General features: G+C 35.5%; 1 protein-coding gene across 3 annotated transcripts; it reads left to right on the plus strand.

The window, feature by feature from the left end:
* Positions 1–28,621: 28,621 nt before the first annotated feature.
* LOC113112516 (serine palmitoyltransferase 3-like) lies at positions 28,622–60,413 on the plus strand. 3 transcript variants are annotated; one of them, XM_026278165.1, is made up of 13 exons: positions 28,622–28,971; positions 29,615–29,815; positions 34,510–34,664; positions 38,424–38,572; positions 43,541–43,665; positions 44,870–44,963; positions 48,064–48,169; positions 49,238–49,457; positions 51,795–51,921; positions 55,711–55,846; positions 57,148–57,277; positions 57,795–57,926; positions 60,395–60,413. In XM_026278165.1, the coding sequence occupies exons 1-12, from the start codon at positions 28,861–28,863 to the stop codon at positions 57,906–57,908; spliced, it is 1,668 nt and encodes a 555-aa protein (XP_026133950.1). In that variant the 5' UTR covers positions 28,622–28,860; the 3' UTR covers positions 57,909–57,926; positions 60,395–60,413. The 3 variants fall into 3 exon arrangements, 2 of the variants coding, with proteins under 2 accessions (XP_026133950.1, XP_026133949.1); XR_003293443.1 differs by lacking the exon at positions 60,395–60,413 and adding an exon at positions 58,231–58,790 and having other exon boundaries at positions 28,623–28,971; positions 57,795–57,965; XM_026278164.1 differs by lacking the exon at positions 60,395–60,413 and adding an exon at positions 58,231–58,790 and having other exon boundaries at positions 28,623–28,971.
* Positions 60,414–60,948: the final 535 nt, after the last annotated feature.

Consider the following 60,948-nt stretch of genomic DNA (forward strand, 5'->3'; position numbering starts at 1 on the left):
CTTTAATTTGGAGCAAGATAAACTGGAAGAGTGACTTTGTGTCAGACATGTGTCACTTCTCTGACATTTGATTGGTCCAACTTCAGTTTGAGATCTCTAACCCAGAACATGACCTGCGCAGGTTAGCCGTGGAGTGTAAGTTACTATGGCAATGAATGCTGCTAAAAGCCAAGCCACTTACGTGGTACAAAACCCAGGATTGATGCAAACTAACCTGAAATTTACCTGGCTAGCCAGCTAATCTAGCTCCATGGTACAGGCCCCTGGTCAGACATGATAAAGAATGAAGTTTTCCATATATGCTAAATAAATAAGCTTTCTGCTGATGTATGTTTTATTAGGATCGGACAATATTTGGCCGAGATATAACTATTTGAAAATCTGGAATGTGAGGGTGCAAAAAAATCTAAATACTGAGAAAATCGCCTTTAAAGTTGTCCAAATGAACTTCTTAGCAATGCATATTACTAATCAAAAATTAAGGTTTGGTATATTAACAGTAGGAAATTTACAAAATATCTTCATGTAACATGATCTTTACTTGATTTCCTATTGATGTTTGGCATAAAATAATTTTTTTTTTTTTTTTGACCCATACAGTGTTTTTTTGGCTATTGCTGAAAAGAAACCCCAGAGACTTAAGACTGGTTTTGTGGTCCAGGGTCACATAAATAGTCAAATACACATTATAATCTCTGAGAGCCAAAACTTTTTGCATTTTGCTGCATGTTAGGTTATTTTTTATTTTATTTTTTTTATTTTTTACCTTATGTCTAGATTTGAACTCTGTTCACACTAAACAAAAATTGTTTCACTAGTCTACACCATCTTACACTTATAGAAAGCAGTGGCTGTTTTTCCGTTTCTTCATGTCTTAGCTTGACCACTTCACCAAAGTGAGACAGGACTGCAAATGGTGTCCCTCAAAAATAAAAATAATTCCTTCTTGCATCCAAACACATTTTTGTATGCTTTGGTAGGTTGTGTATATATATTGGTCGAGAACCGTGAGACACTGTACTGGTATCACTACAGGAACGTAATAGTAATAAGATAGTAATAGAGCAAGTATGTCTTCTAGACATAAACTCTTTATATGCCCTAAAAATAATAATGAAATCACATTGGGAAAACAGACAGAAGCAAATCATAGATATTTTTATTTTTTTATAGCTTCACTTGCTTTCATAATCTGGGGTACAGACTGAAAACTTCAAACTATTTTTATCTATACAGTAACAGAAACAGGCATCAAAAGCATGGCTGCCTTAACACAGACGTTCCTCACCGTTTAGTCAAACTGAGACGGACTTGCTGCAGAAGCAGGTCGGAGGAGATAAAAAAGCAATGCAAAGGAAGAAAGGGGTGGAGAAGATGCTGTCTGACTGACAGCAAGAGAGCAAAAAGATATGAGAAAGAGAGAACTAAACGGGGCAGCGAGAAAAAACTGTGAAAGGAAGCGCCTCAGGATATTGCCTGAAACTTTCATTAGTCAAGGCAGTTTTTTCCTAAATAATAAACCCCTTATTGAGTCATGTGATTTTGGAGATCTTAATTAGAGCTGCCAGGAAAGAAACAACGGCTAAGAGACTTTTCTGACTTCCACTTCCACTCCTGTTATTTCCTTTGTTCCACATTTTCTATCATATTTTGCTCAGCATCTCAGAATTCTTCCTTCTCTTCCTTTCTTTCTCTTACTCTTATCATAAGACTACAGCAAGCTGCCAGCTACTTGAGATCCTTCTTTGAACCATTGCATACAGCAGTTTTTAACTCGTTTTGCTTCAAGAACTAGATTTTATGGTGAACATCAAGAAGTGGCTGTACCAAAAGCATACAAACATGTCCTTAAAACCAAAATTTTGTAATGTAATATTTCCATTTCACATTTTCAGCAGCTAATAGTTCACTGTACAATTTTGTAGTCAGAACAAATGTTTATAAAAACTCTAGAAATAAATTCAATTATAAATTCATAAGTGAATTTAGGCTTTAGAAATGTATATTTAGATATTTGTTAAAGATTACAGTGTTAAATTAATTAAATTATATTTATTATTTTACATTATCCTTGCAACTGAACATACTATTACAGCAAAAGTAATCTAAATAATATCTATGGGAAAAGAACAATACAATAATAATAATAATAATAATATTTCTAAGTCCAATTATCTAAAATGGGTTGGTTATCTAATATAACTAACATGGTACCAATAAAACATCACTACTAATTTATCTAGCTTCTACCAAGCTCCAGATGAATTTATCCCAAAATACAAACAATCAGTCACTTTTTTGTCCTCCTTTTTAAAATGTGTGCATTTAAAGTTTAGTAAAGTATATTTAATTTGCCATCGTAACTGCACAATTTAATTAGTTGAATGTTATTATTTGTATTCACCATTGCTTTGTTCCTGCAATCAAAACAGACCAATGACCCAATTTGAGTCGTGACCCACCCCTGGCTTACAACACCTCTCTTTTCTCTTACCATCTGTTTTTCTCTCTCTGGCAGACAGAGGGTGCTTTCTTTACTGCCCCTCCCTCACCGGCAGTGGCATGAATGTTACAGGGCCACCACCTCCCCTTGGAGCTCACCTTTCCAATTCAAAGTTGGATAAGCAGTCATGACCTCTCCGCACACTTCACAACACCTCAGGGATGGCACCCTATACACCTATTTACTTGCAACCTAAATTTCACTGTGTTTTAATTATCCAGTGAAGGCCTGTTTTTCTGGAGTCACAAATAAAATCATCACAAATGTTGCTTGTTTCAGTCAAACGAGGCCTGGGACTGAAAATCCACATAATCAAATTAATCAAAAATTCAAGCACTATGGTCTTTTATAACTAAACAGTGTATTTGAAAGAAATCGAGATTTAATGGTAGATATCTTGTAATATTATGTATGTCTTATGTGGTTGAAGGAGGATTTACACTAACACAAGCTTTGTGCAGCTTAAAGGAATAGTTCAGCCAAAAATGAAAATTTGTTGAAAATGTACTCACCATCAGGCCATCCGAGATGTAGATGAGTTTGTTTCTTCATCAGAATAGTTTTGGATAAATTTTGCATCACATCATTTGAGAGTCAAAACAGCTGATAAAAACACAATAATCCACAATTAATCCACATGACTCGGTCCATCAGTTGACATCTTGTGAAGTGAAAATCTGTATGTTTACAGTAATAAACAAATTCACAAGACATTTAGAACTTCAAACCACTGCTTCCAGCTACAATACAAGTCCTCTATCCATAATATTGCTTTCTCCAGTGAAAAAGTAATCTTCTTAAAATCAGGAGAGAAAATGCACAGATTAAGTATTGTTTACAAGTGAAAAACAGTCTAAACAAATATGCTGTTATTAATATTTTGATATGAGAAGACAACAGGGGTGGACTTTTTTGCCAAAAGCAACAGTTTAAGGTTAAATGCTTTAACCTTAAAGCTGCAGTAGGGAACTTTTGACGCTCTAGCGGTTAATAAACAGAGCTGCTTGCGTCTTGCGGAAGAACATTGTAGCCGGAACTACTTCTCTCTGTTTATGTCTAGAAAGAATCACAAAGGAACTGGGTTACTCTGCCGCGGTACCCCCAAAGCAATCTAAAATAGTCCGAATATAAACACTTATTATAGGTGTACCCTAGTGATTCAGGACAAGCTAAAAACACGGTTTGGAAAATGGATTCATGGTGTACTCGCTTATTATGTTCATTTTTCTACATTTTGAACACAAACAAAGTTACGGACCGCAGCTCAGTTGTTTTTTACCGGGAGCGCATGACTTTCTGCAAATGGCAATAGGACCACTGGGAGGAGCCAGAGGAGCTTGATTTTTTTCACAGATTATCTGTCTCATATTCTACTGTCAGGACATAATGGCAGGTTTAATTAATATGTAAAAAATATTTTTTTTACAAAAGTTCCCTACAGCACCTTTAATGATGGAATTGTTTCTTACAAACACAAAGATTATGACTTCCCAAGACATTAATTGATCAGCTGGAGTCATGTAGGTTATCGTGATGTTTTCATCAACTCTCTGAACTTCATTCTGACAGAACCCATTCATTGCCGAGGATCCATTAGAGAGGATAAAGTATACCATGTGTCAAAAATTTGATTGATGAGGGTCATAAAAGCCATCTGTTCTGGACACCTGTTTGTACACCCCCACCCCTCCCCTCCCTGTACACCCCGGTGACCTAGATATGAACTTACGACCCTAAGAAGGAATTTCGGTGAGGGAGGGTGAAAATGTGTTGGGGTCTATGTGCTTTTTTTTTTTTAAACTGTGGAAAGGGTTGAAATCATTAAAATGGTATAAGGGAAGTTTTTATTAAGGTTTTAAGTACACAGTGCATTTCAAGAAAAAAGGTTATAACACAAACAAAATGGGAACGATGCAATGATTGTTTTCGTAGTTGGAAAAGTGTAAAACGTTGTTAAAGTTGTAACAAATAAAAAAGAAAACTACTGGTTATTTATCTAAAACAACTAAACAAGTCAAAACTATCAGATGTGTTTTCGTTAAGCAACACGTGAAAAGATGTGAGAGCTTGTAAAAATTTAAAAAGGTGTTTTGTTACCAGCTAGAAAAGAAAGCATTTATCACTTATACCTTACCTCAAACTAAAAAAGAAATGAATGTAAAGCGGCGATACAAACCAGAAAACTTGGTGTTTGTCACAATGTTATAAAAAGTTAAAAACAAAAGAAAAAATATGGTAGGCATTACGCAGATCAAAAATAAAATCCATCAGACAAGATACTTCAAATCAAATCTATGTTGTCCTTTACCACTAACTACAACTTTAAAAATCTAGACTATTACTGACAGAGAGTTAGACGAAAGAAAAAAAAGATATCACAGCAAAGTGTCAAGGCATCTCCGTTGAGCGATCCTGACAGCATCGCTGACACACTTAGAATGAGGCTCGGGGGATGCTCCGGAAAAAAACCACGCCTCCAGCGCTAGAGACTGCCCCGCTGTAGGCGTGATAGCAGCGTCAAATAGATTTAAATGTTAAAATAATTAAACTAAGTGGTTTTTAATAAATAGACATCAGTCCTTAATTAGTGAAAACTTTAAATCCGTTTAAACATAAGATCAATTTGTACTTTTTAAATGATGTAGCTTTATGCGATTTTTATTTACTTTTAGTCTTAAAAAAATAAAAAATAATAATAAAAAACAGCATTGAAAAAACATTATTTGTTTTTAATGTATTAAGTTAATTACTCTAATCTACGACTAGTCTAAATTTAGACTATTGTCGCCGATATATCTTTTATTTTTGTCAAGCTTAATTTCTCAAGCTATGACAATTAACACACACACACACTCAGCCACCCATCCACGCTTTCCTTCTGTCCAGTTTGTAAGTTTGTGTCGCGTTATCTAGTAAATAAAACAGACATATGTAGTTAAAAGTAGTCGTTTAACAATATGACAGGGAAGAAATATCTCGTCTCAGGTCGTGCAGCGAAACGTGACCGCGCCGGGCATCTGGAGGCTGTGTGATTACTGTGCCTGCATATCAGTTAGACATCAGCGAGTGTAAAAACATCTAAAGGTTTTTGGGGGTTTGCAACTCAACTGTAATCTAATTAGTTTTCCGGGGGGTTCTGGTGTTGTAGCTAAATGGTCTGCTGCAGGTCAGCTAAAGTTTAAAAAAAAATTGTGTGTAATCAAATTCAGGGATCAAAGGCGCGACAATTTCAAATTTATGGCTTAGGCCTGTGATCGTGAGGTTATCTGACAGTTCATTTAGTGGGTCAAATGGGCGTGAAATCTTTTAACAAGTCAGACCATATAGGAATATGTAGTTTAACTCGAGCTAATTTAGTTTATTTTAGTTACATTTATCATTTTTATTAACCCCTAGATCTTTCAACCTCAACATAAATTTACCGAGAATGCAAACAAGTACACAAACACAACCACACAATCATAAACACACACACACACACTTTTCTTCTGCCGAGTTTGTGTCGTGTTATCTAGTAATTAAACCATACATATGTAGTTAAAAGTATCACCCATTTAACAATATGACAGGTAAGAAATATCTCGTCTCAGATTGAAACGTGACAAACTTAGTAGTGATTCTTTAAATCCTGTTTAGCAACTCTTTGAGATACTTAATCATTGAAACATTTCTATAGTCACATCTTTATTTAACATTTTCTAAAATGAGATCTGGTTTATTTCTGTATTAAGTGTAAGTAAGTTGTATTCTTTCGTTGTCATATCTTTTACATTTTATTAAAATAGGTTCAACTGATTGAGGAAGATCACATTTAACACAAAGTCCAGACACATGTTTTTCCTCTTATAAATAATGACTGATTAAGTGCAATGTGTCCAATTTTATGGCGAGAGCTTCCTTTCTACCCCCAAAATTCTCCTTTCATTAAATTTGATGTCTGGCATTTTTATGTTTTTATCTGATCCACTACCTTCTATTCCTATATGTGCAGGTATCTATACAAAATAAATATTAGTTTTTGGTTGTATTCTGAACAAACTCTGTAAAATGAATGACAAATTGTCTTGTTGAAGATTCGCCACACTTTAAACTTGGTAGTACTGCAAATGAGTCTGAACATATGACTACTTTAGGTATATTAATGTGTTCAACCCACTGAAGAGCCAAAAATATGACAATCATTTCTGTAGTATAAACAGACGGATGATTAGATGTTCTTTCAGGTATTCTATATCTACCCACTTGGAACATATGTGTCCTGTTTCAGGATCTTTAGATACATCTATGTATATGAGTTACTTTAAAACTATATGCTCTTTATTTTTCATCTAAACAAAAGTCCTTGATGTTTTATTTTATTTTAATAAGCCACTCACACTTACTTTAGTAGCCTAAATCATTGAATATGTCTTTTATTTTCTTAATATCAACTTCTGGCACGAAATTCTACATTCATAAATGTATGTTTTTCTAAATCCTCACGTTTAGTGTCATTTAAAGAGGAATTTGTGATGTATTTGGAGACGTTAAAAGAAATGAAAAGTCTCAAAGCAAGATTTTTGTATTCTTCATTAAAGTACTTTGGTTTTTCTTAATGTGAAAATCTGTTACTCCCCTACTTTTTCATTCTTTATCTTTTTCTTCAGTGTTGTTTTATTTATTTTACATTTATTTTGTTTTATGATGTACAGAGTGTGAACGAAAATTGAGTGTAATCTCAGACCATATTTGTAAATCTACCAGTAATGTACGCCTTTATGTTTTTAATGTTTAAAGCATCGAATAAAAAAGAAAAAAACACCCACTAACACATCCCCCTAACACCTCCCTAATAAAGTTGGTCACAAAGGTTTAAATGTATGTTAAAAGAGTTAAACAAAGTAACGTTTTTAATAAAAACACATCAGTTCTTATTTGATGAAAACATTCTACCTGGTTTTAATATTAGACCGATGTTTTTACTTTAAAATTAGGTTAACCTATACCATTTTATTTTCATCTCAACAAAAATTCCTTGTTGGAAAAAATTGTTGTTTTATTTCATTTTAATAAGTCACTCACCCATACTTTAGTAGTCTAAATCCTTGAATACGTCTTTTATTTTGTCAGTATTAACTTCTATCATTGCTATAGCGTAGCTATATCAATTAAAACATGCGTTTAGGCATACACAAATCTAACTGGAATGAAATGTTTTGGAATGTCTTTGATTTTTTTGCCAAAGAAACTTTAACAACATTACAGGAGAGGCTAAATATTTCATCTCAAGTAGTGCGTAGAAACGCGTATGGTATCTGGAATCTGATGTCTTTGTGTTTACTGTTACGACCATGTCAGCGAAGATTGTAAAACATCTAAAGGTTTTTGGGGTTTCCAACTCAACTGTTATCTAATTAGTTTTCCGGGGGTTCTGGTGTTGTAAATGGTGTGCTGCAGGTAACCATAAAATGGTTTATGGTTTAGGCCTGTGATTGTGAGGTTAGCTAAAAGTTCATTTACTGGTCAAATGGACGTGAAATCTTTTAACAAGTCAGACCATATATGAATATGTAGTTTAATTCGAGTTAATTTAGTTTATTTTAGTTACATTTATAATTTTTATTAACCCCTAGATCTTTCAAACTCAACATAAATGTACCGAGAATGCAAACAAGTACACAAACACAACCATACAATCATAAACACACACACACACAAATGTAAACATTACAGAAAACATGAACATGCAAACTAAATAAATACTAATATACACTCAAACAAGTAAAAAAATACACAAACAAACAAAATAGGTCACAAACACGAACATATCTATATAAGATTGAAAATGAGTTGTCCTAAGTTTTCTTTGAAACCAAAAGTGTTTGTTGGTACAAATGTCTGACAGAAATGTGTACAATAGATTAGACGTCCTTTCTCACTTTCCAAATGGTGTTGTTAACCATGATGTTTAAAATAGTTTTAAAAAAGTATTATTTTTTAGCTTTCATGCAGGATTCATGTCAGCACTCAAGTGTTTTAACAAGAGTCCAGAGACAGATGAAAATAGATGTGTGAAGAAAAAAAAAATTAAGAGGTTTTTAAGGATAGACTAAATGGTTTAGATTGTTTAAAACAATTGAGTTTACGCATTTCTCTTTAATGTGTGTATGGTAACCGCTGCATACATGAAGCAGAACAAATAAATAACTCATAAACGCATTGTGGTTAATAAAAAAGACTTATTTATCCAGCATAACTTACCTTCTTTTCATAACAATAAACATTCTTACGACTTTAACAACTGCAAACAAACGGTTTGGTTGGAAAAAAAATAAATAAATAAAAACATATTGTGTTTTCTTAGTTAGAATGCTTATAGTTTGTAGTAAAATCACATACATAAGCTAAAAAAAATTTCTTCCAAACCATGCTGCTTTCACACACACACACACACACACACACCTCACAAAACTGTCAACAAGGACCTCAAGTTTTTTGTTATAACGTTTAGCTGTAGCTGAGACCTTGGTGGAATTATTTTACGTACAGTTTTGGGGAAGTTACTATGAACGTTGTAATAGGTTATAGATCACAAATTAACCCATTTAAAATCTAAAAGTTTAAAAAGTAATGTAACTGATAACATTTGATTACATGTTTTAAGACTTGTAATGTTTTCAACCGTTAATCTTTTGAAAAGTGTAAACAGGACAGGGGTTAACATTAGAGTACTCAACAACTAATGACCGTCAGACTCTTCAAATCCTTCATCACTTAAATTAGGATTGTGATCATTTCATTTTAAAGCACAACCACCACGAAATCAGATTTGCTTGGAGATTAAATACATATTTAAAAACACAACAAGAAAGTTTAACAGCTATGATACTGTTTTTAAATCAGGTTTTTGCACACCTATGAAGGGAAATGCCATGGCATCTAACAACGGTTGGTAAATCGGTTCAATTTAACAAATAAATATACATCGGCCAAATAGGAAATAAGCATACGTCTTTAACTCATGAAACATCTGACTCATATTTTAGAGTATTTAAGGTGGTTTATGAAATTTCTGTAATCTGTAAAAATATTCAGATGTAACATTTTCATAATTAACCGCAATTTAATTATTTTTCTCACTGACTGTAACTGATTACATTTATTTTTAATCAAATGATATAATTTAGCTATATGTAACTAGTTGACCCCCTAACACTGATTATGCGTTCTAACAAGAATAGTTAGTGAAAGAGTTCATTACCCTCTTTAACTTTAAAAATGCGTACAATGTCCACAAACAAGGGTTTGCTCTTAAAACAAGCACCAGACACCGACTTGGAAGCATCGTAACAAGTATAGCCATTGCAGAAATTTGTTATAGAGATTCAGTAAGTTAAACTCTGGATGCACGATTGACCGACTTACGTTTGCCATATTATTACTTTTTCTAAAGATAAAGACAATTATTTGGTTTCAGGACACACGAATCCTAACGCCCAATGGTTCATAAGATAACATGACAACGGTTGCTCCATTACAGCATAGTCAACCCATTTTAGCCTGTTTTAGCACATGTATATCGTATTATTGTTGAATATAGTCGTTTGGTCTAAATATGTGTTAACAGTTATTTTATTGTTGTTATATGTATTATATGTTTTTGTTTTACAAATGTAATATGTTTACCTAATACCTCATTCAAGCTATGTAGATCTTCAGGTCAGGGAACTACAATACCCATCACACACCTTAGGCTTCAAACATGCCTGTCGTGAATACATACTCATATTGTATGTGGCAACGCTCTAAATCATTGGACATCTGATTAAACGCATACGCAGATAACCTAAATAAAAAGACTCATATTCTTTTCTGTGATCTGTTTTAGTGATGCAAAGTTCGATTCACTTCTGAAAAATTATTTATTTGGACAGTTTGGTTCAATGAACCGATTCATAGGGTCCTTAAGTCATTTTCGCAGTTACGTAGTACACTTTTTTTTCTTCTAACAACTGAAGAGTCATTTTTATTTCTGTGAATCATCTAAATAAATGTAATTGTGTGAACACACATTAGCGGTTATTGTCTTTTGTTCATTTAAGTTAATTCTGAATCATCTAAATAAAGTTAACTGTGTGAACACATATTAGCGGTTATTGTCTTTTGTTCATTTAAGTTAATTCTGAATCATCTAAAAAAAAAAAAAAAAAAAAAGTTAATTGTGTGAACACATATTGGTGGTTATTATCTTTTGTTCATTTAAGTTAGTGATGTTTGTGTTTGCAGTTTTATGCACAGTCTCTCTGTCGTTGTTTAGCTTAAACATCAGTTTTTAGTCAGTTACAAAAGTGTCAGGCATTAAGTTTTTGTATTTTTAATTCACCTAATTATGACAGAGTTACAGGTTTCGGGTGTTTTTGAAAGTGTAAGCGGTGAAAACTTAAATGTGACCGTCGAGTAACGTTAGCTACTCAAACGAAGACAAATTGTGTAAGTGTTCATTAAGATGCAGAAATGAAAATAAGCGTACAAATATTCATAATGACAAGTACAATATAACCTAAAAACACTATAGAACCCTGCTTAGTATACCTAAAATTTTCTAGAGCGGTGAGATATTTACATTTACTGTACATTTATTCATTTAGCAGACGCTTTTATCCAAAGTGACTTACAGATGCGGACGGTGGAAGCAATCAAAAACAACAAAAAGAGCAATGATATATAAATGTTTTAACAAGTCTCAGTTAGGTTAACACAGTACACGTACCATGGGATTTTAAATAATATCATAAATAAAAAGAAAACAGATTGAATAAAAAAAGAATAGAGCAAGCTAGTGTTAGAGGTCTTTACACATACACACACATGCACACACACACGCATAAATAGATATAAACCGCAATGTTTTTCATAGCGTTACACTTTGAACGATATGTTTCCATGACATTGTTAGCTCTTTCTGTTTGAATCTATTTACAGCAGTTTTCACCATCCTAATTGTAATGGTTTGGTCTTATGCTTAGGGCCTTATACGTTGTATTTTTTAGTTTTTGCTCTCGTGTTAGTGGGTCTCTTTGTTCATACAAATCAATATTTCTGTGGATTTAGGTATTAAAATATTGCTTTAAACATCGTCTTCATTCGAGACGTTTACTTAACATCATTATATCATCCTAGTTTATATCAGATATAAGATATGTTGATTATTAATTATTATTGTTAATTGTTAACAAACAAAAAAGTTGCTGAACTCAGAGAACAGAATAGCGAGTGAAGTGGATCAATCTTTTATTTCAACACTATATTGTTGAATATATATCGATGTAGTGAAGAAAATTATCAAATTGTCATTAAAAACAAATAGTACTCATGACATTACAGGCAATCTAACCAGAATAGAAAATCTCTGCAGATTAACATGTTTTGGTCCAATATAAAATCAACCAACGATGCAACAATTTCACAAGTCATAGAATCATAATTTTTGGAAGCCAACAGCACACATTGATCTGTTATAGATGTACACAGATAGAGAACGTCATTAACGTCCATCTCATCTTCACATTCAGACATCACTTCCAGAATTTTACGTGCAGAAACATGCACCGGGTCCCTCCCGGTTAAAAATATGCTCGTCAAATCAGGCCATGTATATTTCAGTCTTCTTACAAGTTTCATTTGGTTACTGAGATTTGTTTCCCGCTTGCTATCGCCCGTACAATCGTGATTTGGGTCGCATTCCTTCTTGATGATCTTTTGCATCAGTCCGATCATCTGTCCTCTGTAGTGTAGTTTAAAATCAGGGTCGATAATGTCTTTGACAAAACTGGTGTCTGCCGCAGCGCACTCCAGTTTTTCGACCTCATCAGCGCCGCTCCATTTACCCTGCATGGGTCAGTTGTGCAGCGTCAGACGACTTTTTCAGAATTCGATTCTTTCCAAGGCGTAAACTTTGCCCCTAATCGATATAGAACTGTCGCCGAATGCGGTAGTACTGTATTAATTCACGATAAATTTCTGGTTTATTGATTTATTGTATTGTTTGTTGTTCACAGCAGGCAACTGTAGCATTTATCAGCCGGTCTTTGTTTTAGTGAGCCACCCTCAATCCTTGTATGATGTACACGATGGGGGTTTGTCATCAGCAAGTCATAAACATTGGTCACGCCCAAGATGGCTCCGCCCAAGATGATCACTCAAGTCAGTCGTGATATTTTGATGATTAAAAGGTTGGATAATAATTAATAATCAACATATCTTATATCTGATATAAACTAGGATGATATAATGATGTTAAGTAAACGTCTCGAATGAAGACGATGTTTAAAGCAATATTTTAATACCCAAATCCGCAAAAATATTGATTTGTATGAACAAAGAGACCCACTAACACGAGAGCAAAAACTAGAAAATACAACGTATAAGGCCCTAAGCATAAGACCAAACCATTACAATTAGGATGGTGAAAACTGCTGTAAATAGATTCAAACAGAAAGAGCTAACAATGTCATGGAAACATATCGTTCAAAGTGTAACGCTATGAAAAAAATTGCGGTTTATATCTATTTATGCGTGTGTGTTTGCATGTGTGTGTATGTGTAAAGACCTCTAACACTAGCTTGCTCTATTCTTTTTTTATTCAATCTGTTTTCTTTTTATTTATGATATTATTTAAAATCCCATGGTACGTGTGCTGTGTTAACCTAACTGAGACTTGTTAAAACATTTATATATCATTGCTCTTTTTGTTGTTTTTTGATTACTTCCACCGTCCTCATCTGTAAGTCACTTTGGATAAAAGCGTCTGCTAAATGAATAAATGTACAGTAAATGTAAATATCTCACCGCTCTAGAAAATTTTAGGTATACTTAGCAGGGGGTCTATAGTGTTTTTAGGTTATATTGTACTTGTCATTATGAATATTTGTACGCTTATTTTCATTTCTGCATCTTAATGAACACTTACACAATTTGTCTTCGTTTGAGTAGCTAACGTTACTCGACGGTCACATTTAAGTTTTCACCGCTTACACTTTCAAAAACACCCGAAACCTGTAACTCTGTCATAATTAGGTGAATTAAAAATACAAAAACTTAATGCCTGACACTTTTGTAACTGACTAAAAACTGATGTTTAAGCTAAACAACGACAGAGAGACTGTGCATAAAACTGCAAACACAAACATCACTAACTTAAATGAACAAAAGATAATAACCACCAATATGTGTTCACACAATTAACTTTTTTTTTTTTTTTTTTTAGATGATTCAGAATTAACTTAAATGAACAAAAGACAATAACCGCTAATATGTGTTCACACAGTTAACTTTATTTAGATGATTCAGAATTAACTTAAATGAACAAAAGACAATAACCGCTAATGTGTGTTCACACAATTACATTTATTTAGATGATTCACAGAAATAAAAATGACTCTTCAGTTGTTAGAAGAAAAAAAAGTGTACTACGTAACTGCGAAAATGACTTAAGGACCCTATGAATCGGTTCATTGAACCAAACTGTCCAAATAAATAATTTTTCAGAAGTGAATCGAACTTTGCATCACTAAAACAGATCACAGAAAAGAATATGAGTCTTTTTATTTAGGTTATCTGCGTATGCGTTTAATCAGATGTCCAATGATTTAGAGCGTTGCCACATACAATATGAGTATGTATTCACGACAGGCATGTTTGAAGCCTAAGGTGTGTGATGGGTATTGTAGTTCCCTGACCTGAAGATCTACATAGCTTGAATGAGGTATTAGGTAAACATATTACATTTGTAAAACAAAAACATATAATACATATAACAACAATAAAATAACTGTTAACACATATTTAGACCAAACGACTATATTCAACAATAATACGATATACATGTGCTAAAACAGGCTAAAATGGGTTGACTATGCTGTAATGGAGCAACCGTTGTCATGTTATCTTATGAACCATTGGGCGTTAGGATTCGTGTGTCCTGAAACCAAATAATTGTCTTTATCTTTAGAAAAAGTAATAATATGGCAAACGTAAGTCGGTCAATCGTGCATCCAGAGTTTAACTTACTGAATCTCTATAACAAATTTCTGCAATGGCTATACTTGTTACGATGCTTCCAAGTCGGTGTCTGGTGCTTGTTTTAAGAGCAAACCCTTGTTTGTGGACATTGTACGCATTTTTAAAGTTAAAGAGGGTAATGAACTCTTTCACTAACTATTCTTGTTAGAACGCATAATCAGTGTTAGGGGGTCAACTAGTTACATATAGCTAAATTATATCATTTGATTAAAAATAAATGTAATCAGTTACAGTCAGTGAGAAAAATAATTAAATTGCGGTTAATTATGAAAATGTTACATCTGAATATTTTTACAGATTACAGAAATTTCATAAACCACCTTAAATACTCTAAAATATGAGTCAGATGTTTCATGAGTTAAAGACGTATGCTTATTTCCTATTTGGCCGATGTATATTTATTTGTTAAATTGAACCGATTTACCAACCGTTGTTAGATGCCATGGCATTTCCCTTCATAGGTGTGCAAAAACCTGATTTAAAAACAGTATCATAGCTGTTAAACTTTCTTGTTGTGTTTTTAAATATGTATTTAATCTCCAAGCAAATCTGATTTCGTGGTGGTTGTGCTTTAAAATGAAATGATCACAATCCTAATTTAAGTGATGAAGGATTTGAAGAGTCTGACGGTCATTAGTTGTTGAGTACTCTAATGTTAACCCCTGTCCTGTTTACACTTTTCAAAAGATTAACGGTTGAAAACATTACAAGTCTTAAAACATGTAATCAAATGTTATCAGTTACATTACTTTTTAAACTTTTAGATTTTAAATGGGTTAATTTGTGATCTATAACCTATTACAACGTTCATAGTAACTTCCCCAAAACTGTACGTAAAATAATTCCACCAAGGTCTCAGCTACAGCTAAACGTTATAACAAAAAACTTGAGGTCCTTGTTGACAGTTTTGTGAGGTGTGTGTGTGTGTGTGTGTGTGTGTGTGAAAGCAGCATGGTTTGGAAGAAATTTTTTTTAGCTTATGTATGTGATTTTACTACAAACTATAAGCATTCTAACTAAGAAAACACAATATGTTTTTATTTATTTATTTTTTTTCCAACCAAACCGTTTGTTTGCAGTTGTTAAAGTCGTAAGAATGTTTATTGTTATGAAAAGAAGGTAAGTTATGCTGGATAAATAAGTCTTTTTTATTAACCACAATGCGTTTATGAGTTATTTATTTGTTCTGCTTCATGTATGCAGCGGTTACCATACACACATTAAAGAGAAATGCGTAAACTCAATTGTTTTAAACAATCTAAACCATTTAGTCTATCCTTAAAAACCTCTTAATTTTTTTTTTTCTTCACACATCTATTTTCATCTGTCTCTGGACTCTTGTTAAAACACTTGAGTGCTGACATGAATCCTGCATGAAAGCTAAAAAATAATACTTTTTTAAAACTATTTTAAACATCATGGTTAACAACACCATTTGGAAAGTGAGAAAGGACGTCTAATCTATTGTACACATTTCTGTCAGACATTTGTACCAACAAACACTTTTGGTTTCAAAGAAAACTTAGGACAACTCATTTTCAATCTTATATAGATATGTTCGTGTTTGTGACCTATTTTGTTTGTTTGTGTATTTTTTTACTTGTTTGAGTGTATATTAGTATTTATTTAGTTTGCATGTTCATGTTTTCTGTAATGTTTATATTTGTGTGTGTGTGTGTGTGTGTGTGTGTTTAAGATTGTATGGTTGTGTTTGTGTACTTGTTTGCATTCTCGGTACATTTATGTTGAGTTTGAAAGATCTAGGGGTTAATAAAAATTATAAATGTAACTAAAATAAACTAAATTAACTCGAATTAAACTACATATTCATATATGGTCTGACTTGTTAAAAGATTTCACGTCCATTTGACCAGTAAATGAACTTTTAGCTAACCTCACGATCACAGGCCTAAACCATAAACCATTTTATGGTTACCTGCAGCACACCATTTACAACACCAGAACCCCCGGAAAACTAATTAGATAACAGTTGAGTTGGAAACCCCAAAAACCTTTAGATGTTTTACAATCTTCGCTGACATGGTCGTAACAGTAAACACAAAGACATCAGATTCCAGATACCATACGCGTTTCTACGCACTACTTGAGATGAAATATTTAGCCTCTCCTGTAATGTTGTTAAAGTTTCTTTGGCAAAAAAATCAAAGACATTCCAAAACATTTCATTCCAGTTAGATTTGTGTATGCCTAAACGCATGTTTTAATTGATATAGCTACGCTATAGCAATGATAGAAGTTAATACTGACAAAATAAAAGACGTATTCAAGGATTTAGACTACTAAAGTATGGGTGAGTGACTTATTAAAATGAAATAAAACAACAATTTTTTCCAACAAGGAATTTTTGTTGAGATGAAAATAAAATGGTATAGGTTAACCTAATTTTAAAGTAAAAACATCGGTCTAATATTAAAACCAGGTAGAATGTTTTCATCAAATAAGAACTGATGTGTTTTTATTAAAAACGTTACTTTGTTTAACTCTTTTAACATACATTTAAACCTTTGTGACCAACTTTATTAGGGAGGTGTTAGGGGGATGTGTTAGTGGGTGTTTTTTTCTTTTTTATTCGATGCTTTAAACATTAAAAACATAAAGGCGTACATTACTGGTAGATTTACAAATATGGTCTGAGATTACACTCAATTTTCGTTCACACTCTGTACATCATAAAACAAAATAAATGTAAAATAAATAAAACAACACTGAAGAAAAAGATAAAGAATGAAAAAGTAGGGGAGTAACAGATTTTCACATTAAGAAAAACCAAAGTACTTTAATGAAGAATACAAAAATCTTGCTTTGAGACTTTTCATTTCTTTTAACGTCTCCAAATACATCACAAATTCCTCTTTAAATGACACTAAACGTGAGGATTTAGAAAAACATACATTTATGAATGTAGAATTTCGTGCCAGAAGTTGATATTAAGAAAATAAAAGACATATTCAATGATTTAGGCTACTAAAGTAAGTGTGAGTGGCTTATTAAAATAAAATAAAACATCAAGGACTTTTGTTTAGATGAAAAATAAAGAGCATATAGTTTTAAAGTAACTCATATACATAGATGTATCTAAAGATCCTGAAACAGGACACATATGTTCCAAGTGGGTAGATATAGAATACCTGAAAGAACATCTAATCATCCGTCTGTTTATACTACAGAAATGATTGTCATATTTTTGGCTCTTCAGTGGGTTGAACACATTAATATACCTAAAGTAGTCATATGTTCAGACTCATTTGCAGTACTACCAAGTTTAAAGTGTGGCGAATCTTCAACAAGACAATTTGTCATTCATTTTACAGAGTTTGTTCAGAATACAACCAAAAACTAATATTTATTTTGTATAGATACCTGCACATATAGGAATAGAAGGTAGTGGATCAGATAAAAACATAAAAATGCCAGACATCAAATTTAATGAAAGGAGAATTTTGGGGGTAGAAAGGAAGCTCTCGCCATAAAATTGGACACATTGCACTTAATCAGTCATTATTTATAAGAGGAAAAACATGTGTCTGGACTTTGTGTTAAATGTGATCTTCCTCAATCAGTTGAACCTATTTTAATAAAATGTAAAAGATATGACAACGAAAGAATACAACTTACTTACACTTAATACAGAAATAAACCAGATCTCATTTTAGAAAATGTTAAATAAAGATGTGACTATAGAAATGTTTCAATGATTAAGTATCTCAAAGAGTTGCTAAACAGGATTTAAAGAATCACTACTAAGTTTGTCACGTTTCAATCTGAGACGAGATATTTCTTACCTGTCATATTGTTAAATGGGTGATACTTTTAACTACATATGTATGGTTTAATTACTAGATAACACGACACAAACTCGGCAGAAGAAAAGTGTGTGTGTGTGTGTTTATGATTGTGTGGTTGTGTTTGTGTACTTGTTTGCATTCTCGGTAAATTTATGTTGAGGTTGAAAGATCTAGGGGTTAATAAAAATGATAAATGTAACTAAAATAAACTAAATTAGCTCGAGTTAAACTACATATTCCTATATGGTCTGACTTGTTAAAAGATTTCACGCCCATTTGACCCACTAAATGAACTGTCAGATAACCTCACGATCACAGGCCTAAGCCATAAATTTGAAATTGTCGCGCCTTTGATCCCTGAATTTGATTACACACAATTTTTTTTTAAACTTTAGCTGACCTGCAGCAGACCATTTAGCTACAACACCAGAACCCCCCGGAAAACTAATTAGATTACAGTTGAGTTGCAAACCCCCAAAAACCTTTAGATGTTTTTACACTCGCTGATGTCTAACTGATATGCAGGCACAGTAATCACACAGCCTCCAGATGCCCGGCGCGGTCACGTTTCGCTGCACGACCTGAGACGAGATATTTCTTCCCTGTCATATTGTTAAACGACTACTTTTAACTACATATGTCTGTTTTATTTACTAGATAACGCGACACAAACTTACAAACTGGACAGAAGGAAAGCGTGGATGGGTGGCTGAGTGTGTGTGTGTGTTAATTGTCATAGCTTGAGAAATTAAGCTTGACAAAAATAAAAGATATATCGGCGACAATAGTCTAAATTTAGACTAGTCGTAGATTAGAGTAATTAACTTAATACATTAAAAACAAATAATGTTTTTTCAATGCTGTTTTTTATTATTATTTTTTATTTTTTTAAGACTAAAAGTAAATAAAAATCGCATAAAGCTACATCATTTAAAAAGTACAAATTGATCTTATGTTTAAACGGATTTAAAGTTTTCACTAATTAAGGACTGATGTCTATTTATTAAAAACCACTTAGTTTAATTATTTTAACATTTAAATCTATTTGACGCTGCTATCACGCCTACAGCGGGGCAGTCTCTAGCGCTGGAGGCGTGGTTTTTTTCCGGAGCATCCCCCGAGCCTCATTCTAAGTGTGTCAGCGATGCTGTCAGGATCGCTCAACGGAGATGCCTTGACACTTTGCTGTGATATCTTTTTTTTCTTTCGTCTAACTCTCTGTCAGTAATAGTCTAGATTTTTAAAGTTGTAGTTAGTGGTAAAGGACAACATAGATTTGATTTGAAGTATCTTGTCTGATGGATTTTATTTTTGATCTGCGTAATGCCTACCATATTTTTTCTTTTGTTTTTAACTTTTTATAACATTGTGACAAACACCAAGTTTTCTGGTTTGTATCGCCGCTTTACATTCATTTCTTTTTTAGTTTGAGGTAAGGTATAAGTGATAAATGCTTTCTTTTCTAGCTGGTAACAAAACACCTTTTTAAATTTTTACAAGCTCTCACATCTTTTCACGTGTTGCTTAACGAAAACACATCTGATAGTTTTGACTTGTTTAGTTGTTTTAGATAAATAACCAGTAGTTTTCTTTTTTATTTGTTACAACTTTAACAACGTTTTACACTTTTCCAACTACGAAAACAATCATTGCATCGTTCCCATTTTGTTTGTGTTATAACCTTTTTTCTTGAAATGCACTGTGTACTTAAAACCTTAATAAAAACTTCCCTTATACCATTTTAATGATTTCAACCCTTTCCACAGTTTAAAAAAAAAAAAGCACATAGACCCCAACACATTTTCACCCTCCCTCACCGAAATTCCTTCTTAGGGTCGTAAGTTCATATCTAGGTCACCGGGGTGTACAGGGAGGGGAGGGGTGGGGGTGTACAAACAGGTGTCCAGAACAGATGGCTTTTATGACCCTCATCAATCAAATTTTTGACACATGGTATACTTTATCCTCTCTTCCATTGGTAAGCATGTGATCTAATACTAAATATATAAAAATCTTTTCCAATAATGAAACAAAATCATCTACAAGATTGGATGGCCTGAGGGTGAGTGAATTCCCAGCGAAATTTAATTTTGGGGTGAATAATTCCTTTAATCTAATCTGTGATAGCACAGACAAGACACACAAATTAAAAACATGTCAAGTCTTTTCAAAAATACTATGTAATGTAAGAGACCCAGGATAAGCCAAAATACTTGTAAAAGTTCTATAGCATTTTCTTTCTCTGCAGGGCAAATAGAAAAAATAAATGCACTATTACACGAATGTATCTACATTTCTGTACCATTTAATTTTTTTCCCTCACGCTCCTTGAGGAAGCAGTCTAGAAAATCAGGTCAGACCCAGCTTGATGAAGAAATTATGTGATTCCCCTGAGGGTCAACACAAATATAGCATTGCATTAAGTCACCCCCCCCCCCCCCCTCAAAGGACAGAGCTGCAAAGAGAGAGAGACACGACACAAGGGCTGCCTACAATGAACTGATAATGATAATGAACAAAATTAAATTATGCCAATCATTTTAATTCACATATTAAATTTCTTCTATCATAAATGTTAATTTCATTATCTAATTAAGTGAAGCTCTTAAAATAATATGTAATACAAATCCTATTAATTAAAGAATACACTTCCATTTCCATGATTTCATTCCATTACTTACTTCTTTGATTTGACCAGGTGGAGGAAAATCTCTTTTGCAGCAGGTGTGCTCACCTTTCCCAGGTATTTTATCTCATTTTACAATCATCACTAAGAAACGCAACGAACACACAACAAAACCTGGAAAGAAACACAACGTGAGTCACATTGCACAGAATTGAAAAAGATTGCGCAGAATAGAAAAAATTCTCAGTAAAGATCAAAAGAAATGAGAAAGCGATGCCTTCGTTTGATATAAATCTAGTTATGAAGAGACTTTGTACACAAAATATTTAAATGAATGCTGGATAACTCTCCCACTGTTTTCCATTAAGAATAGATTTTTCAATCTTTTATTCTAGGTGCAGATTTATACTGCCTTCTGAAAAATAATTTGCATAGTCATTAGCAAAATAAGAATCTCAAACACAAACACACCCAGATATGCAGTCTTGGTAAATCAGGTCAGGATTGTTCTAAACAACAAGGTTTCCTGAAGTGTAAAAGTGATAATCTTCTTTTATCTTTACTCAACATGTCACTTTACTGAAGAAATACTGCCAAGAAGGATTTGGTTAGGATTTGGTTCGTGTGGCTCAGAGGATAGTCATGTTAAACCATCACAAAGATTCTATCGAAATGCATCTGGAGAAATACAGAACTTCTCATTGCAAGTAGGGTGTGGTCCAAAAACATGAGACCATGTTGTAAATCTAAAGCATTGTCTCTTTAGATGTGGGGAAAAAAGCACTTTCTAGGATTTGGGGGTAAAAAAATGTGAACTATTAAGACAAAATTAAGAAATATTTTAGATTGTGCACTATTTTAAACTAACTAATCATAAATAGCAAATTTGTGCTTTAAAAAAACAACAACAAAAAAGAATGGTACTTTGATTCCATTATAATTATGTTTCATATGTCACAATTATATTTAGGCTACATATGTAGCCTACGTTAGTTAAAGTTACATATGAAAACATATATAATACATAAACATATAAAAACAAGTTATGATTAAAGTTACATATGTAGTTTTGACACGAGCTGAAAATTATTGTTACCTGCAATACAGAGTCACAAGTTGCACGTGCAGCTGTAGTCGCCGATCTTTTTGCTTGTCTGTAAACTGTGCCGTAAAGTAGACGAAGTAAAGCATTAAGTAAAACAGTTTTTCCAAACAATTCAGAAAGCGATTGAGACACTGCTCCAAACGATACAGTTTGTAAAGTTAGCTGATCCAAACTAATTCATCCTCACAGGCAAAATCTCGAAATGATTTAGACAGTTTTGCTAACTGTAATGGACAAAAACACTGCAAAAAACTGAGGCAAAATAATTGTTCTCGAATCGGCATCGGTAGTTCTGATTCTATTAGGCTATACAAACAACAGGAAATAACAAGCATCTTGATTGAAATGTTTCCCAGGTTTGTACAAGGTTATTTGTCTCGTCTGATAAGGATTTTTTTATTTGACGCATTGATATTTTATAAAACCTCGCTTACCAATTCAGACATTGCGAAAAAGAACCGACTCAAAAGAGTGATTCATTCTCGAATCTGGTGTTTGACGGAAAATAGTAGGGACATGACTTCATTAAAATATCGTCGAGTAAAACGTTTCAGGTCGGTTTACGGTGATTTCTCATGTCAAAACACTGACTTATTACTATAATTTTTACTGGGGTAGGACGCACAGAGCACAGTTTATTAGGGTGCTCTCACACTAGCACTTTTGGCGCGCACCCGGGTTCGACTGACGTTAGGTACGATGACATGATCGCTAACTTCCAAACTTGGTTGCGCACCCATGAACTGTACTTAAGTACTTAACCATACTTAACGTTAACAGTTAAAGGTACAAGTGAACTCCTGTATGCAATCGTACCAAAGTGGAAGTGAACCGCTAGTAATGGCGTATTGCAGGGTTCTTCAAATCTTTTCCTGGAGGGCCAATGCATTGCAGAGTTTAGCTCTAACCTTGATCAAAACTCACCTACCTGTGATTTTCTAATGATCCTGAAGATCACCTGAAGCACAGGTGTGTTTGTTTAGGGTTATAGCTCAACTCTGCAGGAAAGTGGATCTCATGGGCCAGATTTAAGGATCGTATTGTTTTCAAAATTTGTGTTTGTGTTTCACTAATTTTCTTGTCAGGCGTGACTGACGCGCTGCAAGCAGAGAGCTGTATGTCATTTCTGTTCGCCTTTATCGTTCTCTAGAGCATTTCCACTACATTTGTAAGACAGATGTAAGTGCCGTTATGTACTGAAGCTTCGGAATCAAAACCAATGGTTAAAAAACAATGGTACACATTTTGCCCCCTTCTTCTGTGCTGTCGTTACAAATGCTGCGTTCCAGGCAACCCGTAACCTGTGTTTTTCCAAACTTCTACCCGTGAAAGTGCACTGGAACAGCATTCAAACCCACGACTTCCCATCCGTGAACTCGTACATTATTTTAATTTAAACTTTTCATTTTAGTATAGAGCAATATGTATTATTCATTGTATATTCAAATCAATTTCTTATACTAATAGGTTCATGTTTAATAATTCCTAAAAAATTATGTACATAAAGAAATAGGCTATATTTTGTGTTACATTTGTTGGCAGTGCGCAGTAGACACACTGACCTAACGTTAATGTTAACTGGTTTAAATATATTGCTTATCCAAAAGACCATAAAAATTACAGATAGAATCTGAAGTAAAAAATCATTTACACACAAATTAAAAAATAATCCCGTTTGACTGATTTGCTTTAAATCGGGTGATTTTAGATCAGTGGTTTGCATGTGACTCAATGGTGCTCTCTGCTGGTGGGGATTATTAAAATAGTGGATCGAACACTTCCGGTGGCTCCACTGCCTGTTGGCAGTTTAGAATACAATGTGCAATACAGTCATATAGATCAGTGGTTCGGACCCAACTAAAATAATATGAACACAGTCCCGCGGGGGCAGAGGAAGCAACTGAACTCAGGTTCAGTCCAGGAAATCGAACCATTAGCTTGGCATTGGGACGTTCATCTACCTTCTGCATATAATGATAAAATAATATGCTTTTTAATATGAAATAAATACAATAAAATACCACTTTTAAAAATATGTAAAATACCCGATGAGATTACATCAAACATAATAAAACAACAAGGCATCACGTGCATCAATGATTTTATTAAGCCTGGTAATAACTGATACGATTAGAGGTCCAGAGGGTGCAAAGAAACACCTGCCATACAAATATGAGATAAATAATTGGTGCTAATATTAATAAAGCTAATGATGCTTGACAGATCTAGGCTAGCACTGCTCCCTTAGCACAAAGTCTCTGGCAGAGGATTGGGAAGCTCATTGGATGTGAAGAAATGAGGGATGGAGGTGGACAGAGGGGGTGGTTAATAGTTTAGTGAGGAGAGATAGAGAGGGTGAGCAAGACAGAGTGGAGCTGTGGTTAATTAGCAATGACAGTTCCACAGTTGGTCCAGCATTGGCTCAGACAGCTGCAGGCCGCTGCCAGCTACCAGTTCCACACATTGCTTCTCTCATTCTCTCTTCATTTCCACCTAGATAGATCTGTTCCTCCCATTCACTCACCTCCAGTCTCTCCCTCTCTCTAGGCTATGTAATTCTATATAGGTGAGTGTTTTTAAATAAAAGCTTCTGTAAATTAAAAAATAAAAATCTCTCTCAAGTTGGCACGAAATATGTAGTATTGCTAAAGCATTTGAAATATGTAAAATACAGAATAACCACCAATGTAAAAATGGAGACAATAAAATAGTCATAAATAAGAGAAAAAGCAGACCGTATCTCTAATATTTATTATAACAATTACAATTATGTAAAATAAACCAAATGACTACAATGGATTAACCATTTTGTATGGTGTACACATATTGTGAAGCTGATTTGGGCTGTAATCCTCTCCAAATATATAGCAAAATTACATAATAATAACTAAATTCAGTTCTGCAAATTGTGGAAATTCTTGAGATGTACTTGGGACAGACAAGAAGAAAGTGTTTCTTATCATCTATTTGATTCAGGTAACAGTGTTTGTATTGTCACTGTTCTCTTGGTATCCGGGATTCCTTTCTCTATTTCTAAATCAAGTCAATATTTCTTCTTTCTTTTCTTTTCTTCTGTCTCTCTCTCTTTCTCTCTCTCTCTCTTTAAAGTTCAAGTTGCTTTTTTGGCATGACATTTCTGTTACAGTATTGCCAAAGCATTTTAGTTGTGTACAATACAGAATATGATAGCACCTTCAAAGTAAAAAAAAAGAAAGAGTCATAAATAAGATTAAAAAAAATACAATAAAATACACATAACATCAGACAGTATTTCTAATATTAATAATAATAATTACAAATATATACAATGAAGAATGTCAAAGAAAAGCAAATGAACAAACCGTTTCATATGGTGTATACTGTACATATTTTGCAGCTAGTTTGACTGCGATCTCATCCTCTCCGAGTACATAGCAGAGTTTCACTGAGTCATCTAAAAGAAAAAAAAAAGGAACAATTCTGTACTTCAAATTGTGGAAAGAATATTTGCCTTGTAGTATTGTATTTGGGGAAAGTGCTTCCCATCTTCTATTTGATTCAGGTCACAGTGTTTGCATAGTCGCTGTTCTCTCTGTATCCAGGATTTTATATATCTTCCTTTCTCTACTTCTAAGTCGTGGTCTCTATTTTGTCTATATTTTGAAAGGTTTTGTCTTTCTTTTAATTTGTTTGATTGATAAGTAATTTGCTAATGTGGTGGTTCTATTTAGGGCCGCATAACACTGGAGTTTGGTTTGGAGGTCAAATTAGATTTGTAATTTTTCATCATTGTCTTTATGAATGTTGGGGTTGGAGTCAGACTCAGCTTAAGATTCTTTCATTAGTTGAAGTAGGAGTGTATTTAGAAGATAAGACACTGTTGGGGATTCATTAGCGAACAGGGCTTTATATTGAATAGATTGAGTGTCAGACTGACTCAGGTGATGTCAGAATTTAACTCTCTCTCTCTCTCTCTCTCTCTTTCTCAATTCAATTCAATTCAAAATTGCTTAATTGGCATGACTGTAAATTATACAACATTGACAAAGCTTAGTATAGGCTTTATATATATATATATATATATATATATATATATATATATATATATATATATATATAGTATACACAGCGAATGTAGTTCCAGGCAGCTCTCTTGACCGCATTACAGTTCCATATCACTTCGCATAGTTAAAAGTACTAACGGTCCCGCAGTTTGCACAAAAAGGTGTTGTCAGCGCTGCCCTGATGATTTTATCAGTTACCATTTATAGTGTAGCAACTTAAAGGCTACACATGTCATTTCTCACTAGCGAGGTAATAACAACCCTGTTTAGAGACGCACAGAGAGGTAGCCTAATTCACACAAGCTGTCTTTCTTTCTCTCTCTCCCTGGCTCTCTTTCTAATAACTTCATTAATAAGTGAATTAGAATCATATCCTTCCATTACCAGCTTTAAAATTACGTTTTGGAACTAGCAAAAGAGGCATTGGATGAGATGCGGAAGAAATAATCCAACTCACAATAGTGATTTAAGTACAAAAACCGGACAAATCCTGATAAATATATCATCGGATCGATGTCTTGATGTGTGGTAACTGTAGTATAAGCAGAATAATGGTACGAATACGTATCTCGCAACGAGTGCTGCTGTCTACGGAGCCCCGCACATGACATGCAAGAAAAAATAAATAAAATCGTGCACACGATTTAGCAAATCAAGGGAATGAATTAGTAAATTGTGCGCAGAATTTATAAACCGAGTGAACAAAATAGTAATTGTGTGCATGTTTTATTACGTTGAGGGAACTAATTAGTAAATCGTGCATATGATTTAGCCTACTATTTTTTCCTGCATGCCATTGGCTGGGCTCCTTATAGCTGTCTGTCTCCTAATTTTATCTTTATTTGTTCATTTTCACTAATGGCTGTAGTTCTTAAGTTGGTGAATTTATCGAAGTAGAGGTTTCTTAGCGCTTCAATGGGGAAGTCGTTGCCTAGCGGTTAGAGAGTTTTACTCCTAACCTTAGGGGTGTGGGTTTGAGTCTTGGGCTGGCAGTACCATGACTGAGGTGCCCTTGAGCAAGTCACCGAACCCTGAACTGCTTCCTGGGTGCTGCAGCATAAATGGCTGTCCACTGCTATGTGTGTGTGTGTGTTCACTGTGTGCACTTTGGATGGGTTAAATGCAGAGCACGAATTCTGAGTATGGGTCGCCATACTTGGCTGTATGTCATGTCACTTTCATATGTTATGGATATGTATTTATGACAGTGAAGGAGGAAGTGCATCTCTGTCTCAATCTCTCCTGTCTCACAGTGAGCATATACCCTTTGCTCTCTGGGTAACCAGCTCTTTCTGTGTCTGCCAGTCTTGATGGCTAGACCGTGCTCTCTGAGCCTTTACTGGTCAGGATCTGTCTCTTACACTCAGGAGATAATCTAGAGTTCGATAGAATTGTAATTTACTTTGTGGTTTAGGTTCTTGATCCCATTGTTCTAGATATGTATTTTTAGATTGTTTGATAATTTGATTTATTTTGATGTTCGGATGAGAAGCAGTGCTGGTTTGAAACTGGATAGTGTTAGTAGAGTTAGTCAGGTTAGTAAATCTCAGAACTAGCTGACTCACTCTCTCTCACTCGACCATCCACGAGCACACGCCCATTGAATAGGACAGAGAAGTAAAAGTCCGGATTCAGACTTTATTCATTTGTGTAATCACAATGACTTCTTGTTCTGTGGCAAAAAATCTAAACCAAAAAAAAAAAAAAAAAAAAAACACATTCGGCTGATTGCAGTTGTAGTGATATATGCAAAATGCAGCAAAAAAGATTCAAAGATAGCTCATCTTGGATACCAGGAAGAAAAAAGTGTTTTTGTGTAGCTTTTGTCATGATTTGCAATGTGAGAATCATACTGTTATGGAACACAAGAGTACTAAATTACTAAAGTAGCATTATTTAACTAAAACTGAAATCAATTTAAATTAAAGCAACGTGTGTATATATATATATATATATATATATATATATATATATATATATATATAATTTACGCACATCACAAAATTACTAAAACTTAAAAATAAAAACAGAAACCAAGTTTTGTTCAGATACAGTTAATACAGGTAGTATTATTTATAAACACATGGGTCATTTTTATAAGATGCACCAGTGTTATTTAATAATACTGAAAAAAATAACACTGTAAATAAAATAAATAATATATAAAAATAACAAAACTAAAATAACATTTACGTTTGTCTTTCTGAAGTTTTGGTTAATGCAAAATAAATAAACAAAGTAAAGTATTTTGTTTTCATTCTGTTTTATAATAGGCTGTAACATTGACATATTGCACCACATGCATTTTTCTGCAGTGTTTATATTTTACCACTGACAACTCGGTTTTAGTGGCTGCACTAGTTTTACTTTTAGTTTTGTTTTTAATTTATTAAAAAGCACATTCCGACGCAGATTCAAAACGACTGTCTCCAAGTTTGAAACTAACACCATGTTTTCACTGCGCCTAGAACTCCTCCATTGTCACGACCGAAACTGTCAAAGGCAGCGCCCAGTCGCGTCGCGTCGTTCCTCTGATGTCCGTGAATACTTCCTGGTCCAAAGTTGTGTGTACTCAAATCAAAGTCAGTTGAGCATGAAGTGGGATGGTGAACTCATATCAGGGAAGTACACTTCAACGGACATTCACACTTCTCTAAACTGAGGGATAGAGAAGAGAAGTTAAATAATTCATTCCTCAGTCCTGACGCTTTGCAAACATGATACGAGCAGATGAACATCATTTACGCAACGGAACCCTGAAGGCTCATTCCGACCAGAAACAACAAGGAAGCAACAGTTTGAAAAATGGATTCCACGTTGCTGGAAAGGTAAGTCCAAGCCCCTCAATTCTGGTCAGTCAGTCAATTGAAACGTCTGTTTTTTTAAAGGAAAGTTAAAATACAAGGGGTGATTCTTAAAGCTGACTCGAGTTTAGGTCCGATTCATTTCAGCGAATCGGTTCGTTCTGTTCATTTAACGAATCCCTTCGTGAGAACGAGCCACAAGTTCGTTAGTCGTCACTTAAATATGTTTAAACTCCACGCGCGGTTTTGGCAATAATAAATGTTTATTTTTATGAAAATAGTTTCATTAGTAACCATAAAGTTTAACTGTAAAATTTGTGTTTGTAACCACAGGCAAAATTTGGTGGCAAAAAAAAAAAAAAAAAAAAAAAAAAACACTGGTGGCTTGGCTTGTCTCTTAATTTAAATATGGTTTCTATAAAATGGTTTAAAAATAAAATATTTATATTATATGGTATTTGTCATTACTAGTTTCATATTAGGAAAACAGCCTATTTCTTAAACAAACTTAGAAATGACATGTATTATTAAATTATTTAAATTGAGGCCTTTAGTTTATGTAGTTGCCTGTATGTTTGAATGCCATTTTTCTATTAAATAGCAGTGCAATTCAAATAATATTTGAATATAACTTTTGGATTATAATGCATTGCCTATTATATTTTAGGTGCAGAAAAATGCCAATGGAGACAGTTTTCATCAACCTCGAGTTAGGGGGGAAGATTCGTTTGAGGAAGCCCCCATGTATGTGGCTGTCCTGACATACATGGGTTATGGAATCGTCATCCTGTTTGGCTATTTCAGGGATTTCTTAAGAGCTGTTGGCTTAGAGAAGTGCCATCAGGCCCAGGAGAGAGAAGAGCAAAAGGTAGAGTCACTCTCCAACCCATTTCTCAAACTGTGGTAACCACTGTGGTAAACATCATGTAGAGAAATGTTAGTATGTCTTTTGGTAAGAAAATATTGTTTTATTATTATTTTTAGCTTTACCTCACGTAAACTATCCACTGTTTGGTGGAATCTTTTTTTTTTCTTCGTTTTTGGAACAGAATAGCAGAATTTCTGTGTGTCTATGAATTGCAAATATTCAGAGTTACATGCTCAACATTTGGAAATAATAACAGTACAAAGATGAGTATTTCTGAAGACAAATTTAATGTCAAACATAAAGTTGTTTTGTTTCATGTCATGTAATTTACATATTGTTCACTATGGAAAATCTCTTTGAAATGTGTGAGGTGATGCCTCAGAGGGTAAAGACGCAATTAAACCTCAAAGGAGAGTGGGTTCATTATTTCTGCTCTCAGTCTGTCCGTTGAGAATGCCACCTTCACAAAGATGCCTCTTTCATGAACATTTCTAACTCAAAGCTGGTGGCATTACGTTAGATGTGATTATACAAAAGCAAAAACTGAGTTTAGTTGACAAGATTATGAAACGGTAAGCTTTCAGAGGGAGTCGCACCTTTAGCAAATTTAAATGTTACAATTGTGTAACTCTGATATGAGTGAACACATTGTGGATTTCTGCTCAGTGCTTGCTTTGTTTTCCATGATCAGTGTGAATCACGTCAGCCAAATTGGCAGTGTCTAACTCTTCTGAACAGTCGTGGTCTAATGGTTAGAGAGTCAGACTTGTAACACAAAGGTCATGGGTACGAGCCTCAAGATTGTAGGTGGTGGGAGTGAATGTACATGCTATCTTCAACCCTCAATACCACAAATTAGGTGAGGCCTTTGGGATCTGACGGTATCGGTTCTGCTTTCGGTACTGGAGGAAAAAAAATAATGTACTATGTATTTTTGCTTAATCATGTTGTCGTGCACATTTAATCTCGCCAAACATTTCTAATGTGCGATCCTATTAAGACGTTTGTCCGTGAGATCTGCGTGAACTCTCATGCACGCCGCGGAGGCTGTCTGTCTGTCAGTCACACACACACCACAACGAGCGCACGCACATGCATTAACTGTACGTAAACTCCTGCTTAATAATAAAGAGTGACGATGGCGAAGAGATTTGCTTAATGTTATCATTTACATTTTATCTTACCAAACATTTCTAATTTGCGATATTATTAAGACGTTTGTCTGTGAGATCTGAAAGAAGGAGGCTGTCTGTCAGTCACACACAACACAAACACAACAAGAACGAGCGCGGTACACGCATTACAGTATGAAAACTCCCGCTTAATACAAAGAGTTTTCGTACTATCATGAACGTGTGTGAGAGTTCAAGCAGATCTCTGATTTCTTTTTTGGTAAACATGAGAATGAAATCAACATATTTTCTACTTGTTAGTAAAATTCCAAATAAGGAAAAATCAGCATGTAAATGTAAACATTTATTTGGCTAACTTAAATGCACAGCACCTCAAGTTAATTTACAAGATATACAGTATGTATGTATATATATATATATATATATATATATATATATATATATATATATATATATATATATATATATATATATATATATATATATATATACTCACACAACCCAAAGTACCGATAAGAATACCGTTAAAGTACCGGACCGTTAAGCAGTATCGGTAAGAGTAGTAATACCGTTAAAACCTTAACGATACCCATCCCTATCCCCAGCCACTGCAAAAAAATGGATACCCACTGGTCAGGGTGTGTGTTCACGGTGTGTTTGTGTATTCACTACTCACTGCTGTGTGTGCACACTTGGATGGGTTAGATGCAGAGCACAAATTCCAAGTATTTGGCTACAGGTCACATTGTCACTTTCACTTTCACTCCTAAACTAGCTTTAATCTGTAAAGTACACAAATCAGTAAGAAGTGAGTGTAATTGACACTTCAGTGAAGGAATGCTTATATTAGCACCGATTAATATCCGAAGAAAAAAGAGAACTGGAAAAAAACTGGTTTGACTTCAGCACTGCACTTTTCAAAGAGTGTGCTTGATATGTAGGCCTAAAGACTACATTAGCATTTAAAAGCTAAATTTACATGAGGTTTTAAATGATCTCACAGCATTTGTGTTCTCCCTTTTCCTGTTTAACAGGGGTTTCTACATTGCCATTTGATTCACACACCAGCAAAGCTTTAAACTGTGTACTTTTTTAAGCTTTCTTGGTGTCTTAAGAGAATGCTTTGAATGTGTGATCTGAAACATTGGGCAAAGATCAGACACCTCCTTAATGACCAGAAAAAACTTATGAGTGGCAGTCATAAGCTTAAGCAAAACTTGTAAATATCAGGCGGCAATTTGTTGCGCCTTTGTTATTTTCTGCTGTCTTCTGTCTCTATATCTAGGATTCTGAAGCAGTTCAAAGAAGTTTAATAAAGGTAGCACAATGTGGATTCTGATTAGACTCTCCCTTGTTGTTTTGTAGTTTACTTAAGGACAAGTCTCTGTGGGTGAGTCTCTTAGGACTCTGATACTCACAGAGCAGATGGTTTTGAAACATTCACCTGGTTGTAACTACCCACGTGCAAATAATTTTTATGGCTGGTCTTGGGTCAGCCATGCCTCATTTTTAAAGGGTATGATGTTGGTAAAAAGAACATTATTTTATGTATTTGGTGTAATGCAACATGTTTATGCGGTACAAAAACCACATTATTTTCCACATACTGTACATTTTATTTTCCACATACTTCCACATATTGTTCCTCCTCTATGCCCCACCTTTTTTACAAAGCTCACCATTTTGAAAAGTGAAGTGTGCTCTGATTGGCCAGCTATCCAGTGCCTTTGTGATTGCCTGAATGCCTCAAGCGTGTGACGAAAATGTTACGCCTCTTACCATACTGTGATGCATGTCAGAACTAGGGCTGTGACGGTTAGTATATAACCTTGAGACCGGCGGTTATAGTTGAACACCGTCATTAGAACTCTATAACCGCCAAAACCGTGTCACTAAAATATTTTTTACAAACATTTTTTATCAAAAATTATTTTCATTTTTTAGATAGGATCATCAGATGCGCAATATATCGGGAGACATGGTTTTTACCACTTAATGAAGTTTTGTAAATCGTCAGACATGATATTTACCACTTCATTAAATTTTGCTTTGTAGAAAACCTTTCTTAAAAACGAATTTCGTTTTGAACAAATTTTATCTTAATTTTAATGGATGTTTCATCAACCAATTGCATGTATTTTAATAAATAAAAAGCAAATATAGCAGACAATGATAACCGTGACATGGAAGCACCAGCGCGCCGCGTTCACTTGCACTGCACTGTGAACTAGAGCACATCTCATTGTACATGAAACTCAGCGTAGGCCTATGCCTCATACTCTAGCATTAAATATTTTTGCTGCATCCTTTCCAGAACAGACAATGGCTTTTTTTTTTTTTTTTTTTTGCGGCTCGCATCAGCAAAGCATAGACCGCAAAACAATCAGTGGATGGCGGGCGGGTGCGGCTTTGAAATTTGCTCAAAAAACTTTGGCGCGGATGATGAGTTTTGTGACAGATCTCCTTAATAAACGGAGGTCTGAAATCTCTGCCCCTTTACCGATCAGAGTGCGCGCTGAAACGGAGTTAACCCGCTATCTCCAAGATCAACCAATTGACTCTACGGCAGATCCACTAGCATGGTGGCGAGACAATATGAAACAAAATGAAACATGCTACCCCCCCAGACGGTTATGTTATGTACCGTCACATTTGACTCACGTCATAACCATCATCACCAATTCTGAAACCGGCACACCCCTAGTCAGAACATCATCGACAAGACAAAAACAATAAAACCCATTACAAACGAGGCATTTGTTGCATCCAGTGGGGACATAGTTATGGATTATAATGACTTGTAGTACTGTCTTTTTACACGTTGTGTTGCAATGCACAGTGTAGACATAAAATCATCTCTGCATTTGTGATCGGAGAAATGACAAACAACAAGCGCTGCTCTACACCGCTGAAAACTCGTGTTTGAATCTTCAGTGGCAAATCCTTTACATATTTAAACGATCACTGACTGTGAGCCAGAACAGCCAGCATTTTATTCTCCTCTCCCAGGATCAGGAAACAGTCCTCCATAAAATATGCTGCACACATCTGAATATTTTGGTTGAAATGTTGTTGAACAGTGTTGTAAAAACAACTCAAACACTGATTTCTGGTTGTGTCCTCTTTTGGAAGGCCAAACAACATATTTTTGCTTTCACAAGGAAAAAGCATCTCCACAACATGGCTTCGGCGGCAACAGCGAGAATAAAAGTTATGCCTTCTTTCTTTGCATGAACATTTGGACGGTTTTATGCAAATCTTCCCACATCGTGATGCAGACATGTGGGACCGTGTTTAAATGTGGCCTTTTAGGGGGGCATGGACAAGTCTAAACTAAAGAATATCTCTTTGGCTTTGAGACTTTAGTCTTTGCAACTTTAGGGATCTTATCTATTCATGAACAGCTTGTAACACTCCAAAGAGAAAGGGAAACTTGAAATCACATCATATGACCCCTTTAAGAATTAGGCATATTGTGGGAAGAAAGAACAAAATGCTGATGTTAAATTGTTTTAAAAGTTCTTACTGTCATTATGTTGTAACTGATTTCTTGTATTTCAGGACTTTGTTCCCCTTTACCAAGATTTTGAAAACTTTTACAAACGGAACCTGTACATGAGAGTCAGGGATAACTGGAACCGTCCTATATGCAGTTTACCCGGTCCAGTTTTTGATGTCATGGAAAGGGTCTCGGATGATTACAACTGGACTTTCAGGTAGGTTTATGCTTTGCTTAAAAACAAATAGTCATGACCCTGTTAAAAAAACCGGGATATGTTTTAGGTGCCAATTCCTGCAGGAACGTTTCGGTAAATATTGATGATAAATATCGGTTCTCGGTTCCAATCCCTACTTATAATACTTTCACAAAGTATGCACTACATAATTGAAAAGTGGCAATAAAGACTGTACACTGTTAAAAAAAAAAATAGGGAAATCATATATATTTATATTAGTGCTGTCAAAATTAGCGCGTTAACACATTCGATTAATTTGAAATATTTAACGCGTTAAAAAAAAATAACGCAATTAACGCGGTTGCAGTTTTTTTTTATTTCCAGTTGTGGCCTATGTGTGTTCAACGTGCAAAGAAATATGGATAAGACCAAGGAAGGACTTTTAGACGGAAAGTTTCAGTATAAAACTCTGCCGGATTACTCTTCAGTCTGCCACAAGAAACATTACTCTTCATTTAGTCTGCCACAAGAAACAGCAACATTAAAATCATGAACTCAAATGTCATTGTTTAAAAAAACAAACAAAAAAACAATGACTGTAACAGTGCGTAAATCAGACCTTTCTGTAACGCTAACGTTAATAAGCTTAAATGAAAATAACGAAATAATTGTGTAGCGGAGTATTTTTTGTACACAGTGCCGCGAACTGTCAATCACTCCTGTACACGTGCAACACTGTCCTCCTCGCAGCTGCAGCAACTTGCGCTCTCTCTCTTCATCAAGCTTTAAAACAAAAAGGGGACAAAAAGATCATATTGTCTTTGTGCATAGGCTATAGATTAATTAGATAAATGAATATCTAAATTTGTGCCTTGCGGGGGCTGGCTGCAGGACGACTCAACCTCCGCAGACAGTTTTTAATGTTTATCAGACAATAAATACTCAAGATTTTGCTTTAGTATAACTCACAACGAGTTTCACACACCTTCTCCGGCCACGTTGAGTTGTTGACACTTAACAGTGGGAAAGCGCCACAAATGCGCTATTCACTTGTATAACTTAAGGGTGAATGGGTAATGTATTTTCTGCTCTCGGTGGGATGAATTAGGAAGCTTGCATTGTGAAGGGCGCTCTGAAAATCGGCAGTGCAGGTAAAAGATTAAAACCTCTATTAAAACAGATGTCCAAATGAGCGTACCGTTACGCTACAAGCACGTTCTGGGCGCACGGAGAGGTGGCGGTACGCTCAAGAGCTATATTTGGAAGTGGCGGTACTGAGTACCGGTGCATACCGGCCCACTTAAAGCACTGGCAATGACTATACTTTGGAATTTTTTTGCAGTCCACTTAGAATTCAACATGGAAATCATTTTTGTTTTTTATTGGCATTGATTGTTTTGAAATTCAAATGGTACTTACATGCCTGTGTTTTTATTTCTGTAATAAATATGGCTTTCAAGCCAACAGTTAATTTGGAGGATATTGATGGTTTATTGCAGGTATGTTGTTTACATGAGAAAATCTGTGTTACAAGTTAAACAAAAATTCCAATAAACAATCATATTTTGAATTTAAATAGTTTCTTTGTCTTGAGTTTACATTAATTATTTACATTTTACATTTACATATCCAAAAAGTTTCAGTCTTTTAATTGCGATTAATCGCGATTAATCGCGATTAATTTTAAAAAATTGTGCGATTAATTAGTTAATTTTTTTTAATCGATTGACAGCACTAATTTATATATATATATATATATATATATATATATATATATATATATATATATATATATATATATATATATATATCTCAAATAAATGCTGTTCTTAACTTTCTATTGACCAAAGAATCCTGAAAAATTATTTCCTCAAATACAAAGCAGCACAACTGTTTACAACATTGCTGAAGGAGTACTGAAAATCATCATATTCAAATGATTTGTGATGGTGGTGCCTGGGGCATAAGAGGGGAGGGGAGGCAAGGCCGGGAGGGAGAGAGTTCAGCTTCCTGACAGCCTGATGAATAGGGCTGTGCAAAAAATCGAATGCGATTTTCATGCACATCTCATCAGTAAAGACGCTCCTGTAATTAGAAGTATATCTCCAGCACGTGCGTTCAGATTATGGTTTCCAGGTTTTCACAACAAATCCTGCCCAGTTGCTTCTCGAAACTAGTCCAAAATCGCGTTTCCAGGAGGTTCCCCGATAAAAAAAATTGCTTTCCGGGGTTAAAATTTAAGTTTTATGGCATGGTTGCCTTGGTAAAATTCGCATTTTAGGGTCTAAAATCACGTTATTGGTATTGTCGCTTCAACCCACGGACATGAAAAACAACCAGACTTGGCAACATTGGTTGGCATTTACTACACAGAGCCGTAATTCACTGACAATCTACACAAAATAGATTTTAAAATCGGTGGCGATTCTTTGTCGGTTTTGAAATTGATTTTGTGTTAGTTGTCGGTAGACTACGGCTCTTGTGTAGTAACTGCCGCTCCACCTGAACCAGTGTTGCCAAGTCTGCAGTAGTTTTTCATGTGTGCGGTTCGAAGCAACCCCAATACCAATAACGGGATATTTAGCCCCTAAAATGCTAATTTTTTACAAGGAAACCATGCAAAAAAAACTGTATATTTTAACCCCGTGAAGCAAATTTTTTTTATCTGGGAACCTCCTGGAATCGCGATTAGCAGGACGCATTGCAGGCGCCATAACACACAGTGATGCAGCTAGTCAGGATGCTCTCGATGGTGCCTCTGTAAAAGGTGCACATGATGCATTGTTTGCAGAAGTAGAGACACTCCTCTGCTTTCTTGGCCAGTGCTGCAGTGTTGACTTGATATGGTGCATGACTAGCCGTTCAAAGCACTTCATGAGAATTGGAGTAAGTGCAACTGGACGGTGGTCATTGAAGCAGGATGGAGACGGGTTCTTCAGGACTGGCGGGACTCGAATGATGGTGGTAGCTTTGAAGCATATGGGGACAACAGCCTGATGTAGTGAGATGTTGAAAATGTCTGTGAAGACATCAGTGAGTTCCACTGCACAGTCTCAGTACATGCCAGGAATGTTGTCAGGACCCGGAGCTTTGTGTGCATAGATCCTCCTGAAGGATCTCCTTACGCTGTCCGGGGACAGTGTCTTCACCTGGTTACAGAGAGGGGGTGGAGTCTTCTGTCCAGTGGTGCTGTTTTGTTCCTCAAAGCGAGCTAAGAAGGTGTTCAGCTCATTCAGCAGGGAGATGTTGCTGTCAAAGGTCTGCAGTGGAGACCTGGAGACCTGTCTGCTGAAGATTCAAGCTTCGCCATAAAATAAATAAATTGCATTTTAAAATGTATTTAAAAAGACTGTAAAACTAGTTCAAAATATTAATACTGTTTTTACAGTTTTTCAATCCAAATAAATGCAGCCTTGGTTAGCATACTGTAAGAGACTACTTATTTCAAAAACATTCGAAAATCTTAACCACCTCAAACCTTTGAATGGTAATATTATTAATAATTCATAATATTAAAGTATCATTTTATCAGGTGAGAAATGTATTAATATTAACTATAAACTATTAACTATATTAAATATAAAAATATCAACTAATAAGTTTCCCATTTCGTTCTGAAAATTTGGGTTCATGTTATTCACTTTTCCTTTTAATGGTCACACTTACTCACACTCACTGCTGCTTTGTAATACACACTTCTATATTATACCCACTGATTTCAGTTCCAGCATGGGACAAGAAAAATAGTCAAGAAAAATGTATATCAATAATGATGATGATGTGTTACTCCTCTGACAGGTTAACAGGAAAAACCATTGAGAACGTCATAAACATGGGCTCCTACAACTACCTGGGTTTTGCTGAAAACAATGTCGACTTCCTGAAAACTGTAGCAGAAGAGACCAGACAGTATGGGGTGGGCGTCTGCAGTACAAGACAGGAACTAGGTATGTGTGTGGTTACACCACAACCGAAACACACCTACTAAAACAGAAACAGGTTCAACAGCATCCAACATTGTTTGTGTAAGAACAAGCATAGTACATTGTTGAGCAACTATTTTAGTTTAGTTAATGCCATCATTAACCTGCCCAAAGCATTTTATTTTTCCACTTGCAATCAGACCCACTTTGAGCACCGTTCATAGAATTCCTACATCTTTTTTTTTCTTCTTTTTTTTTTTTCTGGTTAATTTATTAAAGGCCCAACCTGTTTTTGAATTTGCAACCCAAATTGATGATTGAATGAACTGTTTCATATCTCTCTCTACAGGTTGTGAATGTGATTAGTTCAATGACCGATAATGATCTTCCTCATATTTCCATGCTGAAATATATTTAAATCTATTTTAGGTTAAAAGCTAGCTTGTTTGCACTAAGGCTAAAAGGTGAAATGGTAATCTGGGTGCATGTAATTTCTTTTTCCCAGTGTTTGAAAACTAGGCTTGTGATTACCAGACCAAAAAGTCTGTTATATATATATATATATATATATATGTATTTGTGTGTGTGTATATGTATGTATGTATGCATATGTGGCTATTGAGTAATCACAAACTTCCATTGAAATTCATTGGTAAAATGGTGTGGAAATCCTTGCTGGTGGTTTAAAGATTAGACCTGTTCAGGCACAGTTGCAAGTACTTTGGTGTGACTGATATTCTAGGATCTGGTTATTCTGGTTTGTTGCATATGTCAAATTTTTCAGCTGCTTCATGACTGTCGCTACCTGTTCTAGCATTAGCAAGGCCGTAAAACATCACGTGAGCATAGCTGCATCAAGTACAGGACCGTAAACCTGGAAATATTTTGGCCACTGTTTTATTTCACTTTTTACTCCTATACAGTTGCACAGTATAAATATGTACCCCTCTTAAAGATAATTGTGTCATCAGATCATTTGCATAGCAAAGTAAGTAATTTGAGATCTTTTATTTTGTGGTGCTATGCAGTGACAGCGGTGAATCTAAACCAAATACCACATCAGAAACTGACACAGAAAGAACATGTGATCATGAGGCATGGGAGTATTTATGTGTAAAGTCTTTTTTGTATCATTCATTATTCATTGAAGAGATTCATTTATTTTTTATTGCATCTCTCAGAGGTTTTCGTTGCCTTTAGATATATTACTGCAGGCCCTCTGTAAAATAAGCAATAACAACTAACCCCACGACTCGTTATTGAAATGCAGTTCATAATTAGATGCACAGTACTGTATGTGCATATTAGGAATGAGCATTTTTAAATCATTTTGAAGAACTCTAAAACATAAATATGAGTAAATAATTATTAGAATGAATTTATTTTATTTTATTCACGAACATCACATCACCAATGTTTCAAAAAAGTATCAAATATAAACATGTATACATTATGTTAAGGTAAATATATGAAATATGCAAAATATGAAATATTCTAAAAAGGTTATATTTATAGAAATAAAGATATAAATAACTTCATTTTTTAATTCAAATTAAAAATAGGAATTAATCTTGTTTTACTAATGGGAGATTTGGATTTCTGAAGATGTTGCTGGATCTCCCAGGTTACATTAGATTACTATTTTACAGATATCCCATGTGATGTTGGGTAATATGTCTTTAACTATAACATTACGGTCATAGTTTACAGCACATTTTTGTTCTGACTGCAAGATCAATAAGGTCCATGTTTGTTTTTGGTGACAGGTTTTAAGGCGGATACATCAATCATTTACAGAAATTCTGCATGTAGGATTATCTTTGTATCTTTAGAATTCATTATTGTGTGTGTGTGTGTGTGTGTGTTTTCAGTTACCATGGTCTATTTAAATGTACAAAGAGTTTATAGGTTTAACATTGTTATAGCTGCCAAACACCACTATCACTGAAGCATGCGGCACTCAAGTATGAAGGAGTCTACAACATAAATGGACCATCTAAGTGTCACATTTATTGTAACAAGAGCTTAATGTTTCACCATAATAATGAAGTCACTGTATAACCAGTGAGTGGTTAACGTGGTATGCTACACTATTTTCCCATGAGACAAAAGTTGTCTTCCTCTAGATGTTTCTTAAATGGCTTGTAAACCAGAATCTTGGAATTTGATGTGGTGTTGTGCAATCATATTTTTTAGGGTTCGGACTGCTGTTTTAGGTGGATAAAACCACTTACTGGTTTAAAAAAATAGGGGTGCATGACATATATCAGCCGATGATTAATGCACATCTAGTCTAGTCACCTGATGGTATTTACCGCTGATTAAGATAACCGGCTTTACTGACTAGATGCACATTAACCAGCGGCCGATATATAGCGTGCACCCCTATAAAAAAAGAGTGTTTACTGATGTTAGATAACAGGAGTTGCATATGACTTTAAACATACAAAATTTATAAACAATTTTATTATATTAGTCTCATGTTAAGGTTTAAAATTGTTACATTATAATGTTTTAAATAGTATGTTTGTAATTTAAAGTACTTAAGCTTACCTTTTTGTCATTTTTATTCTAACGCAGTGCCTTGTCCCACTTTCACTGTAAGCAGTACTGTAAACATGATTTTCTGTGGTTATCTTAATTTAACCACTTAATTTGTATTTAACACTGAACGTCGATACAGTTTTCAGAGACGCTCCCATTCATTTGAATAAAATTAGGTTAAGATGCTTTTGAGAAACTTGCTGTTTTATGGGCAGTTTCTGCTTGTGTAGGTGAATGAGCTCTTCATGGGTCTCGCTCTCATTTCTCACTTCATTAGATTACTACAATACCCTGGTTAGAAGTCAAGACCCTTATGGGTTTCCTCTGTAAAGAGAGCTTCTCAGTTATCGCATTGAAGTGCAGTGTAGTCGTTAAATTAAACCCTGATTCAGGTTTAATCAAGCAAATCACGCTTCAGCTGCCGCTGTGAGAGGGAATGATTTGAGGTCTGGAGTAATCAATAGTGTTTTAGAGAACAAAGCTCTCTATAGGAATCATGTAAAAGGAGAGGCGCGACTGCTGTCTTATTCAGTGGGAAATATATCTTTTGCCAGAATTTATTCCTTAAAGCTGTTTAACATTTCTAGCTTTCAGACCATTATGGTCTTATTGGCACTTTGATGGTTAATGGAATCAGGAAATGATGCCCACATAAGCACCATGGCTGAGCATGCACATTAACATTGCTACTACAACTACTGTATATTGTGTTTTCATATTTGTTCATTTATTTAGGCATGCATGTGTTTAGATTTGTGCAAGATTTAAATTAATAATATGATTAACATTCTGGAATTACAGAATTTTTATTAATTTAAATTAAGAAATAAAACCGGATGCAGAACCAATTCAAATCTTTCAACCAAAAATGAAAGGTCACTCTCATTCACCCAATTAATTTATTCACCATCATGTTAATCCAAAACTGTATGACTTTTTTTTTTTTTTTTTTTTGGAACTTTAAATATTATGAGAAACATCTTGGTGTTTTTGTCCATACAGTGGAAGTCAATGGTCATCAAAACTGTTTGGTAACCAAAATTCTTCTGAATATGTATTCTGCAAAAATTATGACAACATTTTTATTTTATTTCTTTGTATAAACTCTCCCTTTCTAAATTCTGAACTTTCTCAACAGTGGTGTTTAGAAGTGATAACTTCTGTCTTTAGGGCCTGTTTATTTTGTATTATGTCTTCAGCACTGTTGGGAACGTGACTTTAAAAAAGTAATTAGTTATAAGTTACTCACTACTTGTTCCAAAAAGTTACTGAGTTTTAAACTTTTTTTTATTAACTTTTTTTTTTTTGAGCAGTTTTCACAAGTCAGTTGAAATGAGTAGAACAGACAGGTGTTCGTACATAACTTTCGATATTTATTGCAAGAGTTTTATCCTGCACTTCAAGTTTTATCTTTGTAAGAAAAGTGTTTTTGGCCAATAGCCTTGTAGATGCATGTGTCATTGTGAGATGCTTCATAGAGTTGCTTACAATGGATGTCGACAAAATCTTCGCTCCAGGACATAATGTACACATTACATGCACGTTCTTGCCTTTGACCACAATGAATTTTAAGTAGTGCTTATATCTCCACCTTGAAAATTCCAACTTTTCATCGGATTGCTCCTGACTCACCATCTCTGCTGCTGCAGCGAATCTCTGTTTAGCTGGCGCGTGTGCTGGCATGTGTGTAAAAACACTGGCTCTGATTGGCTACCATGAAACACATGACTCTGGCTTAGCCAATCATAATCGCTTATCTCGTTATTAACCCACCTCCTCACTAGCTGTGTGAGACGGGTGCGTTCGGATTACACAGTTTATTCAATCAACGCATAGTAATGTCTAGTAATGTTAACAGCGTTGTATCGACGGGAAAAGTAATTTAGCTAGATTACCCCGTTAAAAATAACGTCGTTACCTAACTGGTCTTCAGATGTAATGAAATTTTATAATAGTAATAAAAACACTTTAGAGATTTATGGCATATATCTATAGCCATTACCTCTATCTATATTTAACCTTTATTGTATCTCACAATATCAGATGTTCTGTTTGTTTTTGAATTCTTGACATTTATGTACCAACATTATGGCAGTATTTCATGTCTGCAGTTATGTCTTTATTCTCTGAAGGCACCTACTGAGTGATTAATAACCTTTCACCTCACATGTTCTGACAGATCGGATTTGTTTCCTCTATGCTGACCCTGTCTGAGCCTCTAAAACAAAACAAAAAGAACTAAACTAAAGGAGGCATGCAGGAAAACCTAATTTCTTTCAAGGCTATTGGAATACCCAATCTGACTGAGAAAGGCTTTGGTCTAATGAATACTTAAAGTGTATATCTGTGCTTTCTGTCAGCTGTAGTGTGAGGCCAATGAGTCTCTTGTAAAATCATTTTGATAAAGTGTCAGCTTTATAATAAATTTCTTTATTTTTTTTTTCATAGGCAACTTAAGCATCCATGAGAACCTGGAGCAACTTGTGGCGGAGTTCTTGGGGGTGGAGTCTGCAATGGCTTTTGGAATGGGTTTCGCCACCAATTCCATGAACATTCCAGCACTAGTCGGAAAGGTCAGCGATTAAAAATTAATCTTCAACGGTGCTGTCTTAAATCACTCAGTTTTATCTGTTGAAGTGAACTGACAAGTGTGGTATTAATCTGTTATCTCTGGGCGCCTACTATTAATTGCTACTATAAACAGTTTTTCACGCACCGGAGAATAACCCAGGGAACCAGCACACTAAACAAACCCTTGTTAAAAATAATGCCCAATCAGATAAGCAATCACAGTTAGAACTGACAGTGCTTGTTTGGGTTTCTCATTAGGATTTGTTTATGATATATGTGGTCGATCATAACCAGCTCAGATGAGAAAACCTTAGTCTCTAGACGAGATCCATAGGGCTGGGGAACAGAAACCAGTTTGGTTAAGGGGGAGGGTTTTTCCTCAAGGAAAGTCTTTGTGATGTTGCGCAATGGAGGTATTTCTTAAGCAGTGGGTCCAGCAACCCTGTGCCTTCCGGAGGAGGTGTCAGCCATTGTTGAACCAGGCCATGCTCTGCAGCTGTTGAGGCTTGTCATCCACTTCACGTTACAAGATCTAAACACTGAGAAGTTCAATTCATTTGAACAAAAAAGATTGGTGACACCTAGTAAAACTAAGGGTGCAGGTTCTATTCCCAGTGATCAAGTTCAGTCATAAAATGCGATGAAGGTGGTTTGGGTAAAAGTGACTTCCAAATGCATAAATATATCTCAGCTGATTAAAGTCATTACTCAGTGTTCCTAGAAGTCCTTGCAAAACATTGATGTCTTCTTTGTAGACTAAATATAAGGACTTAATTCTCTTTTCTTCTTAAATGGATTTATTACGATTCTTTGTGTAAGTGGTCAAGGACCACCTTAATGGTCACTGCAGGAGGCAAAGATCTGGGTTCCAGATAGATCACCTCCTATCCGGGACAGGATTGATCCTGGGGTTCAGATAAATGACGGAGAGAAGAAAAATAGATAAATGAACAAATAAAGTAAGGAAAACAGATAAGGAGAAAGTTTTATCATTTGTAGCTCTATTTAATTATTTTATTTTGTATGTATGACATTTACATTGTAGTTAGACTTTTTTCTGTAAACAGTGTTTTAAAGGATGCTATATAAATGACGTTTCTGGTTATTTGACTATATATGGCTGTTTCTGGTTATTTGTGATATTTATTCCACACGTCCTCCTTTAAAATGTGTTCAGAGCCATAGAGTAACAATGTCTGTTTCCAGGGCTGCCTGATCCTGAGCGATGAGCTAAATCACACGTCCCTCATCCTGGGAGCCAGGTTGTCTGGGGCAACCATTCGAGTCTTCAAACACAACAGTGAGTACATATTCAAAATATTATGAAATGCATATCTACTAGGTCACGGTGTGTTCACCTATGAGATTTGTGTAGAGCTGATAGGGGGGCATTTGTAAATGCTGAGGTCAATCATCTTCACAGTTTGTGATTGTTAACAAACTAATGTAAGCATGAGACTGCAGCAAGACATATTTGGGTTTTATAAAAGCTGTGCTTTAGGGCAATAGTGGTTAATGGCATTCTTGTGTAGCTACTGGAAAAAATAGTCTGCATCTTTCTCCAGTGGCTGGATGAGAATACATGATGCATGAACAACAGAAGCTTGAATGTACTCTGACAGTGCCATGTTATATTTGGTTGTGGGTCGTCACGGCAAACCCAGGAGACTCCATGTGCAACTCTCTGACCTGAAACTGGTCTTGATAAAAGTGACTAGTGTTGGGGAAAGTTACTTTTTAAAGTAATGCATTACAATATCGCGTTACTCCCTAACTAACTACATTACGTAGTTACTTTTTATGGAAAGTAATTTGTTACGTTACGTTCGTGTTTTAAATATGAGCAGGGCTTGAGTGTTTTTAATATATAAGTTCTATTTATAGCAAATGTAAAAGCCCTTTCACACCAAAAAGTGTAACGAATAAACCTCAGGCTGAAGGAAAAGTAAATTCACGTCATTTTTGCTTATTAGTATGGTTTAACTGCATAATTAAAGTTCAGCATCAAAGACATTAGTTAATAAAATGGCATTAGATACATATTACAGGTTTGCATTAAATTCTAAGTTTGCATTTCACTGTTTTAATTAATTTTGATGAATACTAAATCAGATTTTTTGCAAGTTGGATGAATTAATGCACATTCACATTTAGTCTAGAACTACATTGTGTTCACACAGCACACACAACGCCTCTGTACTTCTGATTTCTCCCAATATGGGGACAGGAGACTTACAGGAGTCAATAAATGGGAAAAACAAAGTAACTAGCATTACTTTTGGAAAATATAATTTCTTGGAAATTAAAAAGGAATGAGTTACTTTGCTAGTTACTTGAAAAAAGTAATCTGATCACGTAACTCGCATTACTTGTAATTCCTTACCCCCAACACCAAGGGACCCTACTCCATCACCTCCAGCTGAATTGTTCAAATTAAGCAACAGCAACAAAAAAAACTTGATTAGCTGGTTCAGGTATGTTTAATTATGGTGTTAACAAACGCTGTGTTCAGCTTCCTCAGAAAATGTAAAAGAATACCGCTTGAAGTTGGACTTTCAACTTGGAAACTCGTGCAGAGATCCCCAGTTCTGATTTTGTCAAGATGCAGGTGCATGATGTAGCATTTGTGGATATGTTGACTTTAACGATAAGCATTTAAACATTCAAAGCAAATAAAAAGCATAATTGTGTCAAAGTTCATCATTATATGACAATCTAACCTGTTTTGCAAGCATTTGCCAAGACTAGTGTAAAATACGATAAATGTTCTCCTGTGTTGATACCTGCAAATACATTTTGGCACTGCATATCAATGTTTATCATCCGCATTTTAGTTGTTAGAACATGTTTGTTGACAAATCCCTACCATGTTATGGTAGCAGTGCCATTTGAATTCTTTATCCGTCTTAAAATGGAAAAGAGCTTAAATTCTGCATGCAGTTAGATTCCCAAAGCAGGTCTAAGCATTATTTATCTCTGTTTCTCTGAATGATTGCTCATTCAAAAAAACACATTGCAAATGGACTCGATTTGTTCAAACGTTTTGAACGTGCTGTTGACGTCGGGAATATTTAGGACTTTGTTTTAACTTTGTTAGTTTATTAGTTACGTAAGGACTTGTATTTTCCCAGAGGAAACATGCCAGCTGTAAATATAGTACACTGAATAAAATAACTACTAGTTATTTTGCCTCAGAGTCTCCATAACCTGCCTGCCAATACTGTCATTGTCGCCTTGAATAAACTAGTGACAGCATAACACACATAAACAAACATCTACAGTATGTCCACACACTTGCCATTCTTCTTTGTGTAATTGTTCTTGCCCTAAAACCTTTGGGTGGATCTGTGTAGGTGAGTGTAGTATTTCAAGACTGCATGGATAGTGAAAGCAGGCCGCGTCCACATTGGCCTTCACTGGCCTAAATACGTCCACCTGTTTGAAATGAGGCCACTGTAATGAGAGACTATTTGGAACATTCTTTTCTTTGGGCTTTTTGTCACTTTATATTCGCAGAGAACGCAGTAAGCTAACTGGGTAAAAGAGGAGGAATGGATCAGGATGTAACAGGCTGGAATCAAACTTTAATTTTGCAGTTCAAGTCTGCCATCTGTTGGCCAGTTTGTAGCGTTGCCATATCTTGTTATTATTTATTTTAGTCACACATTTAAATTGCATTTTGCACAATTAAATATGGCTTAGTTTATATCCCAGTGTGCTTCCAGAACACTTTTACTTAACATTACTATTTATCTTTGCAATTTAATTCCCTTGTCTTTGAATGTTTCTAGCTTTTCCAGCTCTTCCCCTAGGATGCAATTATTGGATATGCTTTCTTTGCAGTAAGATGCAATTTAGCCTTGGTTAATGTTTGTTTTAAGCAAGTATATGCTGTAATAAATCACTGAATTCAAGCAAACTCTCAATGATCCATAAAACCCTTACACCTGTAGAAACACTAAAACTATTTAGGATTATTTCAGTCTGGTAGGGCACTTATTTTGGGTTTATTTTACCAGACTATGTTCCTCCTTTTTCTATCGTCTCAATAATCTAACATATTCAGTTCTGTTCTCGCAAGCCTCTACCGAGCTGATGAGATGTGCTTTGCTGGGGTGTTTCTACAGAAGGAGGGTTAAGAAACACTGTTCTGTATATCCAAGAACAAAACATATATATTCCTAAAAGTGCTTTCATTGAACCAGAGTTCCTCTTGTGCTCATGAGTGGCAAAAGAAAAACCAGCTACTTGGTGTTTATAAGTGTATCTTTCTAATTTTGCTTTAGGAAGACCTAAAAATAAGTAGGCCTTTGTTTGGTTAGGGTAGAATACCAACTGACTGTGTGTATTTATTTTAAAGCCTGATTGTGTCATAATGTGCCTGTTTTGTTTGGTTATAGACATGCAGAGTCTAGAAAAGCTGCTGAAGGAGGCGATTTGCTCAGGTCAACCTCGTACCCATCGTGGTTGGAAGAAGATCCTCATCATGGTGGAGGGCATTTACAGGTAGGAACATTAGCGAAGATTTACATTTCTGTTCACTCCAGCCTTTAGGGGTAAGCATCTACATGAAATGAAAGAGGACCATTTACATTTATAGAAGACCTTTCCTATAAAATTGTAGCTCAGGTTGCTTTACAAAGCAACAAAAAGTTAAAACAATAACTTTTATTGTTGGAGAATGGCTAAAATAATTGGATTCAATAACTGGTGGCACCTAATTTGGAAGTTAATGAAATGATCTGCGCCTCATGTATCAGGCTTGTTTGTTTGAAGTTTTCGAATGTGTGATGTCACCCTGTTTGAACACTGCCTGTCTGATTGTTAGTTTATTGAGGCCAAAGTCTTCAGTCATAAGTGTTTGACCCTCTCCAGCCTCGTGAGCATCGATAATCCTTTCCCTGAGGTCATTTATTGCATAAATCAGTGCTGAAGTGAACACTGAAGGTTCATGAACTTTATATATGAAATTCATGCATGATTTTAGAAGATTATGACTAATTCGCAACCACTGTGCAGGTAGCAGATAAATACATTTACAGTGCTTATTGCCATCAGTAAGACAGGTGTGATTTCTTAGGACAGCTATTTCAGTGACATCTGCCAAGTAGTATGAGATGTTTCATGTTTAACAAATCACTTACAGCAAGTCCAAGAAGTCGCATCAGTCCAAAAATATGTCATGATGAGGAAAAATACATATATAAGTGGACTATAAGTCGCATTTATTTAGAACCAAGAGCCAAGAGAAAACATTACCATCTACAGCCGCGAGAGCGCGCTATATGCTGCTCAGTGTAGACTACAGGAGCACTGAGCAGCATAGAGCGCCCTCTGGTGGCTGGAGACGGTAATGTTTTCTATTGGTTAATTTCTCTCAGTTCATATCAAATTAATTTTGATAAATAAGTTACACCTGACTATAAGTCGCAGGACCAGCCAAACTATGAAAAAAGTGCGACTTATAGTCTGGAAAATATGGTATTTGTCTTGTGTTTACATGTGGACATGCTTATGTCCATAATCAAATTTTTAACACATCCTAACTGAAATGTCTTTGACTGTTTATTTCAGTATGGAAGGCTCTCTAGTCCGGTTGCCAGAGATCTTAGCATTAAAGAAGAAGTATAAGGCTTATCTGTACCTCGATGAGGCCCACAGCATTGGGGCCGTGGGCCCCACAGGTCGAGGAGTTACAGAACATTTTGGCGTGGACCCCAATGAAGTGGATGTTCTGATGGGCACCTTCACCAAGAGTTTCGGGGCTGCTGGCGGGTATATCGCAGGGAAAAAGGTAGGCATTATGTAATACCTCACTGTCAGAGCTCTTTTAAAAATGCTTTTCCTGAGGCAAAAAGCAGCTCAAGGTTTTATAGATATTCGGACCATTGAGCTGCTATTTGTCGTTTGGTGACGCTCGTGGGACAGAAATGACTTACGTCACCTTTACTCAGCGTGCTCGCCAATCTCCCTTCCCTTCTCTTTCAAAATTACACACATGGTCTTGTTTCATGATGTGAAACTACATATGTTCTCCAAATGTCATTCACGGTCCTGTCACACCGCCTTTCTCATCTCATTACTCCATTAAAAAAGACCACTTCACTTCATAACCACATCACGGACATGGCAGTTGATTATAAAAGACAAAAACTGAAAAAGACTGCAGGTTTTTTGAATTACACATGCTTTGAAGAACAGAGAGGTGGGGAAGAGAGAGTGTGAGAGAGAGAGAGACCCTGTGCATGTGTAATATTGAGTATTTAATATGGTGAGACTGTCGGCTGATTGCCAGCTGTTTTAATGGGACAAATCAAAATTGCACAGGATGCTTCCAAACATGGTACTTGGCTGGAATGTATACTACCATTTAAAAGTTTGGTGTGTATAATTTTTATGTTTTTAAAAGAAGTTACTTTAGCTTACCAAGACTATATTTGTTGGATCAAAAATATAGTGAAATCAACGATATTCTGAAATACTATCATCTAAAATATTATCATTTAAAATAACTATTTTCTATTTGAATACATTGTTATTTATTTCCTTAGATGGTAAATCTGAATTTTCAGCAGCACATGATCCTTCAGAAATGTTTGGTGAATTGGTGCTTGTTATCAATAAGTATGTTTACATGGACAACACTACGATTTGAATAATATTAAGACAATAATCTGATTAAGAATTTACCATTTAAAAAGAGATTTTTGATTAACTTAATTTTTTCCCTTGAAACATCAACCACTTACTGATTATTTATTTTATTAGAGCAAATACAAATGTTGATTTATATATATATATATATATATATAGCTATTCTTCTATAATTTTCTTTGCTGAAAAATGTAATTTGAAATTTTTTTGCTGCTTCTAATCAGCAGACCTTTTTTTGTCAGTCATACTTGTTCTGCACTCTTCCAGTAGGTTTGCAGTGTTTTATAAAGGTACTCAGCAGCAGCAAAGTAAAACCCATGCTCTCAGCAGCAATAAGGACACTGTACACAGGCACAGTGGGAGGTTCGCAAAGAGAGCCGCCAAACGGCTCCAGCCAGTCCCTCACTCCACAGATGTGGGTGGATTTTCGGACACGTTCTCTTAACTGACTTCTCTTATGCCGTTTCCACAAAGCTCCCAGGACCTAAAGAACTGCAAATCTCACTCTAAGTGGAAGCAGATGTTTGCTTTGCAGATTTTTCCCCTAAAAACCCCCTCGCCCCTATCCTCAAAGTAGAGGACACATCTGGATGCAGAGGCCTGTGTGCACCGCGAGGTGCGTCCCTTCCACAGTGGATGCAGATGTCTGAGGACAGAGATTAAGAGCTGAATATTGGCCCCGGCTTCTGCTCAGAAGCCTTATCATGGATGCAAAATAGACAATCTCCAAATCTGCTTGTTTGTAATGCACAAAGTATCAACCTATTGAATGACAGCTGTAATAGTTTGTACAAAAAAGCCTGTATAAGTGTCCATATGTGTTTGTTTGCCTCATAGTCAGATCTGCTAGTAGCATAATCAGTTCAGGGACTTCAATACAAGCAGTTTGTTAACATTCTGTATAAGCAGCAACAAACAAACAGATTTTATACAATGCCAGTGAATAGAGCAGCTGTCTTTATCACTGGATGATCAGTTTCTTGGTGTGTGCTGTGTAGTTTCATTTCCCTCTATTTGGACAGCACAGCATTTTGGTTCATCTGCTCATGCATGTCGACATTTTAAATCACTTATTACAGGTTCACCTCTTCTGAGCAATCGTGAGGTTAAATATCATGCTGAAGGGCACAATACACTTCTCACTGCCCACCTAATCAGTGTTCAAAACTTACAAACCCTAACTTTAACCATAACACTACAACAGCTTGTGAAACATTGACAATAAAAGATAAAAGGATAGTTCACCCCAACATTTTTTTCATTTATTTCTCACCGTTACACACTTTTTTTTTTCAATTTGATGCAATAATTTTTTATGAAATGTATTCAATTTAATGATTTTTTTTTTTAACTCAGTATTTTTTCTTTCTTCTGTGAAGCACTCAAGAAGATCCTAAGCAGAATGTCTGAACTTCAGTGACATGAGTCAATTATGAAAGTATTCCTTTGATGATGGACGTGTTGTGTTTCTCTGCAGGAGTTGGTGGATTATTTGAGGAGTCACTCTCACAGTGCGATGTACGCTACTGCCATGTCCCCACCTGTCGTGGAGCAGATCATTAGGGCAATTAAATGCATCATGGGTGTCGATGGCACGACCGAAGGTAAGCAACAAAGCACTTTATAGACAATATAGACACTTTATAGAAGCAATACGAAGACGTAAATTCATGAAAGGGATTGGCCATCTTTTATTTAGAAAGTCACAAGACAACAGAAGCACTACTTTACAATTGATATGTCCTAGAGACATTGAGACCCAGATTTCAAACCAGTCAGTCATTCTAATGCCGAAAGAAAATGAAATTCTTCACCCAACACTTCTCCTTAAATGTGGGTAATCAGATAGGGAACAGAAATCACATGGATTTAATAACCACATAAAATGAATTTGATGAAACTCATAAAAACCGATTTTAATAAAGCAATAAGACTGGCTTAAAGAGGCTTTTAGTCAAGGAAAGGTCACATATTTCCAGAGTCAGTAGAATGGCTCCACTGTTAAAAGGGTTTTTCCAAGCTGTCTTCTGTTTTTGATATGCATTAATCCATATTTTTATGTTTTTCGAGAATACATTGTGTTTCATTTTAGTTTCGCTTCAGTTCACACCATGATAGGAAGGGATTCGGTCTGCATTGAAGGGTAGAGTTAAGCACACTACTTTAAAAAGAAATTGGGGTGGATAAGATTTTTTTAAGGTCTTGAAACCTTATGTGTAACAAAGCTGAACTTATTTGATCAAAAATACCCCAAAAAACATAATAATTTGAAATATGATTACAATTTTAAATATGTTTTTGATGTTATTTATTCCTGATGGCAAAGCTTAGTTTTCAGCAGCTATTACTCCAGTCATCAGTGTCACTTTATCTTTCAGAAATCATTCTAATGTGCTGATAGCTGCATTTCTTTTATTATCAGTGTTGAAAGGCTGTGCTGCTTTATTTGGAATTTTGCTACTTAATTGTGGAAATTTAGATTGTTTTTTTCAGGATGCTTTGATGAAGTTCAAACAGCATTTATTTGAAATATAAATCTTTTGTAACAAACAATTATTTAGGATCAGTCGATTCAGTGCATCCTTGCTGAATAAAAGTATTAATTTCTTTATCAAAAACAAAACAAAACAAAAAACCTTTTGATCGGTACTGTAAGTCAACAGAAGAGCAATTCAACTGGCTAATAAAAATATTTTTTATGAATAAAAAGAAAGCATAAGAAGCATTAAAAATAAAAAGGTTGGAATTGTGGATTCATGCATGTATTTATAAGCAGGACTGTTAAAGTGAAGCACGACCGTTTAATTTAAATTGAGACATGGATATGATGCAGAGTTTATTAACTAGCTAGCTGTTTCAAATAAAACTCCTCTGCTTCAGTTGGACAATGGGTTCTAGTCCAAACTTGTCTGAAGAGAATCTCTCTAGGCTGTTTGAATACTGTGATGTCTACATCAGATTTGGACAAGGCGCCTATGGGTCATTATCAGCATGATGTGCAGCTCTGTGGAGGGTGAGTCACACTGATCCGAGAGCGCGCTTTACAATTCTCCATCCCACTCTGAATACAACACAATAGGGAGCGGAAGACCTGCTAAATCTGAACTTGTACTGCTGCGTCCATGACTAATTGTTTGGTTTAAGCTTCACCTGCTGTACCTAGAGTTTTCCAGTGTTCAGCGTTTCCGTTGAAGAGTTTCTAATGTAATGAAAGTTCAGAGCAGTTGTATTCGTTCAGCTGACATGAGGTCTTATGTGCTTACAGCCCACCTCGTTTCGAAATAGCGGCCAATCGGTTTGCATGTAATTATATGCAAACATGCTGTTGTTTTCCAAAAACTCCATGGAGCCAAAGAGAGCTGGAGGTGGACCTGGCCAGCCCACAGAACTGCATGATTCACACAATTAAATATGGAGGAGGGAATGAGAGGTAGACATAAACTGAACAAGACAGAGAGTGAAAAGTATTGATGTTCATTGAGCTACTGATGTGTCTCCAATCGCATTAAATTGTTAGAATTATCTCACCAAAGTTCAGATTATTAGTCCAGAGCAGTAACCGCTACGCTACTGCTAACCACATGGTACCATTTGCAACTTACTCCAGTCTCCAGTTGTGTGCCAAATCCATTGTATCCTATGTACAAGCCAAGAGTGTCTTGGCAAAGGATGAAATTTGTCTACCATTCAGCCTGACAAAACAAAACCAGCTGGTACTGTTTTCCCCATCGACTGACTCCTCACACACACACACACACACACACACACACACATACATTATGAGGCGTTTTGAAGAGTACAGAAATGAGCCTCAAAATGTAATGAAAACCTAACGTCTGTAATGATTTATTGGTTTGCGGTTTTCTTCCTGTTTTTGTTTGTTACTATGTTTTTTGATTATTTTATGAATGGGTCTGCTCTGTCCCACTTAACTACTTAATGGTCTTAATGAGGGGCTATTAAAAGAGCAGTCCTGGGATTTGAAAGGCAGAGCAGATGATGTCATTTCCTGTCGCCTTTTTTGGGCCCCTTTCCTAACCTTTCACATACAATCAGCCTATAACCTTAAAGGGAGCTAATAGTTGTTTATAAACTCTTCTTGATTAGACTTACAGAAACAAAAGGTGAAATCTATACATTTCTAGTTTGTCTAGGAAAAGGAAAGTTAAGGAATTGCTCTAGAATGTTTTGTAAGAGCAGTAACTGCTGGTGGTATGGCTTTATGCCACTCCATTATGTTGCAATTCCTTGGCCATTTTCCCAGTGTTTTCAACTATATATTCAGATAGAACAACTATGAAACTTGCAGGCAGGAGTGTAGTCAAAATAATTGGAAAGAAGTGGGATAAACTTTGTGCCAGCTGTTTTTAGGACTAGTTTGTAGACATATTTGTTCTATGGTTTGCCCGACATGGTCTGTTAAGTGTTCATGCTACCGCAGAGTGGGCGCAGACTCTCTGAGAGCTACAAATTACTGTAGTATTACCGTGACAATTCAGTGATTTTCCAAATTACCATCAGATTCAAGCAGCTTATGTTCATGCTAAATAATCATGAATAAATGATAAAATCATCAGCGTCGCACCCTTCAGGTTGTGGAGACTGTTGGGAAGCAGGTGTATAGATGTGCTGCATGTGATGTTACAAAATGAAAAAAGTTTATTAATATTAATTAGGTTGTGCACAAATACATTTAAGATGATATTTTACTGTTTTGGTAAATAGTCTATATGTTTCTGCTTAAACTAGTCTTACTTCAGTCATCTAGATTGGGACTGGTCATAAATTTCAGTGACATAAAAAGGTAAACTGTTCTAATTTGAATCTGAAAAGTAAGACTGATCATATCTCGGTTAACTGCTTCTCAGACTGCTTCCTAAGACATAGTGGTTGTGTTTATGCAATTGTCAACAGGTCTTTGGTGGAAATTTACAACTAGAAGTGTCTTAAAATAATTAACATTGTACACTTCAGATTGACTATGGTAATATAAAATGTATTGCCATCCACTTGATTATGTTTTACTGTCTACCGTGGTCCTTTGTATTCCTTCTGCAGGATTTCCAATTTTCAAAAATGTTTACTAGTACAAAACATATGCCTTCAAAGTTTGATTCTCATCTTAGTAATTGGTCTATAAATAATCGCAGAATAAACTGTTACTGAGACTCATAGTCTGCATCCCTCTCATGCAGAGGACAATCAGATCCTGCACATACAGTCCCAGCGGAGGAGCCCTTTGAGATTATTAGCACTTTTCCTTTTGACCTGTGGTTGCTCTGTTGTAAATCATGACCTTTACTTTATTGTAGACTCGTAGTTATGTCTCTCCTTTTCCAATGAAAGCTAACAAATTCTCCCTGATGACGCCTCTGTCTGCATCTTCCCCACAGGCCAGCGAAGAGTTCGGCAGCTGTCTGAGAACACGCGCTACTTAAGATCTCGGCTGAAGGAGATGGGCTTCATCGTTTACGGCAACCAGGACTCTCCAGTGGTACCGCTCCTGCTCTATCTACCTGGGAAAGTTGGGTAAGCAGCTCCCCAAGCAAGCGACCAATTCGGTCTACCAATTCTGGCCGCATCCACTTCGCCCAACATGTATAAAAGAGCGTCAAGTTTACACTACAGCATCTCACATTTACACAAACCCTATTTAGTCCAATTGAAAACCATCAGCTTAGATCACTGGGCCAGCAGGAAGCAATAATATTGTTTCTTTGTGAGTCTTTTTTGCATCTGTGCATTGTCTTTGTGATTAAGGACAGTTTCCATTATATGGGCACTATAGTAATCCTCCTTTGAACTTGTGAACCTGCCCACATTTCGGGCTGCCAATAAAACTACAATGCGACCCTTACATTGGGTTACAAAGGTGATAGCTTTGAATGGCATGTGGAAAATGTACTGACTGCTTGAGGACACCCCAACAAAAGCTGCAGTCATCTCCGCTGGTCCAAAGAAGGCGATGTGGTCTTTTCAAGAAGACGTTGGACCGTAGCCATCTTGGATGGTCTAGTTGATCCATGAATCAGTGATGAGGTAAAAAAACAAGAGGCAGAAAGAAAACATGACATGCGAGAGGCTCATCACTGCACAGGCGTTTCAGACTCCTCCAAAGATAACAGCTTCCTGGCACACCAACAAAGACGACGGCGGCTGTGAGGCCTTTTAAATCAAGCTTTCACTCTTCGTCGCCGCTCAGTTCTCTTGCTGCTGTCGTCTCTGCTGACAAAGTGGAGGCCTACTCTCCTCCTCTCGCTCTCAATCTTTTCCTTCTCCATTATACCTTTGCCATTGCCTTTCTCTCCCTGTCAATCCATTTCTTTTTCTCCCACTTGGCTAATGCAAATGACAGTCCAGCTGTGCGTATTACAATGGATTTCCCTACACTCAAAGGGTGAGGAAAGGTAGCAGACCCAGTGAATAGGAATCTCAACAGCTTTACCCTGCATAATGTTTCTTCTGTAAGTGCTAGTTAGGAGGTGTCTTTGTGTTATCTAATCAGTCTCAGTTTGTAAGGAAGATTTTCATACTAAGAGCACTGATAGCATCTGGAAACCTGAATAAATAAAAAGTTTTTGCAAACGAGCATTAAGGCATGTAATGCTTTCAGGGTTAGCGTGAAGACTTCTGCTTGTTTTATGCCATCAATCATAACATCAATGCTAAACATACCTAACAAAACAAAAAAAAAACTGAAGATGCAAGCTGTTCTAGAACATTTGATTGCTTGGCAGTAGTACATTGCTGGTGTTTGTGTGTGTGTGTGTGTGTGTGTGTGTAAACTTTGCTTAAAATCTGTAACAAAGTTGTTAATCATCTGCACACAGGGAGTTCTCACGGGCCATGTTGAAGAGGAAGATTGGTGTTGTAGTTGTAGGTTTCCCAGCTACACCCATTGCAGAGGCCAGGGCTCGCTTCTGTGTGTCTGCCGCCCACACCAGAGAAATGCTCGATAAGGTAATAATTTACATCACCCAACATCCTATCTTAAATGGTACTCTTTTGTTTTTCTTTTCTTAAACTGTTCGTGTTAAACAAGTCTACTGAAATGAAAATGAGTGTTCAGACAAGAAGAAAAATCTAAAACTTTTTAAAAAGCTAAAAAGCTAGTATATTTCCAAAGATTTCTAAATAGGGATGCACAATATAAAAATTCCTTATGATATAGTTTATATATGATGTGATTATATGATACAGCAAGCTGTACATGATTGGGTCACTAAAAGGAACCGGCTCATAAAAAGTAATTCGTCATGATAGAATGGAAATCAGTTGGACTACATGGTTGTGATGCATTAAACTGTTTAGTTTATTTATTTTATGCACTTTTTTTATGACCCAAAGGAGGTTTAATGCCTCAAACATAGCACTTGAATGTGCCACAAAAGTGAAATAACTCATCTTGGATATATTCCTAATAAAAATGAAAATAGCAACCTATCTTAGCCTCACATTTCACTCCATGTCCTTCCAGGTTCTCCAGAACCTTGATGAGCTTGGAGACCACATCAGGGTGAAGTTCTCCCGTCGCAGACCTTCTCATCGGCAGGAGCTGTATAATGAAACAGACTTTGAGCGGGACAGCTAATCACTCATCGGCATCACCGTGAGTGTGATGGCTTGTCCACATTGAGGGAATGCCAAGGTGTGAATACCTTGGTAATTAAAAAAAAAAAAAAAAAAAAAAAAAAAAAAAACACAAGTGTCTTGCTGTTCCGCACAGGACAATTATTTTTTTCACAAATAGCAAAACAAAAAAAAAGTGCAGTATTTGTTATTGCTTTTTCAGGTTTGTCCTGCTGTGAGGCATGGACTTTTGTATTTATATATTGTAAAATCATATTTAATTGTTTTTTTTTAACTGCCGTTTCACAGTTTTGTGCAGTTTTTTAAAATTATTTTTTCCTCAGGGGATTGTGGGAAAAAGGGAGGATCCGCGACGGCTGTGTTTACAGAACATATATCAAAAGCTGCTCTAAATATATCAAATAATTAACTCCCTTAACACTGACCTACATCAAAACTCTAGATGTGGATAAGAAATCCCTTGAAGTGGCCCTATTTTTTCTTCCTGCTCCTGGACTGATGAAATACCTCCATTTTTGTGTTGGATTGTGTATTTGTGTTATCAGCAAGTGCATAAATTGAAAGAGATTGAACAAAGCTGGGCGGTTCAGACCCAGCGCTGCTCATTCATAGTCATTAAACATTCATGCATTGCATCTCGCAGATCCCAGTCCTGCAAATGTACATTGACAGGCATTTATTTGCATTTTTTGTGCAGGAAACTACTTCTAATTATAAAACATTTATGGACTGATTGTACTTATAAAATGTTTGCTTGGAAAGTTTGAAATGGTTTTGTCTCATTTGTTTGCCAATTTCAGATGCAGTACTTTTCATTTGCATGATTTTAGATTTTATTTCACTCATATTTTCTTCAGAAATAAAAACATCTGGTTAACGATGACTGGGAAAAAAGATTAACTTCTAATTCAAAAACAGTTACACTTTTCAAAAAGAGACTCAAGAGTCAGTTTAAGAATATTTTTTAGTGTATCGGTACATTACAACCAATGCAGTCCAGCTAATTGCCAAACAAATTACTCCTTTGCCCATTTTTTTTTTTTTTTTTTTTTTCGTGAATCAAACACATACAGCTTAGGGTCTCATGTTAATGTTATGTTGTTCCAAAGTTCAAAAGTACTTTAATAAACCACTGAAAAATCTGATTCGTTAAGAGAAATCAGACTCAAAACTTACAATTTCCTTCCTTAATATTAACATGCACCTCCACATTCAGATGGTATCTATAGAAACTGCATTTACCACAGTAAACACCAAAGCATGTAGTAATTACCTCTTTCATTTGCTGCTAAATTATTTGTGCTAATAAAAAAGTAGTGTCTGCACATGTTTTACCAAACTCTCCGCTTTGAATAAGACAAAACTTAATTGTTTCGTTTGAAAGACATGTAAAATCGATGTCTGAGCACAGGAGCTCAACATGCCAACTATGTTGCACACAGGCCAATATTCACCTTAAACTAGCAATTAGTAGAGAGATGTACATTCCGCAGGTGTGGGGTAACCGCTTGATTAATGCTGGGAGGAATCAAGACCGATGGTAAATGGTACAGACAGATGGGATCTAGTTTTCACTTGTTTCACTCAAGTGTTTCAACAATGTTTGTTATTTCAAGAATACCAACACCATAGTGATGAAGATTTCTCAATGTTAAGATGAGAAACTGCTGTCTTGTAGACTAGACCCATTGGACAATGTGTGTTTTTGATTTCAGGGATGCAGTTCATTGTTGTTGCACTAGAAAGCATTTGCAAATGGATGAAAAAAAAAAAATTAGCAACCAATGTTGTGTTCTTATAGATGTCCAACAAACAGGCATACTTTTTTATCACCAAAATTAATTCTGTCTATAAATACACACATTACCAATTTAAACTTGTGAAATATTATTATTTTTTTTTAAATATGAAAATATTATTGCAATTTAAATATATATATATATATATATATATATATATATATATATATATTTAAAAATGTAATGTAATATTTTCAATGGCACAGCTGAATTTTCTGCAGCCATTACCCCAGTCTTCAGGGTCACATGACCCTTCAGAAATCATTCTAATATGCTGATTGCACAACATTCTTATTATTATAACTGCTGAAAAGGATTGTGCTGCTTAATATTTTTAGTCTTTACTGACACATTTGATAAACTAAATGCATTTTTGCTGAATAAAAGGATTAATATCTTCCAAAATAAAAAAGAAAAAAACATTTTAAAGACTTTTGTGTGTGTGTGTGTGTGTGTGTGTGTGTGTATGTGTGTATATATATATATATATATATATATATATATATATATACACACACACACACACACACACACACACACACACACACACACACACACACACACACAATGACTCATGAGCTATCACTTCCGCAAGGTATGTAAACCCAGATTAATGATTTATTCTTTGATTATTGATGTCCAGGAATTCTAACAGCCCAACTTGGGAAAAAATCCTTGTTGTTTATAGGAAAATCAAGGACGGACGCACATTTCAGCAGAAGAGCACAAACACGCACAACAGGATGGGCCTCTCTCCATCAGTTTACCCCCACCCTGTGTGTCAGAGGGTTTAGCCGGTCTGGAGAACAGATGTCAAGTCTCTTTCCATCCCTTTTGCTACCAACACAGCAATGTGCTGCTCCAAGAAAACATCTGTCTAAGCACTGACCATCAGCAAAGGGGCCCCACGAATTGGCTCATCCGCCCTTTGAAACTTGCAAGTCTGTGTGCCACTCTAACTGCAAAAGTATTTTGAGCCCTGCCAGATTCCTCTCCCTTTTTCTACTTGATCAACAGCACTAAATGAGATCATTTTGAAATGTTACTGAGATGTGAAGTGTAAAAAAATTATTTAGCTCTGCATACCACCTTTTCATCGATGCAGATTTGTTTGCTTAATCAGAAAGTCGACCGTCCAAACAAACATCTTTCAAAGTTCAAGTATTCTTGAGAAAAAAAAAGTGAACTCCTTTGAACCACACAATACACAAGTTCACGACAACAGCTTGCAAAATGTGTCGC

This window comes from Carassius auratus, chromosome 13 (genome assembly GCF_003368295.1).
Source record: "Carassius auratus strain Wakin chromosome 13, ASM336829v1, whole genome shotgun sequence".
NCBI lineage: Eukaryota > Metazoa > Chordata > Actinopteri > Cypriniformes > Cyprinidae > Carassius > Carassius auratus.

What these genes read in the sequence shown, in the direction of transcription:
- LOC113112516 (XM_026278165.1), top strand. Translation starts at nt 28,861, where the DNA reads ATGATACGAGCAGATGAACATCATTTACGCAACGGAACCCTGAAGGCT. An exon ending in GATTCCACGTTGCTGGAAAG is followed by an intron (nt 28,972 to 29,614) that starts GTAAGTCCAAGC and finishes ATTATATTTTAG; the next exon opens with GTGCAGAAAAATGCCAATGG. An exon ending in GATTACAACTGGACTTTCAG is followed by an intron (nt 34,665 to 38,423) that starts GTAGGTTTATGC and finishes CTCCTCTGACAG; the next exon opens with GTTAACAGGAAAAACCATTG.